This window comes from Aotus nancymaae, unplaced genomic scaffold (genome assembly GCF_030222135.1).
Source record: "Aotus nancymaae isolate 86718 unplaced genomic scaffold, 86718_ANA_hifiasm-v0.15.2.pri h1tg000079l, whole genome shotgun sequence".
Taxonomy (NCBI): domain Eukaryota; kingdom Metazoa; phylum Chordata; class Mammalia; order Primates; family Aotidae; genus Aotus; species Aotus nancymaae.
The window spans coordinates 29,144,630-29,215,198 of NW_026988494.1; the positions used below are offsets into that span (position 1 = coordinate 29,144,630).

The 70,569-nt window shown below is 42.5% G+C and overlaps 1 protein-coding gene across 1 annotated transcript; it reads left to right on the forward strand.

Moving 5' to 3' along the window:
- The first annotated feature begins 8,381 nt into the window (after positions 1–8,381).
- On the forward strand, positions 8,382–27,368 carry LOC105720706 (L-threonine 3-dehydrogenase, mitochondrial). Its single transcript, XM_012457346.2, has 9 exons — positions 8,382–8,447; positions 18,079–18,265; positions 20,119–20,161; positions 21,123–21,193; positions 22,662–22,811; positions 22,911–23,083; positions 24,042–24,132; positions 26,015–26,284; positions 26,862–27,368. Exons 2-9 carry the CDS (start codon positions 18,094–18,096, stop codon positions 26,999–27,001), a joined length of 1,110 nt encoding a protein of 369 aa, XP_012312769.2. The 5' UTR covers positions 8,382–8,447; positions 18,079–18,093; the 3' UTR covers positions 27,002–27,368.
- Positions 27,369–70,569: the final 43,201 nt, after the last annotated feature.

Here is a 70,569-nt window from a genome sequence, read left to right on the forward strand (position 1 = left end):
AGAACTGAAAACCTGCAGACAACTGGGGCAAAACTTTACAGTCAAAGTAATAGACCACCTAAAGCTTGGGAAGAAAAGCTAGGGGAGATTCTTTGGGAAATTAAGACATTCAAAATAACTAATGTGCAGGGGAGCTTAGAAGGCCATAGGACAAAACACGTGCTCAGAAAAGTCCTGAGCAGACCATAAGCTTTTTACTTATGATTGATTCCTAGGTTTGGTGCAAGCCTGGATAAATGTTGAAAGAGGATCCCATTACAAAACTGATCTATAATGACTGGGAGAAGTTGTGTGTCTGTGTGTGTGTGTGTGTGTGTGTGATAAAGCTCCTGTAATTCAAGGAAATTTTTGTCAAAACTAACTGCACATGAACAGTGACTTCAGTGACCACACTTGACAAAGAATACAATCTGCAAAAATAATTTAGAAAATAAACATGAACTACTATAGCCTTCGATAATAGTGGTAATAATAATTAGTATTATTGAAAAGTAACTGAATGTATAGACTACTACATCTTTCAATAATTATAATAAACCCTAGGGAAGAGTGAAAGTCTAATTTCCATTGCACATTATAATATTCAGATGTTCAGTTTTTAACAAAAATATGACAAAGCATGCAAAGAAAAAGAAATGTGGCTCATTCATAGGAATAAAATTAATTGAAAGGAACTATCCTTAAGGAATCCGAGACTTTGGACGTAATAGACAAAGACTAAACAACTGTCTTAAATATGCTTAAAGAGTTCAAAGACAACCAAATGAAATCAGAGAAATGATGTTTGAACAAAATGAGAATATCAATAAAGATAAAAAAATTATAAAAAAGAACCAGGTAGAAATTTTGGAGCTGAAAAGCGCAATACTGAGATGAAAAAATCACTAGAAGGGTTTAATAGAGGTGGTGGGTGGTTTTTTGCTCCCCCCCGCCCCCAAGATAGTCTTGCTCTCTTGCCCAGTGCAGTGGCGTGATCTCAGCTCATTGCAACCTCCACCTTCTGGGTTGAAATAATTCTCCTGCCTCAGCCTCCCGAGTAGCTGGGATTGCAGGTGCATGCCACCACACCCAGCTAATTTTTGTATTTTTAGTAGAGTCAAGGTTTCACCATGTTAGCCAAGCTGGTCTCAAACTCCTGACCTTGTGATCCACCCACCTCAGCCTCCCAGAGTGTTAGGATTACAGGTGTGAGCCACTGCACCCAGCCTTCAATAGAGTTTTTGATTAGGCAGAAGAAAGAATCAGCAAATTTGAAGATAGAACTATTGAAATTATCCAGTCTGAGGAACATAAAAAATTAATAAAAGTGAATAGACCTAAAAACTTGTAGGTTACCATCAAGTGGACCAACATATGATTTGTGAGAGTCAGTCCTAGAAAAAAGCAAAAAAATATTTTAAAAATAAGGGCTTTAAAAAGAATGGACGTTTAGAAAAATCCCAGATTTGATGAAATAGTAAGTCTACAAATCTAAGAAGCCTCTACACAACCTCTAATACCATAAACTCAGAGATTCACATCAAGACACATTATATGAAAACTATCAAAAATCATAAAGAATTTTCAAAGTAGCAAGAGAGAATAAAATCACATACAGTGGGTCCTAATTGAGATTGTCAACTAATTTTTTTTTTTTTTTTTTTTTGGAGACGGAGTTTCGCTCTTGTTACCCAGGCTGGAGTGCAATGGCGCGATCTCGGCTCACCGCAACCTCTGCCTCCTGGGTTCAGGCAATTCTCCTGCCTCAGCTTCCTGAGTAGCTGGGATTACAGGCACACGCCACCATGCCCAGCTAATTTTTTGTATTTTTAGTAGAGACGGGGTTTCACCATGTTGACCAGGATGGTCTCGATTTCTTGACCTCGTGATCCACCCGCCTCGGCCTCCCAAAGTGCTGGGATTACAGGCGTGAGCCACCGCGCCCGGCCCTGGTCTCCATGTTTTCTGATTAAAAATTAGTTGAGATTGTCAACTAATTTTTAATCAGAAAACATGGAGACCAGAAGACAATAGGATGATATATTTTAAATGTTGAAAGAAAATAAAAAACCTGTCAACTGAGAATTATATATCCAGCAAAACTGTCCTCCAAAAAATAAGGGAGATTTTATAGTCCTGTGTGAATATTCACCAAAGGGGATCTAATACAGAGGAGGTTTTCAATAATCAAGTGGAAACGCTGACAAGCTCACTAAGCTTTCGGTTTTAATCTAGGCATGTCTTATTTTCCCAATGAATCTCCCCTAGCTTTTCTTCCCAAGCTTTAGGTGGTCTATTACTTTGACTATAAAGTTTTGCCCCAGTTGTCTGCAGGTTTTCAGTTCTCCTTAGAGCATTTTTGAGCAATGCCCAAATGCATATTTCCAGCTTGAGTTCTGAGTTAGAAGGAACAGAGATAAGCACATTTTGTCAGTCCTTCAAGAAGTTCCCTAAACAGATTAAAACAGACATAAGCAATACTTTGTGAGTAAAGTCTGATCTGTGAATAAAGCTGGATCTGAACCAGACACTAGAGTTCCACACGAAGAAAACAGGCTGGAACTGCCCCAAGACTGCCTCTATGCTAGAGGTGTTGGGGGCAAGACCATGTAAAAAATGCCACAAAGCTTCCTCAAGTTTTCAAGTAGTCTTTTTCTTGATTCATTTTTCTTGATTTGCTTGGTTGCTGTAAACCTCTGACTGTTTTCCAGAGTTCTAACATAGTTTGACAATTTCTGCTTGTTTTTTATGTTTCTGTGTGGGAACAAGCAGTTGGATCTGCCTGTTCCACCATTTTGCTGATGTCACTCTATATACATTCCTGATTAAAAATACTTGAAAGTTGAAAAGTAGATGTATTAAAATTCACCTTAAAACACATATATATATAATACACACACACACACACACACACACACACACACACACACTCCTGGGCTCAAGCAATCCTCGTGCCTCAGCCTCTCAAGTAGCTAGGACTACAGTCATGCAATTGTCTACCATCCTTTCATTTCACCTTGAAGAACTCCCTTTAGGATTTCTTGTATGGCAAATCTAGTGGTAACAAGCTCCCTAACATAGATTTATAATTGATTTATGGTTTTCATGTCACACTCTATGCCCAGTCTGAAAGATGTATTTAAATACTTCTCTAGTCTTCCTTGACATTAACCTTCCAATCTTGTTCTTTACAATTTCCCGGCCAGCCAGCCAAATCATTAGTGACTGTCCCTGAATTGATGTTGGTAAGTGCTTCTGATAGTCTCCCATTGGGAAAAGCAGCAAAGGAGAAAGGACTTACAGAGTGCCTACATAAACTGGTTATATGCATAAAAGAAATCAGCAACAATAAACTCTGGAAGGCTGCAGGAGGCCTCTGGAGAGGAAGGCCTCTCCATGCCTCCCATTCTGGTGCAGGGTGACCTAGGCTCTGTTACCATAAACATTGTGCTCAAGGACGTAAAGCCCTTTCATAGCACTATGACGTAGCCAGACTTGTAGGCTCCTTGTAAGGCCCACCCATGTTCCACCAGCTGTACATAGATAATAAGCTAAAGATAACCAAATGTTCTTATTTTGTGAAACTCCCAGACTGCCACTGTTATCAATCCTTAGGATCACACACCAGTTCTGGCTCACTGATTCACTCCACCATTACCCTCTCCCCACCATCACTCCACCCAGACCCTGTTGATCAAAGTGATTGTAACCAGTGAATAGTGTGGATCAGAATTCGGTGCCTTCACTGTCTCCTCCAGAGTAATAAAGTGATGGCCCCCTGGTCCCACTTTTTCTCTTAACCTGTCTTTTTCTCATTCCTTTGTCCCACCGAACTCAGGCTACCACTGGTGATGTAGGGCTGGTTCCCTACAGTCTCCAATGCCAGAAAAGTGAGCAAATATATCCTTAAAGTTCTTTGGAATATTTCTGCTTATAAGGGATTCTATAGCTCTTATGAGGGCTGTTAGATATAGCATCTGAACTGATAATGCCATGGGACCCCTGATGCCACCATGACTGCTTTTAGAGTAGGGACATACAGTGTCTAGGTACTAGGATACTATATGCTCCCTGTGCAAGGCAACTGGAAGTGGGGACCTGGTGCATTTTTTTTCCCATTAAATAACTAAGGACAGAAGTTGGCTTGGTGATGTAATTTACTTGCTTGTTCCCAGGGACTTAATTTCTTTAGTCGTTTTGGGCATAAGTCCCTGTCCAGGCAATGCTATTAGACTTTATATGGAAACAAGCCTCTCCGTATTTTAAAGCACTGTGGGATCTTGAAGCATGGAATTTGCATATGTTGTCCAGTCTTCCTTAACCATACATCTAGGTATCTTAAACAAGCCAACAAAGAAAAACAGAACGTTTTGATGTGCCCTATTTAGGAACTTATGGTCACAAATGTATTCACATTCTCTAATTGCATACAAAGAAAAAATCTCTTCATTAAGTAATTTAAGCCTGTAATCGATTTTCTATGAATGATTTCATTTTGCTTCCTTTTCCTTTTTCCTTTACTGAATTTTATTTGTAATTCATTACTTTCTATTAAATTTTGCAACAAAGATTTGATTCAATATCTGGTTATTTTGCTCATTTCAGATTTAAACAATTTCTCCCATTGTCAGTCTCCTTTTGCGGTCATTATTTCTACAAAGTATATTTTTCCCAAGTGAAATTTTACATATTAACGTTTGTCAGGAAGATCTTTAGTCTAAGTAACACATTTGTTACTAAGTAACAAATTTTACTGCATTTTTAAGCTTATCAAGATACTTTTAAAAAGTTTTTATTTTACGATCTTTTTTTTGTTTGTTTTCTTTCTTGAGATGGAGTCTCGCTGTGTCCCCAGGCTGGAGTGCAGTGGCGTGATCTCAGCTCGCTGCAACCTCTGCGTCCTGGGTTCAAGCCTCCTGGATTCTTGTGCCTCAGCCTCCCAAGTAGCTGGGATTGCAGGCATGTACCACCATGCCTGGCCAATTTTTATATTATCATGTTATTATTTTTAGTAGAGATAGGGTTTCACCATGTTGGCCAGGCTGGTCTTGAACTTCTGACCTCAAGTGATCCACCTGCCTCGGCCTCCCAAAATGCTGGGATTACAGGCATAAGCCACCATGCCCAGCCAAGATCATTTTAGACACAGTGTTGCAAAAATAGTAGAGAGTTCCTTTGTATCCTTCACCCAACGCCCCTTATATTAACATCTTACATAACCGTAGTACAACGCTACTGGAGAAGTAATCTGCCCGGAAGTAAAAAGGGCACTGTACCGTGAACTAAACTAGAAAGTTTATTCATATTTCACTGGTTTTTCCACTGATGCTTTTTTTTGTACCAAGATCTAATCCAGGATTTCACTTGACAGGAGTCATTGTCTCCTTAATCTGGGACAGTTGTCAGTCTTCCTGTTTTTTGTGACCTTGAGACTTCTGAAGGGTCCTGGTCAGTTATTTTGTAGAAATGTTCCTCCACTTGGGTTGTCTAATGCTTTCCCGCAATGAGGTTGTACATTGTTTGGGCAGGGAAATTCCACGGTGCTGTGCTCTTCCCAGCGCCTCCTATGTCAACATGTTTCTGGAGAGGTAAACCTGAGTCACGTGGCTAAGGTCGTGATGCCAGTTTTCTTCACTGCAAAGTTACTCTTTTTTCCCTTTGTTATTGATAAACATCTATTTTGGGAGAGATACTTTGAGACTATGCAAATATCCTGCTTCTCCTTAAGCTTTCACCAGCTAATTTTGCCACATCTGGGGACCCTGCCTGCCACAATGATTGCAGTAGTGTTTCAGTCGTGATTTGCCAGGTCTCTCCTTCCTTCCACATGTATTAATTGGAATTCTGCAAGAAAGAGTTGTCAGCCAGGCTATAGTGAGCTGAGATCGTGTCACTGCCCTCCAGCCTGGGCGACAGAGTGGGATCTGGCCTCAAAGGAAAAAGAATAGTTGTCCCTTCGTCCCATTTAGTCACTCATTCACTTACTTATTTATATGAATACAGACTAGAGACTATTTATACTTATTTATTTTCATTATTTGGGTTTGTGATTTTAGAGTCAAAATCTCAACCCTGAAAATGAGAAATTCTGCATATTATCACTACCTAAGCTAGGACTACAGAAACTTACTTTACAGACAGAAGTCAAAGGATCTGAGGAGGATGCAGCCTCACTGGGAGGGCTAGAGAAGCAGCCGGAAGGGGCAGATTCCCAAGCACTCCTAGAGCCAGGAAGCCCACAGGCAGTGTCCCTGGGTGGGATGGCCTCAGAGGGTCTCTGCTGGTGGGGACAGGATTTAAATCTCGACATAGTGTCTGCCCCCTGACTGAGGAGGGCGAGTACTGATGCCATCCATGTCAGCCTCTTTGCATGGGGAAGAGAGGAAGTAGATGCTAGGTAGCCAGAAACCACCCACCTTTCAGTCCCTGGGAAATCACCTCTTCCCCTTGTCCTGTCCCCAAGAACAACGGTTGAAGCCATGGTCTGTGCTCCCTCCCGCCCACCCTTCCGTCATGCAGACCAGAGGCAGTATCAGTGGATTGCTGTACTCCACAACGTCCCCACCTGTAATCCTGATACAGAGCAGGTGAGTGAGTCCCAATGTGGAGCTTCACCCAGGAGGGTTCTTGGCTTTGCCCAGTAAAGAAATCAAAGGCAAGTCAGAGATAGAAGAAAACAGCTTTATTGAAGAGGCAGGGTTACAGCTCCGTGACTCTCCATGACTGCAGAGCAGGGCTACCCTACAGGCAGAGAGGAGCAGCTCAGGGCAGTTTTGCAGTCATATTTACACCCACTTTTAATTGCATGCAGATTAAGGGGCAGTTTATGCAGAAATTTCTAGGAAAGGGTAGTAATTATTGAGTTACTGCCATGGAAAGGGGCAGTAATGCCCTGATGTTGCCATGGCAATGGTAAACTGACATGGCACCTGGTGGGCCTATCTGATGGAAAGCTACTTTGGCCCTGCTTTAGCTAGTACTCAACCTGGTCTGGTGTCTGAGTCCCAGCTCCTACCTCAATCCCACTCGACACAAGCTTGATATCCTCTTCCACCCACCACCAGGTTTATGGAAAACGAAAAATAGCTCATGATATGATATGGAGGGCACAAAGGGCAGCGCGGCAGGGACAGGATGCCTGAGTCAGCATTCTGGTCTCCCGTGGCCTTGATCCCACCTCGTCATGTCTCTCGGTGAGGAGTCACCTTTTCCTCTTGAAGTGGGTATCCTGGTCTCGGTAATCTCAAGTCTCTTGAGACGCCAAAAGTCTGAAACCCCCACCCCTGTGGGCAGTTCAGTAGACCACAGAACCGTAGCCATTTTAGATTGCATTAATAACACTTCTTCAGGTGGGGAGACTGCGCTGAGCAGAATGCACGCTGATCGTGAGCGAGTGGACCTATTTCAAGTGCTCCAGAGGCAGAGCCATCATCAGGGATCAAGTCAAAGGAGAAGCCGAAAGAACCGGGCCTGGCTAGCCCGCTAAACAAAATCAGACAGATTTCACAAAGTCACAGATTCTTAATGTCAGAAGACACCTTAGAGTTGTTTCTCACAAACCTAAGTCGCCTGCAAGTCACTTGGGGATCTTGTTAAAATGCAGATTCCCCGGTTCAGTAGGTGTGGGTGGGCTGTTTTGTTCAGGGACCACACCTTGAGTCCAACCTTCACAGCACACTGGAATCGCTTTAAAATCTTAAAAAAAAATACATCTGAGGTTCCCCCAGCCCGGAGATTCTATCGTTTGGTTCGGGGGCAGCCTGGCAGCCTGGGCGTTTGGAGGTTAAAAAGCTCCCAGGTGACTGTAATATGCAGCAGAGTTTGAGAACCAGCGCACTAGACCTGCGCTTCTCAAGCTACTGCGCGCATCAGCATCCCGCAGGAGCCACCCGGGCCCAACTCCCGGAGATGCTGACTCAGCAAGTCGGGAGGGGTTGGGGTGGGGCTGCCAATTTGCATTTCCAACTGGCGCCCAGGTGTCGCTAACTTCGCTGGTCCGTGGTCTTGGAGGTCATCTGATTTTTCAGCGATGTCTTCCAGCTGGGACGCCAATGAAGGGCCTTGCTCAAGGTCTTCCCACACGGGACCTCCAGACCCTCAGTCCTGGGCCAGCTCCCCAGTAAACCTTTCCATCTGTCTCTCCTGCGCCCTGCGTTCCTTCCCCACGTCACTTGCTAGGGAGCCGCTAAAAACAGCAAGAGAGCGCGCTGTGCCGCTCTGGAGTGCGGATTTCGGTCGCGTGCGGCTCTGGCCGGGTCGCCCCCTCCCTGGCGGTCCCTGAGTTCTCCCAGCGCTGGGCGTGCCCCCCGCGCTGCCCCTCCTCGGCCGGTGATTGGTGCGCCTGGCGGGGCGGCGGGGGATAAAGGCGCGGGGACTGGCCACGCTGGGTCTGCAGGTTGTTGTCCGCCTGTCGCGCGCGATGGTGTCTCCGGCTCCGAGTTCGCAGCCTCCTCGGGGTGCGCAGGAAGGTCAGTGCTGAGGTCTCTCGACGTTTCCCCCGGCGGAGGCGGGAGCCGAGCCCCTTCTCGGAGTGGGGAATGGTCGCGGAGCGAATGACCAGGGGCTGGCCGAGGTCGCGGCGCCGCAGACTCTGCGCTCCCGGGCGCGCACCGGCCCCCCCCGGCTGTGGTTGCAGGGTCGGGAGGGAGCCTGGTGGGGGGAGGGCCCAGGCGCTGCCAGGGTTGGGAGGGCGCGACACCCACTCCCCTCCACTTTTGAAAGGGCTCCCCACGCCGGGAAGAGGGGCGGGCATGGCCGGCCCGGCGAAACCGGTTTCTCCAGACTTTGGGAAGCCATCGCCCGCGGAGGGTGGGACTGCACACCCTATCCACCGGGCCCCGCTGAGGCCTCCCGTCCTCGCCCTGTATGCCCCACCAGCTTCTCGTCCCGAGCAGCTGCGCGCGGGAGGAGGGGACGCCCGCTCTGCAGAGTCAGACCTCACTCTGAGACCCTCCCTAGCTCACGCTTAGAGCTTTGGGATTTTCTCGACGCTTTCAGGCTTTCGGATCATTCCCACGTAAAACCCAGACTACTGGCTCAAAGCTTTAATTAAAAAAAAAAAAAAAAAGGCGAATACAGATGGAGCCTTTACATGGACCGCGCAGTTTGCCCAGTGCTTTTCATAGACTCACTGCTTTTATTAAATGCCCTCAACAATCTATTGGGGTGGCATGGTGATTGAACCCAATCTGAGGACGCGGAAACTTGAAATTTGGCAAGGCGATGAAGCCAGGCGCACACTGCGAGGCGGGCCGCCGGCCCAGAACCCCTGGCTGGTCCGTGCTCTCCCCATGAGGAGGGGTGCAGGCTGCCAGGAAAGGTGCCCCCTGCGTGGCCCTGGGGGTGCTTCTTTTTCTTTGCCTTGTCTTAGGCATCTGATCACATCTCTTCTCTTGAGGGGTAGAGTCGGGATGGTAGGAATAGAGGGTTTGGGACACGGTGCACCTACCCCTTCTTGGTAGTTAGTAACTGCCTGACCTTGGGCCGATCAGTTGATCCTGAAAAATGGGGAGAAGGTCCCAGCTTCAGGGTTGCTGTGAAGGTTAAATGAGAGTTCTGCTTCGTCAGCTCTCCGTGTTATCAGGCGCCTGATTTTTCCTTAGATCATTACTATTAAAAGGATGCATAGATGTTGATGTAATGAGCCAGAGGTTTTAAAGCCCAGGCTGCCTTGCAAATGCGTCTGGCAAACGTTGTTGCTCCTGAAAGCGGAAGATGATTGGGATGGGGGAACCCAGTGAGAATGAAGGTGGCCATGGACATAGGTATTAGGTTAGAAGTGAGGAGGGGGCATTGGCGCCAGGAAGTTGTCAACTGGGTAGTTATCACTGAGTTCAGAGCAGGGAAGGCCGGATGTGGGGGGCTGGGCATGAAGGCACCAGCAGCAGAAATGCTCCTGCAGACCCCTGAGGCTGGAAGAAAGGAGCGGGCAGTAGGAGAGCAGTAGGTTTAAGCAAGTTTGCAAGTGGAGGGAGAGAGAAGACAAGGGCTTGGGGGTTTGGGGTTTGCCTGGTCTCTCCGGGCAACACTGATCTATGTTAGGGGAGTTTTCTGGTTCTTCAGATACACATATATGCAGGTCATTTCTGGGTGCTGAACACTATGAAACTTTTTTCTATGGTATTTTTAGTTGTGATTCCTATCACATAACATTAGACTTACCATCCTAAACATTTTTAGCATACAGATCAGTAGTAGCATGATGTATATTCACGTTATTGTGCAGTCAAGCTCCAGCACTTGTTTATCTTGCAAAAGTAAAACGCTCTGCTCATTAAACACTAATTTCCCTGCCTTCACCCCAGCCCTTGACAACCAGCCACCTTTCTGCTAATCTTTCTATGATATTTCGAGTACATTAAATAATGCGCATCAGTGGGATCATACAGTGTTTGTCCTTTGGTGACTGGCTTATTTCACTTAGCCTGATGACTTTGAGGTTCATCCATGTTGTAGCAAGTGTCACAATTTCCTTCTTTTTTAAGGCTGAATAATCTCCATTGTATGTATAAACCCTGTTTTCTTGATCCATTCATCTGCTGGAGGCTGGATTTCTTAGTTTCATGCTTAATTGCTAAAGACATTACTTAATACATCTTTTACTGTCTTCATACCTAAGAGTGATTACAGCCAGAAATCTTGAGAGATCTCAGGACAGCAAGAACATTGAGGAAAACTGATGCTGCATATCTGGTTGCCTTCAGTATTATGGGTGGAAGTTTCCTTAATATCAAAAAAATTATCTATCTTTAGAGCAATCACAGTTGGATTAAGTCCCACCCCCAACACCCCAAGAAATGGGAGTAACTTTTCTGAGAACAAGATCGTTTTATTTTTTGAGATGTAAACCGGTCATGGTTTCTCCTTTCCGTCTGTCTCTTAGACACAGCATTGAGTGACTGCGAACATGCATCACAACTTGCTGGAAGAGGCAACTATATCGTGTCGACACCTAAATCCAACATGTCCACAACCAAACTTGCTTGTCTTCTCACCTGACCTAGTTCTCCAGAAAGCCCATTCTTGCAGCGGCCCAAATTAGAGACCGTCATATCCTTGACACCTTCACCACCCAGCCATGTGCAGGCAATCACTCAAGCCAGTTGAGCTGTGAGTCTATCTGCATCGCCCCTCACTTCCACATGCCACTGCTGTGTGACTGCTGCTGCTGTTAATGCAGATAAGTGGATATACAGGGACATGGAAGAAGTTGTGACATTCCCTGACCGCCCCAGAGGGGTCTCGGGTTGGGAAAGTGCCTCATTATTTGTGGTGGAGAGTCTTTTAACCTGGTCCTCTTTATCCCTTGCAATTAAAGTAAATAAGGTGCTTGGGAGAGAAAGTTTATGGGCTGTCATTTGATCTGTAAGAGGGGAGGGACTGAAAATCTTCTCTGATCTATATAAATTTAATATCCAACTTGACAAAGAAAGTTTTACCTTAGAATAACTCTTCTCAAAGTGTAATCTGGGGAACTGTGGAGGGTCCCTGAGACCCTTTGTAGGGTCCATAAGTTCAAAACTATTGTTGAAAAGAATTCTAAGGTGTTACTTACCTTTTTCATTCTTTCTCTCACAAGTGTGCAGTGAGTTTCCCAGAGGCTACATGACTTGCAAAGAGCTTTGCTGTGATGGCTGATGGAACTTGTGCCTGTGTATTCTTCTGTTTCTCAAGTCTTGTAAGGTGTTAGGGTTAGGATAAAAATACCTGCATTTTCAGAGATGAACTCAATTTACGCTTAATATTCCTACTGTGCACTTAACTGGCTATCTTTACTTATTCCTGTTATATCTGTGACTTCATTTTCTTTTAATAAGTTATTAATTTGAAATCCCAGAGTTTTCTGTGCCTACATGGAAAAACAAACAGTATACTCTGTGGTCTTGATTGGAAAACCTTTCTAAAATTTCAAATGGCATAAAATTATTTTTGAATTTAATAATTTATCCTAAAAGGATATTTTTTAAATTTAAGGATAGATTATTGGCTTAAAAGGGGGATCTTAGAGAACTTGATTTTTCAGCTCACAGCTGTACCACCTATGCCTAAAATGCTGAAAAAAATGAAATGAATATGTCAGAGTTCCCTGACTCATGGAAGGGAGGGATTTACTCCAGAGAAATGGTCAAGACTAAGACAAAGTGAAAGGTTTCCTGAGCTTTAGAGCTGCTAGTAATTGGGCTTATGTATCTTATGCCACAGAACCATTTTCAGTAGTATTTTGGTGCCAGTAGCATTATTTTGAGACCAACCAGAGTCCTTTAAAGAAAAATGAATTGAATGGCATAGTGTGGATATAATGAGCTTTTTAAAAGCCAGAAATTTTTGTCATAGCTTTTCAAAAAAGCTATAACAAAAAGTTGAAGCATAAAGCACGATAAATGATCAAGTTGCATTGATTGCAGAAACACACAGTAAAGCCTTGTTTAGATGAAAATGCACTGGAAGAGCTCATAGTACTTCAACTTTCTGTCAAATGAAAGATCTAGCTGGAACATGAAGATCCAGTTGGTATATTGACCATAGAAGTGTATTTCTGCCTTACAAATGGAAGAAAGCCTGGAGTTGCCATTTTGCTTGTATTCTTCTGGTATCAGCACCAAGCCAATCAATACCTTTTTAGATGATCTTTTTATTGTAATATGTAATACAATGTACAATCCTTTATCTTTACAATAGAAAGTATCTTCTTAGTGAATGTTTGGGAGCAAACATGAGTAGTGCCAAGATATTCAAAGTATTGAACAACTTTTTGAATTTTGTGGTTCATTCTGGAACAAGTGCATTGAATTTGCATTGATGGTGCCAGAACAATGCTGGGTAAAACTCCTGATGCCCTTGTGCAGATCAAGGCAGTGGTTCCAAGCTGTAGTAATCATCACTGTATTCTTCACTGCCATATGCTTTCAATAAAAAATAAGAGAAAATTGCCAGTTTTACTTAAGAATGTCCCTGATGAAACAGTAAAAATGATCGTCCTGATTAAATCTTGACATATAAGTGTGTATCTCTCTGATATGCTGTGTAATGCAGGGATGTGCTCATAAAGCGCTTCTGTTACATGTTTCAAAGTATAATGGTTGTCTTCAGGTAAAGCAGTGTGTGATTGAATTGTGAACTGAACTGGCCACTTTTCTTTATAGAAAAACCATTTTTGCTTGACAGAATGACTGACAAGCAATGGGTATGGATAATTGCCAGACATATTCTAAAACATGAACAAAGTGAGCCTGTCACTTCAAGGAAATGACTAACAGTGTTTGTTGCCAATTAATTTGTATTTACCACCATGAGTTTGACAGCTTCTCCATACTAAGGAATTTTCTGATGAGATCAGTGGTGATATTAACTAGTAAGACTTTTTAATATTATATAGTGAAGTATGTTAATCTTTGGACAACGTGCATTACTTAACCAATATTTTCCAAAAGACTAATGCATGAAGGTACAGAGTCAAGCAGGGCTAAAAGATCCATTTAAAGCAGTGCTCGCCCCGTGGCCTGTCGGGAACCAGGCAGCAGGAGGTGAGCAGCAGTGATTGAGTGAACAAAGCTTCATCTGTATTTACAGCCGCTCCTCATTGCTTGCCTGAGCTCTGCCTCCTGTCACATAAGCTGTGGCGTTAGAGTCTCACAGAAATGTGAACCCTATTGTGAACTGCACATGGGAGGGATCTAGGTAGCATGCTCCTTATGAGAGTCTAATGCCTGATGATCTACTACTAGATGGGGCTATCTAGTTACAGGAAAACATGCTCAGGGCTCCCACTGATTCTAGATTATGTTGAGTTGTAAAGTTACTATATCTTACAATGCAATAATAATAGAAATAAAGTGCACGATAAATGTAATGTGCTTGAATCATCCCAAAACCATCCTGCTTCCTCCCAGTCCGTGGAAAATTGTCTTTCACAAAACTGGTCCCTGGTGCCAAAAAGCTTGGAGACCACTGATTTAAAGCATTAAAGTAAGTTTTATTGTAGCAAAGTACAAAAAGTTTATTGATAAGTTTTTAGAGTCCTCATCGCAACTAACCTGTTAAGAACACTGATGCACTGAGTTTTGGAGTGGTATCACAGATGAATATCCAGAATTATTTGAAAAATGAGTAAAATACCATTTCCTTTTCACTGCTTTGCTGTGTTTTGATTTTGTTTCAATTAGAGCAACAAATTGCAGAAGCAGATGTGAAAATCCAGGTTTTTTTTTCGTCAAAGAGAAGTATAGAGTTTAAAATAATGGCACTCCTTCCACTAAATATTTTTTTTGTTTTGGAAAATATGGTTTTTTTTTGTTTGTTTAAGATGCAGTCTTGCTATGTCTCCCAGGCTGGAGTCGAGTGTGGTGGCGCCATCCTGTCTCACTGCAACCTCCACCTCCCAGGTTCAAGCAGTTCTGCCTCAGCCTCCCGAAAATATAGTTACTTTAATAATGATATTGTTAACATGTTTATTGTTTTTAAGTCAATTAATAAAGATGTTAAACATTTATTTGTTTTGATTTCTAACACACTAAATATTAATAGCTATAACCCACATAAACAGTAGCTCTTTGGAGTTCTCCATTTTTAAGAGTATAAAGAAGTTTTAAGACCAAAACATTAAAGACCAAAAAATTAGAGAACTGCTGTCTTAAGAGTATTAAGTTCAACTTGGCAGGAGCAAGAAGGAATGCTACATGCTGTAGATGGTTGGAGGTTTTTTACGTTTTATTTTTGTTTTTAGTACCTATGTATTGTTAAAGCGATCCCGTAACAGGCAGTATTGCTGCGAGGTGGTTAAGAACTAGGTTTTCTAGGGCAGTAGTACTTGGGATAGTACAGTTAAGCACTCACCAGCTTGTGGCATATAAACAGCAAAAAATGTTACCTGCTAATAATAGTGGAGTAAGAAGAACCAACTCCATTACAAACTGTCCATGTTGTTGAACTGAAACTTCACATTCAATTAACAATCTGTTGGGTGCCTCCTTCATGCTTTCCCTTTGTGGAGATAAGAGATGAATATAGTTGTACCTGTTTCATATCTTCAGGATTTGCTTTCCCCTGCAGCTCGTCTTTTCAATCTTTAAAACAAAAAATGAAACAAATCTCTCTTTTTTTTTTTTTGGAGTTCATCTGTACTTCATTTTTTAAAAAATTATTATACTTTAAGTTATGGGGTACACGTGCAGATCATGCAGGTTGTTACATAGGTATATGCAGGACATAGTGGTTCGCTGCATCCACCACCCCCCGCCCCCCAGTCACCTACATTAGGTATTTCTCCTAATGTTATCCCTCCCCAATGTCCCCACCTCTTGCTATCCCTCCCTTAGCCTCCCAACCCCCCAACAGGCCCCAGTGTCTGATATTCCCCTACCTGGGTCCATGTGTTCTCATTGTTCAACACCCACTTATGAGTGAGAACATGCGGTGTTTGGTTTTCTGTTCTTGTGTCAGTTTGCTGAGAATGGTGGTTTCCAGCTTCATGTCCCTGCAAAGGACATGAATTAATCCTTTTTTATGGCTGCATAGTATTCCATGGTGTATATGTGCCACGTTTTCTTTATCTAGTCTATCATTGATGGGCATTTGGGTTGTCCAAGTCTTTGCTATTGTAAACAGTGCTGCAATGAACACGTGTGTGCATGTGTCTTTATAATAGAATGATTTATCCCTTTGGGTATATACCCAGTAATGGGATTGCTGGGTCAAATGGTATTTCTATTTCTAGATTCTTGAGGAATCGACATACTATCTTCAGCAATGGTTGAACTAATTTACATTCCCACCAACAGTGTAAAAGTGTTGCTATTTCTCCACATCCTGTCAAGCATCTGTTGTCTCCAGATTTTTTTTTTTTTTTTGAGGCGGAGTTTCGCTGTTGTTACCCAGACTGCAGTGCAATGGCGCGATCTCGGCTCACCACAACCTCCGCCTCCTGGGTTCAAGCAATTCTTCTGCCTCAGCCTCCTGAGTAGCTGGGATTACAGGTGTGCACCACCATGCCCAGCTAATTTTTGTATTTTTAGTAGAGACGGGGTTTCACTTTGTTGACCAGGATGGTGTCTCCAGATTTTTTAATGACTGCCATTCTAACTTGGTGTGAGATGGTGTCTCAGTGTGGTTTTGATTTGCATTTCTCTAATGACCAGTGATGATGAGCATTTTTTCATGTTTCTTGGCCGCATAAATGTCTTGTTTTGAAAAGTGTTCATATCCTTCGCCCACTCTTTGATAGGGTTGTTTTTTTCTTGTAAATTTGAACGAACCCTTTTTAACTGTGGCCATTCATTATTTTGCTTTTGGGAATTGTCTTTCAGTTTCAAATGTTCTGGGAAATACTGTCTCTGGGCTTCCTCAGTATCCCTTTGCACTTGCTGAAATAAGTGACTGTAAGAATCTAAGTTCTTAACTGGTTTCAGGTGCCAGCAGTGGCTATACTTAGTGTCCCTTTAAGGGCTGCTTGAGGAAAAGCTCAGGCCTTTCCCGTAATGTGGCCTATCCTGGACACCTCCCTCATCACTTGAGGCCTGTGCAGTGAAAGCAGAGATGTACCCACTGTGAGAAGGTTCTCCTCTGCTCACTTACTTGAGAACATTAGCTGGGCCAAAAGGCCTCAGGTGTTTTATAGATGCTGGACACCTGTTGCGTCCAGTCACTGAGACCTGAGAAGCCACCAGGCAGGTTCCACCCACCTGGTTTTGGAGCACTAAAGAGCAAAACCCTCATGACCAAGAAAGGGTGTATGTTTTGAAAGGACCTTATTTTCCTTTTATTTCCTGTAATTCGGGTTTCGGTATGATTAGGGATTGCAAGAAAGCTTCTGCTACGCCTTGTATTTAACTTGGAATCACTTTCTTAAATCTACTTGAGGCACTGACTACCTTCCTGTAAGTTCAGATCTTACAGGCGATGTCTGTGTGTGTGGTTTTTTAGTTTGTTTGTTTTTTAACCTTTTCTCCATTTATAACGCAAAATAGAAGATGCTTGAGGGGATGGGACACCTGAGTTGGCTTTGAAGTTCATCTGCCTTTTCTGTTGTAAATGATCTTCCAGTGGGTGAGAGGGTAGAGGCGCAGGGCAGGTCGGTGTGCAGTATGCGATAGGCCTGCCTGTAGGGAGGGTGGGTGGTTTGCTGTTAGACCCAGCAAAGCAAGCTGGACAGCTCTGGTTTACTCTCACGATGTGCCTGCCTGGGTGTTGGGGACAGGTTGAGGAACATGGCAGTCTCAACCTGTATGTAACTGGACCATCTTGACCTCTAAGGCCAAGACTGATTTCATGATCAGCTAGAGCTAAAGCTGATGAGGAGGTGGAGCTAGACTAAATTAAGTTATGTATTTTTTTGAAAAGTATCTGTTCATATCCTTTGGCCACTTTTTGACGTGTATACCTATGTAAAACACTTGCACTTTCTGCACATGTGCCCCAGAACTTAAAGTATAATAGTAATAAAATAAAAAACAAAAAAAAATTATGTGATCTTTGAAACAATAAGAAAATGGCTTTTCTGCATGACCCTCTCTCCAGAGATGATGGTAAAACAAAAACTCTTCATAGCTTCCTAAATATTGCTGCGAGCCTTTTTATCTCAAACCTCTGCTTTTCTAGGTTGGTTCATTGTAAAGATAACATGTGAGTGTTAACACAAGATTTATAGGGCACTTTGTGTTTAATCTGGGACCTATTTGTATCCTCAGACGTTGTGGACAAGTTGATAACAGTTGTAGTCAAGACTTAAAGCCTTCACTAGGATCCACTGACTTGGTCTCTGTGATGTGCAGGTTCTCTGTACAGTAACTGCCTCTGTTGCATTAAATCCCAGCTGGTGTCAGCGCTGTGCGGTGTCAATTCTGAATCTCAGTTCAGCCTTTGTTTGGCCAGATTTTGTGTGAGCAACACTTTATCCCTTTATCACAGCGCCTGGCTCACGGGAGGCCCTTGACTGGCTTCCCATCGGCGAACTCAGCAGTCTCTTTCGTTCCATTCCTGAATCTAAAACCACAGCATTGCCCATTCGCTGAAAATCTTAGTGTTCATTTCAGTTGAAGAGTTTGTTTTGAAGAGCTGGAGGGATAAAAGGTCACATCATTAATCTGCTCATTTTCTTCCCACAAGGTATTTGAAAAGAAAATGCCGTTCATTAGGATGCTGAGGCGAGTGGGGCAGAGCCCAGCATGTGTCTGCTGGACGTCCGCCCTGCCGGTTCGATTTCTGGGCACCTCCCCTCGGCAAATTCCAGCAGATGCTAACTTCCACTCTGCCTCTTTCTCTGACACAGACCATCCACGAGTCTTAATTACAGGTTGGATTTTCTTTTCTTTTCTTTTTTTTTTTTTAACTTCCATGGCTTGATTCTTTCTTTCCTGTGCTATGTGGCTACGCCTTTGTTTTTGGAATGTGTAATATGCTATCCGAATTACACTGCTTGTCCCTGTAGCCAGTAATGCAGCAAAAACAGGCTTGGCCAGATGACAGAGTCTGGATTTATTGTCTGCACTATTAAAAGGATTTCAGAATTAGGTATTTTATAATACAAAGTTTTAAATTAGGGCAGCTGATCTTATTGATCACACACTACCTTTTTCACTATTGGCTTTTTTTTTTTTTTTTTTTTTTTTAGAATTTTGCAAATCCAAATCCTTATTTCACCATTGTTGCCAGCACTTGGTTTTCCCTGTCATAATTTTTTTTGTTGTCAGAAGGAATCTGGGAACCCTAGATAGCTGCTCTGGAACTTGGTTCCCTTCCATATTAGGATCAATCTGGGGAGCAAAGGCTAGTTACAGGAAGGTGCTGGGGCTAGAACATTGATTCTGGTGTTAGGCACGCCTTTCCCTGGCCAGATTCCTCAACCTAAACTCAGAGTTGTTAATCCCAAACTGTTATTGCACATTTGCATGTTGGAAATAGAGAAGTTAAGTTTAGCGTCTGGCCAAGGGACTTGTTCCCATGGCACTCACCATTGTCATCGAGCTCATCACGGCCCTTGAGCTCATCATCGCCATTGAGCTCATCATTGCCAGTGACTTGCTCCCTGAACATCCTCACCTCAATATGTTCAGCATCTGCTTCCATGTCCTTCTCATTCCACACTTTACTCTGTCACTTCCAGCCAGCCCAAGCCTACCTCCAGTGTGATGGACATGTTTTATTTCTTTCTCTTTCTTGACAGGCTTTATTTCCTTGGTTTTACAGCATTAACCTTCTCATTGTGTATGTATGTATGTGTGCGTGCACGCGCCTCTGCTTCTTTTACCGCCTTCTCTGCTTCTGATGCTGAAATAAGTTTCAAGCTTCGATTTCCCTGCATGCCTTTCTTCTGATTTACCCATCATGTTGTCCAAGTGTTTGTTTTATTCCCTCTCACCTCCACTAATAATGCATCTTTCAGGGTGTCCTGGTTTTATTCCCAAGTTAATAAATGCTTACAGGAAATCCCACTTTTATATCTTCCTGCCTCATCTATTTCTCCCAAATGAAATGGACTGTTGTCCTTTTCCAAATGTGCTCCTAGCCCACTTCCCTCCCGTTTCTGTCAATGCCATGTTTAAGCCTTCACACTAGAAGCTGTACTGTTCATTGTAATTTCTCAGTGCCACCTTGAAGTTGTCTACTCTTTTTTTCCAAATGGCTTCTTGGTTTCTCCTTCCCTCTTTGCCCTTTCATATCCCAGTCCAGTTCTAATGGAAAATGGGATTCTGGCTCATCTCACCAGAGGTGGCTATTAATCTGTTTATGTTGGTTTTGAATGATTTTGTCACTCATAGCAGACAAGCTTCAGAGCTTATCAAAATAATGAAGGCCAGGGGGTGAGTTCCTGCCCGAAGAAATTCCAGACTTGTGTCTGGCTCTCATGAGATTTTCTTCTTGTGCCCTTGCTTCTCCTCTTTCTCTGAACCACCCCATGCTGGCGAGAGTGTTGTCTCTGAAACCAATATTACCTATATTGGTCTCTGTCATAGCCTGGGGAGGTCATTGCATTTCCAAGTGCTGTACTATGTTCCTGGGAAGTTTGGAAATAAACAGGAGTTATATCAGCTCAACCTAGGACTTGCCTAGTTAGCTAAGACTGAAAACTAGTTATTACATTCTGGGAATAATAATTTAACTGGTTAGATGTGCATTAAAGCTTCACTTTTTTTCTTCTTCATCTAGGTGGTCTTGGCCAGCTGGGAGTGGGGCTTGCTAATCTTTTGAGGTAAGAGCACTAAAAACTTGAAATTTAAAATCTGAGTTCTTAAGTAGGTTGAGCTCATCTGTGATGCCTTTTAAACTTCTTTTCTCTCTCTTCTTCTCCTTAGCATTAAGATATATCTAAATAACTGCTTAAAATATGTATATACTTTTTTGAGATGGAGCCTCGCTCTGTCACACAGGCTGGAATGCAGTGGTGCAATCTCAGCTCACTGTAACCTCCACCTCCTGGGTTCAAGCGATTCTCATGCCTTAGCCTCCCAAATAGCTGGGACTACAGGCACATGCCACCACGTCTGGATAATTTTTTGTAGTTTTGGTAGCGATGGGTTCTCGCTGTGTTGCCCAGGCTGGCTGGACCTCAGGCAATCTGCCCACCTCACCTTCCCAAAGTCCTGAGATTGTAGACATGAGCCACCGTGCCCAGCCTTAAACACATTTTATTTTGCCTCTGAATATCACAGACTTGTTGCAAGCCCTTGACTCAACATCTCCAGACTAGTTCTTTGCTCTCCTCTCTCTCTGTTTCCTAACTTAGGCAAAATGAGACACACAGTTCCCAAAGAATCACTTTGACTTTTAGTTGTTTGGGAACCAAGGGAAGTACAGGCACTAACTGGAAGGGAACCGTGTGGGATTTGTAGAGAATGGGATAAGAGAATAAGAAGAGGGGAGTGAAGAATGAGAAGGAAGACGTAAAAAACCCTAGAGCGTAAGGGGAAGAAATTGGAGGCAAACATAGGATTAACAGTCAAGCGAGAGGAGACATAGAAGACAGAGCCATGGGCAGGGAAATAGAAGCCCGAGTGTGAGAGAGGCAGGAGCTGAAGGCGGGGAGTTGAGGACGAAGAGGAAGTAGAGACTTGGAGGCTGGCGGAAAATTACAGTTCTTATTTTAAAAGACTTTTCACAGGACTCATTGCATCTTAATATTGCCAACTTGTGTGTATTGATTTTCCCTTTAGGAAACGATTCGGGAAGGACAGTGTGATTTTGTCTGACATAAAGAAACCCCCCGATCATGTCTTTCACAGTGGTAAGAGATCAGTAGGCCTTGCTTTTATTTTTATCTTTAATGTTCACAGCATAAAGAGGTGGTTCATGCAGTTGGTGGGTGCAAAAGCTCATAGCCCAGTTTATGACTCAAAGAAAGAGAAGTTATCGAGGTACTGGAATTTCACTTAAAAATAAGTATTTTTTAATGCTGCTGCTTGTTCAAGTGATAAAAGAACAGAAGAGTTCTTTTGACCTTAAAGTTTTCGGAATAATATCTTTTGATGTTATTTGAAATAAAAACTTTGTTTCCGGTCTTTTTGTGTTTAAAGTTAACTTATTGACTTGGAGAGAATACAAACAAAAACTAAGTTCTGTATTGAAGAAAAGGAACTTTAGAAATTTGGAGAAATTTGCAGAAGTAAGGGGGATATGCCAAAAAAAAATTTGGAGAAATTAATCCTGATGTTGCAGTGTAGAATTGCTGTTAAACTATGACACACATACACACACACACAAACTCAAACTCATTTAGTCAGGTTTTTTTCTGCTTCAGAAATGTTTTTGTGACCAGGCATGGTGGCTCACACCTGTAATCCCAGCAATTTGGGAGGCTGAGGTTAAGAGGATCACTTGGACCCAGGAGTTCAAGACTAGCCTGGGCAATATAGCGAGATCCTGTCCACAAGAAATAAAAAATGAGCTGGGCATGATGGCAGGTGCCTGTAGTCGCACCTACTTGGGAGGACCATGTGAGCCCAGGAGATGGAGGCTCCAGTGAGTGATTGTATCACTGCACTGCAACCTGAGCGACAGAGCGAGACTCTGTCCCCGCTGCCCCTAAAATAAGATTTTGTAATGCCCCCTAGTCTTTCCTGGTTCAGTGTCAGCCTTTTGCTGCTCACCATGGGGAAAAGTGACAGTTTGCTGTAAGTGGGGAAATTGGCACAGAACAAGATCAGCTTTACCTCTGTGTAATTAAGTGTGACGAACTCATGATTTTGGCTCTTCTATACGACGGTGGTGGTGGTGTTTAATAAGTGCATTTCTCTGTTCCTTTTCAAATGTGCACCTTGGAGGCAGAGTGAAGCCACTCTGTGTATTCAGGGCTGGGAGGAACAGCACCCACTCTGGAGCCTGATGCCTAGCTGCAACCCTAATTCCTCCTCTTGTTCTCTGATCCTGGCAAGTTGCTTAACCTCTCTGTGCCTGTTTCCTCATCAGTAAAATGTGTTTACCTCCAAGGCTGTGTGGGAGAGAAATGTACATAAAGTCCTTAGAACAGGGCCTGGCCCAGGCAGGTCCTGTAGAATCATTTGCTGTCATTACCTTGGGGCGTGGTTATGACTTGTGATTCTTGTGTAAGAAAAATGCTGCCTAGTGCCCAGCTGGCTTAGTTACCGCATGGCTACCAGTGAAATTCACAAGTCAATGGGGGAAAGGGGAAAGGTCCATTTAGTTCTTCAAACCACCCTTTTCACATTCGTGGTTTCAATGTATGTTCCTTGCAGGTCCATTCATTTATTCTGATATCTTGGATTACAAGAATCTTCGGGAGATCGTGGTAAACAACCGCATCACCTGGCTGTTTCATTACAGTGCATTGCTCAGCGCCATTGGAGAAGCAAATGTTTCCCTGGCGAAAGCAGTGAATATAACTGGTAAGCGTCTGGCTCTGGCTGGATGTGATTTGTTTGCCAGATTTTCTGGTTCTTTAAGAAGAGATGTTTTCAGATTCTGATCATGTCTGTTCATTTCAGGCCTGCATAACATCCTGGACGTCGCTGCGGAACACAATCTGCGATTGTTTGTACCTAGCACGATCGGAGCTTTTGGACCCACCTCTCCCCGGAACCCAACCCCCGATCTCTGTATTCAGAGACCCAGGACCATCTATGGGGTGTCCAAGGTCCACGCGGAGCTCATGGGAGAAGTAAGCATCACTCAGCAAGATTGCTGAACGTGCCCTGGGCTACACGATTTGTTGTTTGCTTTCTCATTGTTTCTGCCTCCAACGCCTGCTGATTCATCCTTGGAGGAACTTGACCTCTCCCTGGATCCCAGCCCCAGAGTCGCTTACTTAACTCGCTAGGTTTGCCATGTGGCAGGTGTCTCCAGCTCCTGCAACCTCCTCAGCCCTGGCAGGGCCACCTTTCCACAGCTGTATGGGAACACTCAGCATTTCCTGGGTGCCCTGAGCACAGCCCCCATCTCTTCAATTGCTGCTTGTTTTACTTGCACCCCACCATCCTTTCTGGCTTCCAGTATTGGTAGCCATTGCTAGTAACTCTAAAAGTTACAGAAAACTTCAAACATCTTATTGGGTTTTTGTTTTTTGAGACAGAGTCTTGCTCTGTCACCCAGGCTGGAGTGCAGAGGTCTGATCTCAGCTTATAGCAACCTCCACCTCCTGGCTTCAAGGGATTCTCGTGCCTTAGCCTCCCAAGTAGCTGGGATTATAGGTGTGAACTACTGTAAAACACTCTTTATCTTTATAACTCTCGTAGCTTTAGTTGCTGCCTCTCCTCCAGCTCTGCCGTAGCCATCGCCCACTCATCCGCTGTTCCCTCCTCTGCTCTTCCCCCGCCCGCGTGTGGGAATGCACTCGTGCAGAATCGTTTAGGATGATGGTCAGTGGCACCTTTCCAAAGAGAGGCTGGAAATCCCTACTGTAGGCTAATGTGTTATTTACAGCATTGATGTATCACCAAAAAGTTGATTTTTTTAAAAGATAAAAACTTAGGAGTCTTTATTTTCTTTAGGAGTATTTAAATATAACTGCATGGAATGACATTTCAGAGAAAGGCAGGTTTTTGTTTTTTGTTTTTTTTTTCTTTTCATCTATCTGATTTAAAATATCTGTATTTGAATACATTTTCTCTTTCTTATAGTATTATCATTACCGGTATGGGTTAGATTTCCGATGCCTGAGATACCCTGGAATCATTTCAGCTGACTCCCAGCCTGGAGGAGGAACAACTGGTTAAGTGTTTTCTATTTCTTATGTCTCTTAGATGTTGGATTGGCTTTCGGGCCAGGTGCGGCGGCTCATCCTTGTAATCCCAGCACTTTGGGAGGCTGAGGCAGGAGTTCGAGACAAGTGAGACCTTGTCTCTACAAAAAATAAATAAAAATTAGCCAGACACGATGGCCCGCACTTGCAGTCCGAGCTACTTGGAGGCTGAGGCAGGAGGGTCTCTTGCACACAGAAGGCCAAGGCCAAGATCGTGCCACTGCACTCCAGTGTGGGTGACAGAGTGAGACCCTGTCTCAAAAAACAACCAAACAAACAAAAATAGACTGACTTATTGCTAAGAGGAGTTGTCTTTCTGATAAACGAAATTGCTATCTTTTTTTTTTTTTGAAATGGAGTCTTGCTCTGTCGTAATGGGTGATCTTGGCTCACTGCAACCCCTGCCTCCTGGGTTCAGGTGATTCCCTTGCCTCAGCCTGCCGAGTAGCTGGGACTAGAGGTACATGCCACCACACCTGGCTCATTTTTTTGTATTTTAGTAAAGATGAGGTTTCACCATGTTGGCCAGGATGGTCTCAATCTCCTGACATCGTGATCCACCCACCTCGGCCTCCCAAAGTGCTGGGATTACAGGTGTGAGTCCCACCATGCCCAGCCACGAATTTGCTATCTTTTTAGAGGTATGCTGGCCAGAGTTTCTGTATTGTCTTCTGATGTGCATTTGAAAAGCACCGTGAACCTGACTGGCTTACACTCGCTAAGGGTAGCACATGCCAGCGTTGTCAGTCCAGCTCAGGATTGACCACCCACAGTGCTAGAATAAAACATAATATTCAAGAACAAATCTATTACTGATGATGTAGGAAGACCCCCCAGTAAGCAGCAGCCTCTTGTTTCTTGACACACACAGAGAGCCCTATTAAAATCCACTCTAGGCTTTGTGTATGTGAAAGGAATGTAAGTATGATTGTTATTTTGGACTCAAACACTCATTCTGTTCATAAGTCCCACATCAGGTATCCTTCCTACATCTGCAGTCCTGAGAGAGAATATTGGGAGCCCCAGGCATCCTTAAGACACTTTCAAGGGGTCTTGGGGATCAAAACTCTTATCAGTATGGAGACATTACTGGCCTTTTTCACTCTCCTTTCACAAATGCATTGTGGAGTTTTCCAGAGGTGGCGTGGTGTGTGAGATAGGAACAGACTGGATATGGACACAGGTTGGGGCTCCAGGGGACCCCTATCAAGCCAGACCCTAAAGAGATTTTTAGAATGTACAACAGACCATCCTTCTCAGTAAATTTTGTTCCAAAAATATACTTTTTCCTATAAAATGTTATACATATTAATATATGATAGGTTTGTTATCATTTTAAAAGGTAATATTCTAAACAATTCTCAGTTAACTTGGTACAGTAAGTATTGATATAACCCACATTAGATCTCTTTTGGAGTTCTCAATTTTTTTTTTAGTTTTGGAGATGGAGTCTTACTCTGTTGTTTGGGCATGAGTACAGTGGTGTGATCTTGGCTCACTGCAATCTCCATGTCCTGGATTCGAGTGATTCTCATGCCTCAGCCTCCCAAGTAGCTGGGATTACAGGCACATGCCATCACACCTGGCTAATTTTTGTATTTTTAGTAGAGATGGGGTTTTACCATGTTGGACAGGCTGATCTTGAACTACTGATCTCAGGTGATCTGCCTGCCTCATCCTCCCACAGTGCTGGGACTACAGGCATGAGTCATTGCGCTTGGCTGGAGTTGTGAATTTTTAAGAATCTGGTATGAAAAAGGCTCTGCGACTAGAACATTTGAGGACTGCTGCCTTGATCCAAGAGGCTCGTTCATTGTTTTGTTCTAACCCACACATGGGATTCCCTTTCAGACTATGCAGTCCAGATTTTTCACGATGCCACAAAGCATGGCAAATTCGAGTGCAACCTGGAAGCCCACACGAGGCTGCCGATGATGTATATTGATGACTGTCTCAGGGCCACCCTGGAGGTCATGGAGGCCTCCGCTGAGTCCCTCTCCATGAGGACCTACAACGTCAGTGCCATGAGCTTCACGCCCGAGGAGCTGGCCCAGGAGGTCCTCAAGCACGTGCCGGAGTTCCAGATCACATACAACGTGGATGCCATCCGGCAGGCCATAGGTTGGTACCCGGCCTTTAACTGTGAGTTCCTGGAAGACATAAACCTTGCAAGGATAAAGAAAGCTTAGATCCTTCCCCAGGGTCCAGGCATGTTTTGGAGAAGAAGCCAAGCTCAAGAAATTGTTGAGCCCAAGCCAGAAGATGTTTTGATTTTGGGGGAATGATATCTAAAATGGGTGAAATAATTTCATTCCAAATAAACAGCTTGTTAGCCTTTAATCATTTTTTACAGTTTAAACATAAAGCAAGGAAAAATAGAAGCAATAGAGGTAGTATGAAGACAGCCCGGGTTTTCAAATGCTATAATGTTGCCAATTTGTGGGTGGAAGCACCTCTTTGAGTATGAAACATCATGGAGTTGTGTGAGATTTTAGTGAAAATTCACAGTGCCTGACAAAAGGTGGGTTAACAGTCTTCTGCCCTAAGAGGGTGACTGTGCATAATAGCGGTTCTGCTTTACTCGAAGGAATTTCCCGTTTTGTACCTTGGACGATAGACCTTTATGTAAAATGGTCAAGACCTTTTTGCAAATCCACAACTCGAATAACTTAAGCTGCTTTTCCATATCTTTTCCTAGCGGATAGTTGGCCGATGAACTTTGATGACAGCAATGCTCGGAAGGACTGGGGGTGGAAACACGATTTTGACCTTCCAGAGTTGGTGACTACCATGTTGAACTTCCATGGATCTGAAACCAGAGTTGCCCAAGCCAACTGAAGGAATTTGAAAGAGGAGATCCTGCATGTCCTGTTCCACTGTCAAAAGAGAACTGTCACCACTCCACGGTTCTAGATTCCAAAGAGCCTACATTGTTTGGAACTGACTAATTGGACTAAATTTTGGCAGTTCATATTGAACCCCTAGACAAAGAATGGAGTTAATTTCAAGCATTTTCAGAACGTTGTAGGTACGGTGGTGGGGACTTCTCAGTTATCGCTGTTTGCCTGAACTTGTCTAAACACATTCCACAGAATAAGACTTAAGTCGTCATTAGTTTCCATTTCCTTAATTAAGATGAAGTGACCATTTCTGGGAAGGTGGAAGTATGTGACATTTGTATTTAATTAAATTCAATTTAAATATTCTTCCTAAGACTCAATTATTCTTTTGACTAGAGACCAAAGATTACATTTTAAGGGCTTTCAAAGATGTACTCCTGATTGAAAAGTCTTCTTTACTATCCCAGCAGAACATAAAACACATTCGGTGTATTAATCTTGTGTTCATCACGGTTAAGATATTTTGACACTGCTTCAACAATTACCACTTCTAGTTTTTCTGTAAGGTGCTAGATCTGTCGGAAATTAAGAATTTAAAGATGATGTAACCAGTGAAGGGTAGCCCCTCCCTTATTTTGATTGCGTTCCTGTTAGTGAGCTAAGTGTAATTCCTAGGAACACCATTCCCTGACCTGGCAATGTCAGCATCTAGGGAGATTGTCTAATATACAGGTTTCTGGGCTATGCCCCTTTAGCTTTGCTCATTACGTGCCAGGTGCCACTGGTTATTTGAATCCAGCTGAGGCCCATTAGTCCGACTAATTTAGACCAATGCAGTTTTCTAAAGAGCACTTTCTTGTTTCTTGTTGCATCCTTTTTTTAGATATTCCTAGGTTGAGCCTTCTGAAGAGCTACTCTAAACCCTCTGATGAGTTACCATATAGATACATCCAGGTTAACTTTTTAAATTAAAGTTAGGCCAAATCACCAATTCGTGATTGTATTTTATGGCAAGGGCATGAGTATGTTCCGAAAATACTTTAAATCCTATCGTTTAAAAAAATATTTCTGATGCAATGACTGTATAGATACGAACAGGTTAACTTTTTTCCAGTGACCTCAGAATGTACTACATGTAAAATCAATAGAAAGTGAGACTTCCAATTTCACAGATTAATCTTGGAAATATTTGATAACAGCTATCAAGGATTAAAAGGCATTTATGTTACATGCTTAATAATAAAATGCTATGCATTTGGAGTTTTGAACTGTTATGTCAACGCGTGGAATTTTTGAAGGCGTAACTGGATTTGACATCTATTTGACTCCTAACTGGAGAACTTTTAGGTAAGTGAATTGTTTAATAGTTACATTATTATAGCTTTTTCCTCCACTAAATATAATTAGTCTTACATTTGTAAAGTCCAGAACAGACTCAGCAAAACCTACTGCTGTGTTTTGGGCACTTACTATGGTAGATGGGAGATACGAAGTATTTTTTAACTTGTATGGGCCAAATCACCAATTTGTGATGGTATTTTATGGTAAGGGCATGAGTGCTTTAAATGCTTTAAATTCTGTCATTAAAAAAAAAAAAGTTTCTATTAAGAGTTCAAACACTTTAAAAGATACAAAGTTGTCTTCCCCTCCAAACCCAATCAATAACATGTTAGCATTGTAGTATGGGGCCCTGTGCAGTGACTTACACCTGTAATCACAGTACTTTAGGAGGCTGAGGCAGGAGGATTTCTTAAAGCCAGGAGTTTAAGACCAGCCTGGACAACATAACAAGACTGCCATCTCTACAAAAATAATTTAAGCCAGATGTGGTGACGCACACCTGTAGCCGCTACTCAGGTAGCCAAAGCTGGAGGATCGCTTGTACCCAGGAGTTTGAGGCTGCAGTGAGCTGTGCTTTCCACTGTACTCTAGCCTGAGCCAGGGTGAGACCCTGTCTCAATAACACAAAGAAAACTGTAATGTTTATCTTATATTTTCTTCTATGCTTATTCACCCAGGATTGGAAGGTGAAACCTTTCTTCTTATACTATAAAAGTAGTGCCAAGGCAATATTGTCAAAAGTTTTGGAAAAGACTCACTTGCAATTTTTGCCACGTCATACTGTAGCTATTTTAAAATATTCTCCAGTCTTATATGCATTACAGAGAACTTAAATGTAGTGTTAATATTTGCCATTTAAAGATAGCTGCATAACTCATTGAATGGAGTATAACAATGATGTAATTATTCCACTGTTTAGTTGCTGAAACGTAGTAGAATTACTGGGTCACAGGGCATAAACACTTACCTGCCTCTTCATTTTACACAGTCAAATTCATCTTCAGAAAGAGCTGAATTAATTTGTGATCAAATTCTTCATCATCAACACCTTTCTCTCTTGGTGTATATTCAAGCACCTCAATATGGTTTACATTTGTTTAAAAGTTTTATTTTTGTGGCTGGGTGGGTGCAATAACGCATACTTGTAATCTCAGCTTTTTGGGAGGCTGAGGTGAGAGGATCACCTGAAAGTTTTATTTTTCTAAAAGGTTTGAGGAATACGAACTTCATTTTTTGTGGGGGAATCTTAACATTCTAATAAAAGAGATTTGAATGAATGGATACTAGATCTCACATAATCGGATGGTAACTGCTTCTAAATCAGTGAATTGGTATCAAAAATCACCTGTGAGAAAGTAATCTTGTGGATTTTTTTTTTTTCCAGATTGAGTTTTGCTCTTGTTGCCCAGGCTGGAGTGCAATGGCTTGATCTCAGCTCACTGCAACCCCCGCCTCCCAGGTTCAAGCGATTCTCCTGCCTCAGCCTCCCGAGTAGCTGGGATTTCAGGTGTGCGCCACCACACCCGGCTATTTTGTATTTTTAGTAGAGACAGGGTTTCACCATGTTGATCAAGCTGGTCTCAAACTCCCAACCTCAGGTGATCCGCTCATCTCGGCCTTCCAAAGTGCTGTGATTACAGGCGTGAGCCACCATGCCTGGCCATCTTGTGTTTTAATGGTATTTTATTCAGATGAATTAGGGTAGTCACTTTTTAAAAAATTGTTTCATGCAGTGTTTATAGCTTTAGTATGTCTATAAAGTAGTTAAATAGACACCCAACCCCTTACCTTCCAATGTGAAGATCACATAAAACCTTTTCACCCAACAACTTTGAGGATTGTAGATGAGAGGATAAAATATACAACTTTACTATTTGTTAAAGGTGTTTCAGATTTGTTAATCTATTAACCAGGATATGGGCTTCCCTTCTTCACATTCACATTTCAGGAATGTCACTCAGACTTCATATTTGACCTTGGTGCCCCCTTGGGCCTCCTCTAATAAGTTAAGAGCAGATGATCTTTTTTCTAAGTAGTTTGGGATGCAGCAGTTTTGGGGTCTATGTATACTGCTGTTGATGGACATTTATCTCAAGCCACAAGCATGCCTGTGCATGAGTAGCACCAGAGCAGCTGGTTTTCAGAATCCACAGAGCATTGCTTTTGATTTTTAACAGGCGTGTTTCCAATGACACCAAATACTTGTAATTGTAGCTTTAGAATGCTAGAGACCATGACTGCTGATGAGCCTCCTTTACAACTTACCCTGCCAGCAGCAATATTAGCATTGCTTAAGGTTGTTTAAGGCTACTAATATGTTTCCACAAAACAATAACTTGTATTAAATGCTGTCCGTAATCTGAAAAGAATACATCTAGTACATCATGAAACACTGTAATGCCTGAAATACAAGGTGAGTGTCTTTAAGGGATACTTTTGGGAGAAAACGTCGCCTTAGTTTGGGAGTATATGTGATACTTTGTTTATTGATCCATTTGTCTGAAGTCCTTAAGAATTTGATTTGTTAAAAGTTGTAAATTTGAAAATTATTTTGTCCAGTTCTTTCTTTACACTGTAAGTAGAATTCTTCTGTACCTATTGTTGAGAGAAATTTAAATAGAATTTGTAATTGAAGTTGTAGTATGAAAGAATGAACCAGAACAAGTACCTGCCTGCAAGAAAGTACTTGCCCAATTTTTTAATATTCAAGGCACCCAGAAAATATATAATTAAGAATATATCATTAAAATATGCTATTATTTATATACACACTATTATTTTATGTTCTAAGAAAGGAAGAAAACTTCTTGCATTTAAATAGACACAATGGCCAGGTGCAGTGGCTCATGCCTGTAATCCCAACACTTTGAGAGGCTGAGGCAGGAGGATCACTTGGGTCCAGGAGTTCAAGACCAGCCTGGGCAACATGGGGAGACCCTGTGGCTACAAAAATTAGCTGGGTGTGGTGGTGTGAGCCTGTAGCCCCAGCTACTTGGGAGGCTGAGGTGGGAGGATAACTTCAGCCCAGGAGGCAGAGGCTGACGTGACCCATGATCACAGAATTGCACTCCAGCCTGGGCAACAGAGCTAGACCCTATCTCCAAAAAAGAAAAGAAAAAAGAATAAAACAGAATGCTTTCTTGTTGTTTGGACATTTTACTTTGTATCCCATTGAGGAGCTCTTTGGGACTTTGCTAGAGGCAGGCACTTTCAATTGTGCATCTGTAGAAAGTATCTAGAAATGTATGCTTGGTTTTCCTAAAACTTCGGGTTTTGCTTTTCTGAATCACTTGTTGACTCAGTGGTTGATGTCTCTGGTTTTTCCACCCGGTGTTACTCTCTGTGCCAATACAAGTTTGATGTCAGAGCACTCCTTAAAAGAATTCATTGGAGTTCATTTTTATATAATTTAAATGTTCTTTTGATTGAGCTATTTCTTGAGCACTGCTCCAAAACGCTTTCCATGAGATCAAAATAAATTGATGGGCACGAAAGAAAAAAAAAGAATTCATAAAACCTAAACATCACTGGCACTGTAAACCAGCTTTATAATTATGCCAATCTAGCCTACTTTTGACACCTGTTTTAGGAATGTGCTCAGTCTACCTGGTTCGCCCCAAACCTACAACTTTCAGGTTCCCAGGGGTTAAAATATTGGCTGAGTGTTTCTCCTGGCCTCTGACATTCACTACACAGGTTTCAGTGCAGTGTTTTGGACAGCACCTATGTCACTAACAGGCAGTGTCAGCACTATTACAATCACAACCTGCACAACGGAGGTTGTAAGATAATCGTCATTTCAAACTTGTAAAAATCTGGAAGAAAATGTGAGTCTTAGCAGAGGTGAGCTGTGGTTGCATTTGCACCTGCCGGTGTTCCACGGTAGTCCCTGCGCTGCTCAGGCTGCTACCTGAATGAGTCCCGGGGAAGCTCCGCAATAGATGGTCACTGCGGAGCTCACACCTGCCTTTCACATGGCTGGGGGATCAGTGGATGCGGTGGGCACTAAAGGAGTTGCTAAGGTTGGCAGCAGAATGCCAGGTCTCATGGAAGAAAAGGGAAGATGGGATATGAGCCACCAGGAGACAACAGCCGGGAAGAATAGATTGTCCCATGGGGGGTTAAGTCCTGCTGTGTGGCCCCTAATGTGACCCATCCCTTTTGTTCCGTAAAATGTTAGGCGACATTTCCGTGTCTCATTAGTGGAGCTGCAGCATTGGAGGCTGCTGTAAAGTGCTGGGAGAGGCCATGAGTGGGTGGGCGGGCAGGCTGCCTGCTCTCTTGATCACACCAGCATCTTCTGAGTTATAAAAGGAAGAAAGGCTCTCATTATTTCTAGAATATTTTGTTAATGATACAGTGCTCATCGACCAAGACTTCTAGATCTCAGATTGTGTGTCAAGATGAAACCAGAAATCTTCAAGAAAAGTTTATGCTACATAGTACTTTTTCATTTATTTATTTATTTATTTATTTAATTTATTTTGAGACAGGGTCTTGCTCTGTCACCCAGACTGGAGTGTAATGGTGCAATCTCGGCTCACTGCAACCTCTGCCTCCTGGGTTCAAGTGATTCCCCTGCCTCAGCCTCCTGAGTAGCTGGGATTACAGGTGCTCGCTGCCACGCCTGGCTAATTTTTGTATTTTTAGTAGAGATGGGATTTCGCCATGTTGGCCAGACTGGTCTTGAACTCCTGACCTCAGGTGATCCACCCACCTTGGCCTCCCACAGTGCTGGATTACAGGCATGCGCCCCCATGCCCCGTGCATGGCCAGTACTTTTTCAATATTATCTGAAATTAAGAACCTGAGAGGTCGAGGTCCCATTTTAAGTATCTACCTACCTTTTTTTTTTTAAGTTTTTAATTGATTTTTAAAATGTGTGAATTTTACATGGTAAAACTGAAGCACTATGAATGGGTAAATACAGTGAAAAGTGTATCTGTCCCTCAGCTGCCCTCTCCAGAGGCAACCGTGACTGGGTGCAGATTTGCACATTCAGCTACATTTATGCCTATTTATGTGTGTGCGTGTGTGTATGTGTTTGCGTTTACCTTGTTTTTCTAAAGCATGAATGTTCTGTATGTTCCTTTTTCATGTGACAACCTAGCAGACTTTTCAACATCAGTTCTTTTGGGATCTACCTCATTCATCTTAAAAGCTTCATCCCTGTAATCCCAGCACTTTTGGAGGCCAAGGCAGGTGGAACACCTGAGGTCAGGAGCTTGAGACCAGCCTGGCCAACCTGGTGAAACACCATCTCTACTAAAAATACAAAAAAAAATAGCTGGATGTGGTGACAGGTGCCTGTAATCCCAGCTACTTGGGAGGCTGAGGCAGGAGAACCACTTGAACCCAGGAGGCTGAAGTTGCAGTGAGCCAAGATTGCGCCATTGCACTTCAGCCTGGACGACAGAGCAAGACTCCATCTCAGGAAAAAAAAAAAAAAAAAGCTGCATTACTTTTTATCGTATGAATGCACAAAAACATAGTTAACTAATTCCCCCATTTAGGATAATTAGACTCTTCCCTCTTTCACTATTGCAAACAATGCTACAAATAGCTTCATAGAAAATGTAGGCTGTAAGCTTTTATTGGCTGAATCAGTCAAAATCACTTTCTAGCTGTTTTGAAGGACAGAGTTTTTACATACAAATTACTGTAAGCTCTTTAAGGGGCAATAGCTCTTTTTTTCTTACCATGATAAAAATTTATTGAATGAATATAAACTCACTTAAAACAATGATGTTAAAATTTTTTATAAGATACTTGCTGGCAGGGCACAGTGGCTCACACCTGTAATCCCAGCACTTTGGGAGGCTGAGACAGGTAGATGGCTTGAGGCCAGGAGTTTGAGACCAGCCTGGCAAACATGGTGAAACCCCATCTTTACTAAAAATACAAAAATTAGTCAGGTGTGGTGGCACATGCCTGTAATCCTAGCTATTCAGGAGGCTGTGGCACAAGAATCTCTTGAATCTGGGAGGTGAAGGTTGCAATGAGCAGAGATCGCATCACTGAACTCCAGCTTGGGCGACAAAGCGAGACTTTGTCTCAAAATAAAATTATGCAATAACTTGCCCAGATGTTTTTTTGAAAAGAGCTACATAGAATAAACATCTCATGTTTTCATTTGGGAGTAGCTGATTTAGAATTGGACTGATCTATCAATTTCTGGGTTCTTCATTATTACCACAGTTTAAACTACTATTACTCATAGTTTATCTTCCATTCCCAATTAATAAGACAAAGTAATCCTGATGTTTTTTTTTATGTTGAAATGTTCACTATATGAAAGAATAAACTGGCATTATCAGGATAATAGCACAACGGAGTATTTGTCAATCTTGGCACAAAATCATAAAGTGTATTGAATTGATGACAAATTAACACGTGGGATGCTAGTGAAAGATGGAAAAGCGATGGAAGCCTTTGTTCCCAGCATAATTTTAAAAGTGCAGCTGCTCATAAACTGGAACATCTGTAAGAAATGGATATATTCCTAGACACATACATCCTCCAAGACTAAGCCATGAAGAAATTGAATCCCTGAACAGACTATTAATGATCTTTGAAATTGAGGCAGTAATAAATAGCATACCATCCAAAAGAAGCTCAAGACCAGATATATTCACAGTCAAATTCTACCAGGTGTACAAAGAAGAGCTGGTACCATTCTTACTGAAATTGTTCCAAACTCCTCCTAACTCATTCTATGAGGCCAGCATCCTCCTGATACCAAAACCTGGCAGAGACACACACAGAAAAGAGGTTAATATCCCTGATGAACATTGATGCAAAAATCCTCAACAAAATACTGGCAAACCAAATCGAGCAACACATCAAAAAGCGAATCCACCATGATCAAGTAGACTTTATCCCTGGGATGCAAGTTTGGTTCAACATACACAAATCAATAAATGTGACTCACCACATATAAACAGATCTAAGGACAAAAACCACATGATTATTTCAATAGATTCAGAAAAGACTTTGAATAAAATTCAACACTATATTAAAAACTTGCAATCAACTAAGTATTGAAGGAATGTATCTCAAAATAAAAGCCATCTATGAAAAACCCACAGCCAACATCATACTGAACAGGCAAAACCTGGAAGCACTCCCCTTGAAAACTGGCATAAGATAAGGATGCCTTCTCTCACCACTCCTACTTAACATAGTATTGGATGTCCTTCCAGGGCAATCAGGCAAGGGAAAGAAATAAGGACATCCAAATAGGAAGACAGTAAGTTAAACTACCCCTGTTTGCAGATGACATAATCCTACACCTAGAAAACCCTATAGTCTCGACCCAAAAGATCCTTAAACTGATAACCAACTTCAGCAAAGTCTCAGGATACAAAATCAATGTAAGAAAAATCACTAGCATTCCTGTACACCAACGATAGTCAAGCCAAAAACCAAATCAGGAATGCAGTCCCATTCACAATTGCCACACACACACACACACACACAAACCACCTAGGAATACAGCTAACCAGGGAAGTGAAAGACCTCTACAAGGAGAACTGCAAAACACTGCTCAAAGAAATCAGAGATGACTCAAACAAATGGAAAAACATTCCATGGGCATGGATAGGCAGACTCAATATCATGAAAATGGCCATACTGCCCAAAGCAATTGATAGATTCAATGCTATTCTTATCAAACTACCAATGACATACTTCACAGAAATAGAAGAAACTATTTTAAAATTCATGTGGAACCTAAAAAAAGCCCCAATAGCCAAGGCAATTCTAAGCAAAAAGAACAAAACTGGAGGCATCATGCTACTTGACTTCAGACTATACTACAGGGCTACAGTAACCAAAACATCATGGCATTGGTACAAAAACAGACATAGACCAATGAAACAGAATAGAGCCCCAAAATAGGGCCACACACCTACAAATATCTTTGATAAAGTTTACAAAAAGAAGTAATGCAAAAAGGACTCCCTATTCAATAAATGGTGCTGGGATGACTGGCCAGTCATATGTACAAGATTGAAACTGGACTCCTTGCTTACACCATATATGAAAATTAACACAAGATGGATGAAAGATTTGAATGTAAAACCCAAACTATAAAACATCTTGAAGACAACCTAGACAATACCATTGTGGACACAGGAACGGGCAAAGATTTCATGATGAAGATGCCAAAAGCAATTGCAACATAAGCAAAAGCTGACAAATGGGATCTAATTAAACCGAAGAACTTCTGCAAACCAAAGAAACTATCAACAAAGTAAACAGACAACCTATGTAATGTGAGAAATTTTTGCAAACTGTGCACATGACAAGGTCTAATATCCAACATCTATAAGTAACTTAAACAAATTTACAAGAAAAAAAACTCCATTAAAAAGTGGGCAAAAGATATGAACAGGTACTTTTCAAAAGAAAATAGGCATGTGGCCAAAAATCATATGAAAAACTCAACATCATTTATTATTAGAGAAATGCACATTAAAACCACAATGAGATACCATCTCACAACAGCCAGAATGACTATTACTAAAAAGTAAAAAACAAGGTGCTGATGAGGCTGTGCAGAAAAAGAAAGCCTTATACACTATTGGAGGGAATGTAAATTAGTTCAACCCTTATGGAAAGCAGTGTGGTGATTCCTCAAAGACCTAAAAACAGAACTACCATTTGACCCTGCAATTCCATTACTGAATATATATCCAAAGGAATAGAAATCATTCTGTCATAAAGACACAGGCAAGTGTATGTTCACTGCAGCACTGTTCACAATAGCAGAGACATGGAATCAACCTAAATGCCCATTGATTATAGATTGGATAAAGAAAATGTGGTACATATACATGATGGACTGCTACACTACCATAAAACAGAACAAGACCATGTCCTTTGCAGGAACATGGATGGGGCTGGAGGCCAGTATCCTTAGCAAACTGACACAGAAACAGAAAACCTAATACCACATGTTCTCATAAGTGGGAGCTAAAAAATGAGAACATAGGGACACATAGAGGGGAACAGCACACACTGGGGACTTTTGGAGGGTGGAGGATAAAAGGAGAAAGAGGATAAGAAAACATGACTAATGGGTACTAGGCTTAATATCTGTGCTGAAATAATCTATACAACAAACCCCCATGACATGAGTAGCTTACCTGTATAACAAACCTGCACATGTACCCTTAAACTTAAAAGTTAAAAAAGAAAAGTTCTTTCATGCTAAACATACACACACAAAAACTAAAAATAAAAAGTGCAGATGCTGTTTATAAGCAGTCACTTATGCATCTAGAATTCCGTTCTGTTGGCTTTTTCTAGGCAACTCTCAGCTGTCGGTACCTCTAAAGCCTGCAGTCAGCATTTGTCTTATTCCTGGACCTCCAAGTTCAGTTTTCAATGAATCATGAGCCATGGAACCCACAAGTAGACTCGAAGCCCAGCAAATACCAAGTTCACAGAATGTTCTCTTCCTTCTTTCTCTGATGACACTTGCATCTTTGAATATGAGCCTACTGGGTGCACTGAAAATCTGTATTTCTCCCAAACAAGTATAAAAGTGTGTAAATCTGATTGTAGACGGAGGTTTGATTTGGAGGAAAAGCTTTGCACCTGTGAGAGAAATTACTCTGGCTGTCATTTTGCCCCTAATTGTGTAATCTTAACAGTCACTTGTCTTGACTTCTCATTTCCTCAACTGCAAAAGACAGTGTGAGTCCAGCTTCAAAGGGCTACTTCTTTCTCATCTTGAAAACTGATTTTAGTCAGGTAATTCTGCCCATACTGAGTTATTTTAGATTAAAAAAAACCAGAACATTGGGAACATTTGAAGGAATATCTGTAAACATGTAACTTATGAAACATGATAACAAAACAAAGTGCTATGAACTCACAACTGATCATTTCCACAAAACCTCTTCTACCTGACAGTTTTGGCTTCTACAGTTTTGCTTGTTAGAGGCAGAAATCACAGCATTTCCTCTCTTCACCTGTGGGACGTTAGGTTTCTAACGGAAGATCACTCGATAGTTCCATTTTATTTTTTCCTTTAAATAAACCATTGTCAGAATACCTTTATTTAAAAGTGACTTTTCCAATTGTAATCCCAGCCCTTTGGGAGACCATGGTGTGTGGATCGCTTGAGTCCAAGAGTTCAAGACTAACCTGGGCAACATGGCAAAACCCCATCTCTACTAAAAATACAAAAATTAGCTGAGCATGGTGGTATGCATACCTGTAGTCCCAACTACTCATGAGGCTGAGGTAGGAGGATCGCTTGAGCTCAAGAAGTCAAGGCTGCAGTGAGCCAAGATTGTGCCACTGCACTCTAGCCTGGGTGACAAAACAAGACTCTGTCTCAAAAAAATAAAAATGAAAATGATTTTCCTTAAAATTATTTAGCACATCTGTATTAAAACAAAATTATCTGGTTGTTTTGCTGAGGAACATACTTGTCTAATGGCTAAAATCAGGATTTCCATTCAGTCAAATAAGAACATTATACTGAAGCAGTTTGAAAATTTCTAGTTTCCTTTTTGGCATATAATTGTTTTTGGAGGGAAAAACCCCCAAACATTTGCTAAATATCTGCCTTATGCTTTGAAACTAATTTTGCAATGTTTACCAAATTCAGAAAATGAACTGCTGTGCTGACATATTTATTCAGTCTTGAAACAGATGGGAGTCTGTGTGAGGCGGAGAAAAGATTTTTAGGAATAAAAGTATTTAGGAAATGAAAGAGTTTTAGGAATCTTTTAATAAAAGACTCAAAAATTATCCCTGTTAATATCAAATTTTGGTCATGTGGTCATTCATATAATTACATGGAAATTCTTTCCAATGCTTTTTTTTTTTTCTTTCCAATGCTTCTGTTCAGGTCAGATGGTTTATAATTTCCTGGGAAGACTCCTTTGTTCTTTATTTTATATTTTAACACAGATGTTCTTTGACTTATGGTGAGGTTATCTCCCAATAAACCTATCGTAAGGTGGAAATAGTATGTAAACATTAATTTAAAAACGCATTGAATATACCTAATCTACCAAATATCCTAGCTCAGCCCACCTTAAACGTGCTCAGAACACTTGCATTAGTGTAAAGTTGGACAAAATCATTGAACACAAAGCCTATTTTATACTAAAATGCTGACAATCTCATGCAATGTATTGAATACAGTATGAAAAGTGAAAAATGTAATGGCTTATGGGTACCTGAAGTACAGTTTCCAAAACAGTGAGTTGAACCATAGTAAATCTGAGACTATCTCCTTTAGTAAATGCTTCTGTTTTGCTGTGACTTTTCACAGTAAATATTAATGAACTCAGAATGACCTCATGATTTTAAAAAATATAAAACCTGTACCTCTCAGATTATCTGCAATAGAAATTTTAAAACACTGATTTTATCTTTCTACTTTTTACTTAAAAAGATGCATGCATATTTAAAATCTTGTTTCCCTTTCTTCATTTTATTCATCTGTGTGCCAGATGTTGTTAGTGACTCTAGCCAGGGCAAATGCATATGGAATTGTACTAGATCCCAATATTCTTACACAGTTTTATTAAAGTAAAACCTCATATAGTATGCCCAAACTATGTGTACAGATCAACACATTTTTATAGATACCTGCATCTCTGTAACTGCTACCCAGGATCAAGATATAGAATATGTCAGCTTCCAGAACTCTAATGCCCCACCTCATCATTACCAACCCTGCCTCAGAGGTAACCACTATCCTCACTTCTATCTCTATAGGTAACTTTTGTTATTTTGGAATTTTAGATAAATTATAGTCCTTTTTTGGTATGTGGCTTCTTTTACTCAACATTATATTTGTGAGATCCATTCATGTGATCGTGTTCAGTCATAGTTTGCTCATTTTTACTGCTGTATAGTATTCCAGCGTATGACAAAACCAACATTTTAGAAAATCCATTTTAACTTTGATGGACATTTGAGTTCTTCCCAGTTTGAGCTGTTATGAATAGGAGCGCTATGAGCCTTCTTTTATATATCTTTTGGTGAATACGTTAGCATTTCCACTGGGTGTAGACCTAGGGTCTGTAGCATATGCCAGGTAGTAGCATAAGTTTAGCTTTAGTACGTGCTGCTTAACAGTTTTTCAGCCAGGTGTGGAGGTGCCTGCCTGTAGTCCCAGTTACTCGTGAGGCTGAGGCATGAGGATCGCTTGAGCTTAGGAATTCGGGAGCTACAGTTCACTATGCCAACAGCGTGCCCACACTAAGTTTGGCACCAACATGGTGACCTTCCAGCAACGGGGGACCAACAAGTAGCCTAAAGTGGGTGAGCCAGCCCACGTTAAAAACAGAGCAGATCAGAACTCCCATGCTGGTCAGTAGTGAGTGATACGGTTCGGCTCTGTGTCTGCACCCAAATCTCATCTTGAATTGTAATCCCCACGTGTCAAGGGAGGGACGTGGTGGGAGGTGATTGGATCATGAGGGTGGCTTCCCCCTGTTGTCACTCACATGACAGTGAGTTCTCACAAGACCTGATGGTTTCATAAGTGTTTGGCAGTTTCTCCTTCAATATCTTGCTCTCTCCTGCTGCCTAGTGAAGAAGGTACTTGCTTCTCCTTTGTCTTCGCCATGATTGTAAATTTCCTGAGGCCTCCCCTGCCATGCGTAACTGTGAGTCAATGAAACCTCCTTTCTTTATAAATTTACACAGTTTGGGGTATGTCTTTGGTTTGTTTTCAAATTAGTGTGAAAACAAACTAATATAGTGGGATTTTACCTGTAAATAGCCACTGCATTCCACCTGGCCAACGAGGTGAGACCTACATCTCTAGCAAACAAACAGACTAATAACAACAAAAGCAAACTAACAAAAAACCAGTTCTTCATAAGTGGGACATGAGGGCTCCATAGAGTCTTTAGTTTTAGCCAATCAAGTGAGTGGTGGTAAGATCTCATTGTGGTTTTTATTTCTTTGTTAAACTTCCATTGTGATATACACAAGAATGTGCAATCTTATGAGCAGTTTTGTTAAATGTTTTTTGGAGCTTAATTTTTTTGTCGCTTCAATAGATCTTATTTTTTTAAAGCAATTTTAGGTTCACAACTATATAAAGTGGAAAGTATAGAGAATTCCCACATACCCCTTGCCCTCCCACATGCAAAATCTCCCCCAATACCAATTCCCGGCACCAGAGTGGTACATTTTTTACAACTGATGAACCTACATTGACTCACCATTATCACTCAAAGTCCACAGTTCACATTACCCTCACTCTTGATGAATGGGTTTTGACAAATGTATCATGATCTGTATCCACCAATATAATATCACACAGAGGAGTTTCACTGCCCTAAACATCCTCTGCACATTTTTGCCTTTTCCACGTTATATAGTTGGAATCCTACAGTGTTTACCCCTTTTAGATTGCATTCTTTCACTTGGTAATATGCATTGAAGGTTCCTCCATGTCTTTTCATGGCTTGATAGCGCACTTTCTTTTAATGTTGAATATTATTCCCTTGTCTGGATGTACCACCGTTTATTCATTCACCTACTGAAGGACATCTTGGTTGTTTCCAAGTTTGGGTAATTATAAATAAAGCCACTATAAACATCAGTGTGCAGGTTTTTGTGTGGACGTTAAGTTTTCAAATCATTTGGGTAAATACCAAGGAACACAATTGCTAGGTGATTGCTGGGTCCTATAAGAATATGTTTAGTTTTCTAAGAAATTGCCAAACTCTTTTCCAAAGTGGCTGTACCATTTTGCCTTCCTACTAGCAATGAACAAAAGTTCCTCTTGTTCCACATCCTTGCCAGCATTTGGTGTTGCCATTGTGCTGGGTTGTGGCCACGCTAATAGGGGTGGAGTGGTACCTCATTGTTGCTTTAATTTTCAGTTCCTGAGCCAGGCATGGCGGCTCACACCTGTATTCCCAGCAGTTTGGGAGGCCGAGGCGGGTGGATCACCTGAGGTCAGGAGTTCCAGACCAGCTTGGCCAAAATGGCAAAACCCCGTATGTATTAAAAATACAAAAAAATTTTTTTTGTATTTTTACAAATACAGGTGTAGTTGCACACCCCTGTAATTCCAGCTATCCGGGAGGCTGAGGCAGGAGAATCTCGAACCCTGGAGGCAAAGTTTGCAGTGAACCGAGATTGTGACACTGCACTCCAGCCTGGATGACAGAGTGAGACTCTATCTAAAAAAATAAAAATTAGTTTTCAGTTCCTAAGTATACCTTACGTTGACCATCTTTTAGTATGCTAATTTTCCATCTGTGTATCTGTTTGGTGTAATGTCATTCAGGTTTTTTGCCCATTTTTTAATTGAATTGTTTTCAAATTGGTGAGTTTTAAGAGTTCTTTGTACATTTTGAATAACAGTCCTTTATCAAATATGCCTTTTGCCAATATTTTCTCTGAGTCTGTTGACTTGTCTTCTCATTTTCTTGATGTTGTCTTTCACAGAATATGCGTTTTTAATTTTAATAAAGTCCAGCTTATCAATTATTTATCAGTGCTTAATACATTTTTACATACATATATCTTGACCATCCAGATCAAATATAGAATATTTCTGGCATTGCAAAAGATTCTCTTCTGCCCCTGCCTCCAGAGGTAAACTGCCATTTTGGGATTTAACATCATGGATTAGTTTTGCCTGCTTTCGAGTGTCACATAAATGGAATCATACAGTAGGTACTGGTGTGTGTATGGCTTCCCTTGCTTGATATTTATTGTTGGATAATATTGCATTGTGAGAATATATCACAACTCATTTGCCTTTAAATGGACATTTGAGTTTTCTAATTTGGGGCCATTATAAATAATAGTGCTGTGAACATCTTTGCACATGTCTTTTAATACACACATGCATTTATATGGTTATATACCAATGTGTAGAGTTGCTGGGACATAGGGAATGTGTGTATATATATAGCATTAGTAGACACAGCCAAGCTGATTTGCAGCATGTTGTGTGAATTTACATTCCCATTAGCAGAATTTGAGAGTTCCAGTTGTTTCACATTCTTGCTAACACTTTATACTTTACTTTCTTTCTCATTTTAGTCACTCGGGGTGGGATATGTATGGATATTGCATTGTGATTTTAATTTTTTATATGCCTGATATAGTGGAACACTTTCTCATAAGTTTGTGAACCATTTTGGGATAGAATTTTTTCATTCTTTTAACTTTTTAAGTTCAGAGGTGCATGTGTAGGTTTGTTACATAGGTAAACTTGTGTCATGGGGGTTGTACAGATTATGTCATCACTGAGGTATTAAGCTGAGAACTTATTAGTTGTTTTTTCTGATCCTTTCTCTCCTCCTACCCTTAACTCTCCAGTAGGCCCCATCATGCAGTGCTCCCCTCTATGTGTCCATGTGTTCTCATCTTTTAGCTCCCACTTATAAGTGAGAACATGCGGTATTAATTTTTTGTTCCTGTGTTAGTTTGCTAAGGATAAATGGCCTCCAGCTCCATCCATGTTTCTGCAAAATCATGACTTTGTTCTTTTTATGGTGACATAGTATTCCATGGTTTATATGTACCACATTTTCCTTATCCAGTCTATCTCTGATGGGCATTTAGGTTGATTCCATGCCTTTGCTGTTGTGAATAGTGCTGCAGTGAACATTCACGTGCAAGTGTCTTTATGATAGAACAATTTATGTTCCTTGGGGTACATACCCAGTAATGGGATTCCTGGGTTGAATGGTAGTTCTGTCTTTAGATCTTTGAGGAGCCGCCACACCGTCTTCCACAATGGCTGATCTAATTTACACTCCCACCAACAGTGCATAAGCGTTTCTTTTTCTCTACCTCGTCAGCATCTATTATTTTTTGACTTTTATTCATTGCCATTCTGACTGGTGTGAAATGGAATCTCATTATGGTTTTAATTTAGGGATATGCTTTTTTTAGTAAAATGTCTGTTCAAGGATTTGCCTTCTTTTTTGTCAGTGGGGGTGGGGCCGGAATCTTGCTCTGTCACCCAGGCTGGAGTGCAGTAGTGTGATCTTAGCTCACTGCAACCTCTGCCTCGTGGGCTCAAGCGATCCCCTGCCTCAGCCTCCTGAGTAGCTGGGATTACAGGCATGTGCCACCATGCCTGACTAATTTTTTTTTTTTTTTTTTTTGTCTTTTTAGTAGAGACGGCGTTTCACCATGTTGGCCAGGCTGGTCTGGAACTCCTGACCTCAAGTGATCTGCCCACCTCAGCCTCCCAAAGTGCTGGGATTACAGGTATTGACTACTTTTTATTGAGTTATCTGTGTTTTTCTTATCATTTTATGGAACTATTATTTAGATATTCTAAATGTAAGATCATTGTTAGATATGTGTATTACAAATGTCTTCTCTTACTCCACAGATTGACTTTTTGCTCTCAGTGAAGTCTTTTGATTAGCAGAGCTTCTTAAGTTTAAGGAAGTCCAATTTCTCACTTTCACTTTATGGTTAGGGCTTGTTGTGGCTTGTTTGAGAAATCTTCATCTATCCTCAATCATGAAGACAATTTCTGTTGTCTATTAAATGCTTTGTTGTTTCACCTTTCAGATTTAGACCTACAATCTACCTGGAATTGATGTGAGTATGGTGTGAGATAGAACTTCGGATTCACTTTTGGTTCTATACGAATACCCATTAGACCCGGTAGATATAGAACCATATTCATGGGAGCAGTGACCGAAGAGTACACATACTCCCCACTCTGCTGCAGTGTCACCGTGATCATAAATCAAGTAAGTGTGGCTCTGGTCCTTGACTCTGCATTCTGTTTTATTAGTCTGTCTATTCTTGCATGAATGCCATCTTATCTGTTACTGTAGCTTTGTAAAAAGTCTCGAGATCTGGTAGACCAATTGTCCCTCCTTGCCTTTCTTTTTTAAAAGTGCAGTGGCTATTCTTGGCCCTTTGAATTGACACAAGATTTTAAAAACCATTTCTTCAGTTTCCTCAAAATATCTTCTGGAAGTTTTATTGGGATTGCAGTAGATCTACAGACCAATTTTGGGAGAAGTGACATCCTTAAAACTGAACCTTTAAATCCACAAATAAAGCATGTCTCCCAATTTGTTTAGGTTTTTTGGAATTTTTCTCAATAAATATTATCTTGCTTTCTGTACAGAGAGTATTTCTACATCTCTTGTTAGATTTCTTCCTAAGTATTCAGGTTTTTGTTTTCTTTTCCAAAGCAATTTAAAAATATGCCTAGACATTTTTACCTTCTTTCTCTCTCTCTCTTTTTTTTTTTAATGGAAGTAGAGTTGACTTTTGTAATTTGTCTTTCTAAATTCCTTATAAAAACAAATCCCTTTTATCATTTATTTATAGATTCGTTTGGATTTTTTAACGAAACATGTTGTCTGTGAATCTTGACATTTTTATTTCTTACTTTCCAATCCTATGCCTTTTATTTCCCTATCTTGCATTTTAACACTGGGTAGAACTTTGAACATGTGGTGGAATGGAAGATACTCACAAGCATATTTACCTGTTCCTATCTCATGAGAAAGGCTTTCAATCTATCACTATTAAGTCTAATATTTGCCATAGGCTTTTTATAGTTATCATTGATTAGATTAAGGAAGGTGCCTTCTGTTTCTGGTTTGCTGTTAAGTGTCAATTCTCTCCAAATTGATAAGCAGATTTAACACAATTCCTGATAAAATTTCAGCAAGGTATTTGAAGATAAAGACAAGATTATTCTAAAATTATGCAGAAAGGCAGAGGAAGAAACTAGAATAGCTGAAACAGTTTTGAAAAAGAAGAATGAAGTAGGACAAAGCAGTCTATCTGATTTCAAGACTTACTCTGTAGCTACAATAACCAAAATTGTGTGCTATTGGCAGAGGGATAGACACACAGCGCCTAGGAACAGAATAGACAACATAGAAACAGACTCCCACATGTATTCCCAAATCATTTTTACAATGGTGCAAAAGCGATCCGATGGAGGAAAGATAGCCTTTTCAATAAATAGTGCTGGGAGCAATTGGACATTCACAGGCAATACATACATACATACATACATACATACATACATACCTACCTTTAACTAAGTCTCATACTTTATACAAAAAACAATTCATAATGGATTATGACCTTGAAACATGAAATTATAAAACTTTTAGGAAAAAATTGGAAAAAATCTTCATGACCTATGGCTATGAAAAGTTTCTTAGATTTGATACTAAAAGTATAATCTCTAAAATGATATATTGTACTTTATCAAAATAATAAACTTTTACTTTGCAAGTGACTCTGTTATGAAAAGAAAAGATAAGGAGAAAATATTTGCAAATCACATACCTGCCAAAGAACTAACATCTAGGAAAAATAAAGAAATCTTAAAACTCAATAGTAGAAAAAAATCCAAAAAATTCAATTAGAAAGCAGGTAAAAGACATGAAGAGGTGACTTCACCAAAGAAGATATACCGATAACAAGTAAATACAGGAAGAATATTCAACATCATTACCCATTAGGAAAATGCAAATTAAAGCCACATTTGATATCACTATACACCTATCAGAATGACTAAAATAAAAAAAAATGGCAGCCCCAAATGCCGGTGAGGATGCACAGAACCTGGATCACTCATACACTGCTGGCAAAAAGGTAAAATATTAATACCATAGCCACTTTGGTGTACAATTTGGCACTTGCTTAAAAGACTAAACATACAACTACCATACAACTCAGCAATTGCTCATAGAAACCGAATATTTCTAAAATTGCCAGAAAATAAGAAAATTGAATTTCAAATCCCAATTCAGAAACCAAGTTCACATAATAAAGATTAATCTTTGGCAAACAAGACTAGTTTAATAATTTTGATTCAGCCTGGGTGCAGTGGCTCCTGCCTGTAATCCCAGCACTTTGGAAGGCTAAGGCAGGCAGATCACCTGAGTCAGGAGTTCGAGACCAGCCTGGCCAACATGGCAAAACCCCACATCTATTGAAAATACAAAAATTAGCTGCGCGTGGTGGTGCGTGCCTGTAATCCTAGCAACTCAGGAGGCTGAGGCAGGAGAATCGCTTTAACCTGGGAGACAGAGATTGCAGCAAGCCGAGATGGCGCCACTGCACTCCAGCCTGGGTGACAGAGCAAGACTCTGTCTCAAAATAATAATAATATAATAATAATAATAATAATAATAATAATTTTGACTGAAAAAAATAGCCATGTTACTTCTCCTATTTATCGATGTATATAACACAAGCATACATTGTATTTGGTTTGTATTTCTTAAACTCGTACAAGCTTACTCATCAAATAAGTGATTACTTAATGTTACATAATGTTAAGGATCATTAAACAAGGAAATTTGTGCTCAATTAAATTCAGTCATTATGGTGACAACCTTTTTTTTCAACAGCAATTATATTTTATAGCTAAAAGATAATTTTCTAGATGTTTAGATTACTTAAAATTTGGGGCTGATATTAAATTGAATTAATGGATAATCACTATATACTTAGATGACATCTAAATACTATCAAATGAAAAACATTGATTACTAAACATAATTTTAAGTTTATATGCACTTGCTTCTTATGTATGTGCTTTAGAGAGGCTGTATCTTGGGGTCAGATGCATGACTGTTGATTTTTGCACTTTCAGAAGGTGTAAAGGGAACGTGTGTGGCTACAGAAGGTTGGTTATGACCTTTGCTATTCTGCTGAAATCTTTGTCTAAGATAAACAGTTTCCACTTCTCTACCCACCATTTTTCTCTGTGAAGTAAAAGACATTTTGACTAGTAATACAAATTAATATGGTGGTTGGAGCTATACAAGGAGCAATAGTGAGAGAGAAATACGACTGTACCTGAGCTTTTGTTTTTCAAGGAAAAAGCATTTCTTTTGCTAAAAAAGTCAGACTTTTTGGGAGAGCCTTCAGTTCACAAAGGAGGAGCTCCCCATGTTTCTTATGGGAACTTGTCCAAGCATATCTCTTATATAGCAAATCCCATCTTGCCTCCCCTGCTCAGAGGCCCAAACCCACATGGGCCTTTCTTCCTGAGAAGACCTGTTATTATTTGCACACCTGCCTCCCATTGGACTCGATGCTCTCCTGACACCGTTTGCTCACCTCCACTCGAAACACATATTCATTACTGAACCAGATGCCAGGAAGACAAACATATTCTATGAAAATCGAGTAGGGCTGTATTTGTTTTAAAGGATTGTTCTGAGATAGAGATGAGACAGTGCTAGTGAAACAGAGCAGATGCACATCAGTCAGTGTGGGTCCATTTGAAGTCTGGGTGGATGCACTGGCTCCCCAGCCTCCCCAGGGAAGCCAGGACCCGAGAGTTGCCTTTCACTTTTGCCTCTCAAGGAACCTGATATGGCCAACATGAAAAAAACACACTCAGAGCTCAAGAGGGATGACCCTTCCCAGGCCAGATGCTGCAGAGACAGGATACATTTTTTCCTGCCCAACCCACCTTCGCGACAGGTTGCTGGGCTCTCATCCATGAAGCTACCCACCTGGGGAAATGAGTCAGTCCAGTTATTAGCTCACCAGGGGCTTTTATTCTTGGCAAGATACTGATACCCTGTCTACCTCCACTGCTTGGGAATAACTGACTTGTACTTAACTCTGCAGGAATCAAGATATCAGGATACTTAGAGAAGCTGGAGAAACCCACTCCCACCTCCCACAGCAGTCAGCTCGGTGTAGAGCCTGGACTGTAGGTGCTACTGGGGGATCTGATATGTAGGTAAATATGGGTCTGGGAGTGCCAGTTTCTCAGTCTAGGGTGTCTGGACTGGGGACAGCATGGAGGCAGGAGGCGGAGCAGGCAATGAAGGGCTGGGAGAAGGACACCCTGGAAAGGGAAGAGACCATTCAGGAAAAATAGGGAGCCCCCAAGTAGAGTCCTGCAGGTCTGTCCCCAGAACCCAGGACTTGTGCACCATGCTCTCAAGGAGCCACCTAGGAGGGGAGAGAGATTCAGGCACAAGGAGAGCAGAATGAAAGAGGAATTTGTCCTTGCCAGCAACATGTTCCTGGAGGAAAGAGAAAGGGGCAAGCCGCCGTGTGGGGTTTAGTGACTTCGTCCACGTCAGTACCAGGAGGCAAAAGGATGAGCATGGGAATCTGGGAGCCAGCAGGAGGACACGAGCCTCAGAATGTGGTGGAAAGTCATCTCAGAGCATGGGGAAGGAAGGGAGGGAAGCTCAGGAAGCAAAGGAGAAAGTGGCCTTGAGAGCCTAATGCCAAGCAGCCCTTCAGATTCCCTGATGCTCTGTTGTAGACAAAGTTCCCTGGTGGTCTGAGTTCTAGGAGGGACAGGCTGGGCCTGGGCCGGGTAGGCAAAGTGGACGGATGTTTGCCTTAACCTCAGCCCAGGAGTTATGTCCCATGATGCACAAAGGCCTGGTTCTCCTTGGATGGCCCTCATACAAACCAAGTCAGTGATGTGGTCCTTGCTTTCAGGAACTTGTCATAGAAGACAGCAGATCAACAGGGCTCAAGGGCTTTCAAGGATGGAGGCTCCCATCCCCACATGTAACCCTATAAGCCAGACAGGGTACATGTAGGGACACGAGTCCCCATCTGCCATCTTCAGAGCCTCCTCAAAGCCTTGATACTTAGATTTAAGAGGCTCTTTGAGTGCTCCATCCAAGCCCAGCACTCGTCTCTGAGATTGTGATGGTAGGTGTCCGATGATTGTATGTTACATTGAATTGAATAGAAGCAAGACGGAAAGTTCTTTGAAAAATCAAGAGTAGCCTTAAAGCAAAGAGGTTGGGATATTCCTGTACCATCACATGATGGCCCAAAGAGATCTGTGGCCAGAAGACTGGATTCCAACCTTGGACCCATTGCTTGTGATCTAAGTGACCAAGCAGGCCCCTTAACCTTCCCAAGATTCTTCTTATCATCTTTAAACTCTCATGGTCCCTGGCATCACAATTAGCACCCAACAAATGCTAGTTAAATAGAAGAGCAAAAATATATCATCAGATGTTACTGAAATGTTAATGTTATGCCATGATTAATAAGAAACACACCCGGCTGGGCACCGTGGCTCACACCTGTAATCCCAGCACTTTGAGAAGCTGAGGCAGGTGGACCACTTGAGGTCAGGAGTTTGAGACCAGCCTGGCCAACATGATGAAACCCTCTCTTTACCAAAAATACACAAATTATCTAGGCGTAGTGGCATGCACCTGTGATCCCAGCTACTCAGGAAGCTGAGGCAGGAGAATCACTTGAACCCAGGAGGCAGAGGTTGCAGTGAGGTGAGATCATGCCACTGTACTCCAGCCTGGGCAACAGAGTGAGACTCTATCTCAAACAAACATGCAAACAAAAAGGAAACACCCAAATAAGTGGAAGCCTGCAAAATCAGCATGCAATTTGGTCATTAGAAATCAGGTGAACATAACTACTCTGAGGTTATATGAAAGCTCTCCAAATGAGTGTGTTAGGCAGCCTGGGTGATGACAACTCAGAGGTCTTTAAATCTCCTGGACAGGTTTTGCCAGCTCTGCTTTTGCAACCACCAGTAGTAACTGCACCTCCCTTGTCTCTGTCTTGGGTTCTTTTGAGGAAGAAGCAAATTTGAGGTGTCTGAACTTGAGAGATGATGACTCACAGTCACAGTTTGAGGGATAACATTTAGTTACAGAACAAATTCCCAGGATAAAAGGAATTCCTCTTCCAGCATACTGTCCGGGACTTTATAAATACTAAACTCAAAGCAAACACAGGATTTCTGTGTTTGTACATTGTGCATTGTGTTTGGATATGTAACCATGTTCCAGAACCTGGATAAATCACTGTCTACCAGAATAGATACTTGTCATCACCACAACATGGGAACGGAAAGCCATTTAGCTACTTTCTTGGTCTACGGCTGTAATAATTATCTATTGCTGTGTAACAAACTTAGTGGCTTGAAACAAGACACATTATCTTGTAGTTTCTGTGGTCAGGGGCCTAGGCACAGCCTAGCTGGGTCCCCTTGTTAGGGGCTAACAAGCCTGTAATTCTGGCATTATCTAGGACTGAGTTCTCATCTGGAAGCTCAACTGAAGCAGAATCTGCTTCTAAACCCACACATGTTGCTGGCCAAGTTCATTTGCTTGTAGTTGTATGACTAAGGGACCTGGTTTCTTGTGGGCTGTTGACTGGTGGTTGCCTTCTTGGAAGCCACTCCCAGTTCCTAGAGGCTTCCAGAAATTTCTCCCAACAAGGTCCTTCTCTACTTGGCTTTTATTCTGTCAAGCCAGCAAGGAGAGGTGTCTGCTAGCAAGAAGGAGTCTTCCATATGTAACCTAGTCCAGGAGCAAATATCCCCTCACCTTCTGTTGGTCCTACTTCTAACTAACAGAATATGGGGAAGGTGATGGCATGTTCCAAGGGGAAGGGATTCCCCATAGAAAGGAGCAGGCTGGTGTCACGGGGCCACCTTAGCATCTGTCACGGCAGCCGACCTTGAAAGTTGTCCAGTATCCCGGCGGCCATGCACAGATTCCATCATGGTGCTTTAAAATTATTTACTAAAACCCACAGATAAAAGAGGTAAGAAGATACTTCCATGTTACTCCCAAAGCTTCTTGTGAACAATCTTCTTAGATCCCGGCTGTGATCTTCCCCAGCTGGGTGGTCAGGCAAGGACCACCTGAAAATGCTCTCCTAATGCCTGACTCTATTGTTCAGGGACGTGGTGTCCTTTCCTCATTCCTTGGGCATTCTTGGAAGGATCAGGTACCCCGTCTTTCTTTCCTTCTCAGTATTGAACCTCAGTTAACACTTCTCCCCATTCCCACTCCTCTTTCTGCAGGGAATCAAAGGCCTTTCGCCAACTTTTAAAACCGAAACACCCAACTGCACACTAGATGTTACATTATTTTTTAGAAGAGAGGAGACTGGCTTTTTATCAGATTCTCAAAGGGTCCCCTTCCACCCCAAAAAATAAAGAACCATGGTGTTAGAGGATGTTCACCTGTACATGTTAAAGAAAAGGCAGACAGCTCTAGTGTGAGGGTACAAGCTTGCTGTCTCACTCTCCCTGCCCAGGGCAACAGGCCTGAGAGCTGGGCAGTCCTTGACAAGCCGACAGTGCTCGTGCCAGAGGAAAACAGGGTGGGTCATGCACCTGTGCTGGGGCATTTCCAGGCCCCACTTAGCTTATCGGCCAGCCGCTCTGCTGGGTCTTGAGGCTCAGACCTTGTGAGCTGATAGCATCCTCCCTCTTTCCAGAGTCAACACGGCCGCAGGCCTGGGAAGCTGGCAGCCATTCTCAGGAATGGGATCGAATGCCACGTTATCGCCAGGCAGGCAGGTGTGTGTGTCCTTCGCTGGGACAGGCCCCTTTGGCTTGTTCTCCTTATCTTCTCTCCTCTCAAGGCCCTGCAGTGGTTACTGAGGTCAGTGGATCCGGGGCAGAATCTCCCTCCTGCCTAGGGCTCCCTGAGATCTGTAGCGAACATCCACTGCTCCTCAATGTTCTTCACTCTTCTTCAGTCAGATGTCTTAGTCCTGCAGACATTCCTTACTCATCATTGCTGGTAGGGAGCCTTGCAGGGCCCCTGTTCCTCTAGAACCATAGGCATGGGCAGGAATGCAGACTCAGCACTGGGGGAGTGGGCTTTGGACTTGCATCTGGCAAACATCTGTGGATTGGGACAGGGCGGGCTGAACTGCTGGGGAAGAGGAGGTTTGGGAATTCCATGTGCTGCCAGTACCATGGAGGTCTTCAGTCCTGTGTGAACAGAGCTTAAAGGGAAATGTCACGTTAGGGAGAGCTGCAAGGTTTCCTGCCACACTACCAGGAGAGAGAAACCACTTCTGTATCTGGGTCGTGCCAGAAAGGTGAGCCGCAGGACTAGAAGCAGTGAATGCATTCTGGAAAGCTCAGCAGGGCAGACGGGCACATTATCCTAGGGGTGATTGACAGCAAAATCACACCCAGGAAACACAGAGACCTGAAGACGGCCCCGCTTCTCATTCTACGTAAAACCAGTTTCAGAAAAGAGAGAGAGGGAGGCCACCTGATTATTCTTGAAAAAGATCAGCATGGGTGGCACCTGTTCAGACTGGATGAGGGCAGGTGAGGTGGATGTGACTCAGCTCCTGACAGGCAGTATCCCAGGGAGCAGGGACAAGCAGGTCCCCAGCTCTGGCCAGAAAGCAACCTGGACCCTAAGTGGTCTGCTGCTTTGCCTGAGTGGGTGTTCATCCCCTGGCATTCACAGGCCCTGGTTCAAGTGGGGCGGATTTTGAAGCAAGGGCTGCCAGGGCCTCAGGCAGGAACTCCTGTCCGTTGCTATGAGCCGCTGCAGCTCCGGGCAGGCTGTACCCATACAGAGAACATACTCCTGGGACTCAGGGAACAAGGGAGAGGTCAATGTGATGAATGATTCTGGCGGAGAGAGAAGCAGGGATGACTGGTGGGGGATGGAGAGGAGACACAGGGTGGGCTTATGCCTGAGGACTTGGCTCAGAATTCAGCCCCATCTCCAGGTCTCCTCAAAGCCCTAATGTTGCTGGGATCCTCTCAGGGACACTTGCCTTCCCAGTCTCACAAGGGTCTTCTGGTGGCTGCTACTGATGCCCTCTAACCTGCTGGCAGAATGTGTGGGAAACAAGTATCCTGGAGGGGAAGTGAGTGTCTCTGTCCAGAACTTCTCAACTGCGGTGCCGTGAACACGGCATGACTGAGATGTGCAGACTTCTCAGCCCTGGGGACCCCAGGTGTGCTCACAGCTTCAGGTGCGGTGGCCTTCTGCACCCCAGCATGTGGCACACAGTGTCATGTGCTGTGTGTGCCACATGGTGAAACAGGTGGAGATGCTGACCGCAGGCTGAGCTGGGAAGCCACGCCCCAAAGGGAGCTTCAAAAAGCCCCCTCCACATCCTCAGGAGTAGGACTCTTGGTTAGAAAAGGCCTGGGAGTGACCAGTATATATCATGCTTGGTCTCTTTCTCAGGCCAATAAGGACAGAATTTACATTTGAAAAGAAAGAGAACAACATGGGAAGTTTCGCAAAGGGCTGCCAATACTTTTCCTCTGAGGAACATGCAATGTGAGGAAGAACATTTTATTCCCAGAAAGCCAGAGGCTGGGTAAAGCAGAGGGGCCTGGAGGATGCTCCCTGGGAGGGAAAGTTCTGGAGCAGGGACCTGACTCCGCCTCCCAGGGGGACCGCATGTCCAAAGCGTGCACTTCTGGGAGGGCTGCAGAGCTGAGAGAAGCCGGTCAGATGCCCGACGCCCTGACCCTGGGATGAAGCCGCTCCCTGCCATCTCCTCCCACCTTTAGTGACATCTTCAAGGCCTTATGCTCTCGTGCAGTCTGGGCAGAAGCTAAGCCTCGTGTCTGATCTATACTGGCAGGAAGGAGGCAGCTCCTCTGGGTGAGGGGCCTGCAGGCTGCAGCGGGCTCTGGCGAGGATGGTGGTGACAGCCCTGTTTCCTCACCCTTTGCTGACCTACCCTAAAGCAGGGAAAGCCACGTAATGGGTTGGCTCACATTTATTCCCATTCTGTCTCCTCTCCTGCATCAGTGTTGCAGCGCAGCACCCAGGAGCTTGTTAGGAAAGCAGCTTCCCAGGCCCTGCCCAGACCTGCTGGGTCAGAAAGAATGAGATCCCCAGGCAATGCGTGTGTGCAGCCACGTTTGAGAAATGCTGCTGCTCTAGATGCTAGGTTAGCAAAGTGCGGCAGCAGCGTGGACAGAGGGGCTGTACAGTCCTGGTTTCAGACTCTGACCTGTTGAGAAGTGCTGAGTGTATGATTGCTGAGAAGTCCTGGGTGTATGATAAAATAGACTGTTTGCTAAGAAGAACGATGGCAAGGAAAACCTGGCCATCCCCCACCAAGTGGAAAACTGCCTGGGTCATTCTAAAGTGGCAAGACAGTAGATGTGTATCACACACCGGTGAGAACAATTCTGTAAGCGCGGGATATGTGACCCTGCCCCCGTGGCTCCCTCGTGGAGGATACTTTTTAGTGTGTCTGTGATCAGTGGTAAGCAGGCACCAGCTGCCTGCCTAGTTTATTTTTGTTCTATGAGAAAATACCAAACACCTGTTTGTTGATAATAATCACCTGTTCAGAGAGCCTAACTAGATAGGTCAGCGGCTGCTTGAGGCTTTCAGCCCGGAATGCTGTCAGCCTCGGAGGGTTTCAGTTCAGAAGGTGGTTGGCCTCCCACCCCGGATAGACCTCCCTTTGCTATTGTATCTGGGTGTCTGCTTCTCAATGCCTTCAGTGCCATCTGGGTGGGGGTCTCTATGGCTGAGCTGAACTTGGTACTGACCCACTGCTGCCACTCACCGGACCCACTCCATGTTTCTCGACTTCTCTGAGCCTCAGTTTCCTTCTCTGCAAAATGAGGACGATCACAGCACCCACTTGTTAGAATGTGGGGAGGACTAAAATGGCTGAAGCACGGGCAGTGCCTGGCACGTGGGAGGCGCTGGGGGTGAGAATCCTCCTTCTGGAGCTTCCTTCCTGGTAAGTCCTCTGGAGTGGGGCCGAGGAATGGGTGTTTTTAGAAACTTATGATGCAAGGCCAGGTGACACCACCTCTTGTCATTCACAGTACCTGACACTGGAATTGTACCCAGGGCACCCTCGTGCGCTGGGATGAGACTGATGCAGGGTGGAAGGCAGAGCTCTCTGCAGTGGGCGAAGGATGGCGGGGAGCGATGACCTGGCCCTCAGAAGCACGAGAGAGATGGGTTTGCTGCTGGAAACCGTTGGTGCATTCTTAGCTGAGGCACAGGCTGACAGTCACAGCTCACAGAAGGGAAAGGGGAGTGAAACGGGAGGTGGGGGTTTTAGAATAGCCCTCTTAGGAGCTTGGCTGGGAAAGCACATTTATTTGAAATAACAGAATCAGAGGGATTTTCCAGAAAGAGAACTGAGATGGTGTTAAGGTGGGGAACGATATCCTGAATCCTTTGAAATGAAATGTATTTTTGTTGCTGTTTTTGAGATGGAGTCTCACTGTCCTCCAGGCTGGAGTGCAGTGGCATGATCTCGGCTCACTGCAACCTCTGCCTCCCGGGTTCAAGCGACGATCCTGCCTCAGCCTCCCAAGTAGCTGGGACTATAGGCATGTGCCAATGTGCCTGGCTAATTTTTGTGTTTTTGGTAGAGACAGGGTTTCACTGTGTTGGCCAGGCTGGCCTCAAACTCCTGACCTCCGGTCATCCACCTGTCTTGGCCTTCTAAAGTACTGGGATTACAGGCATGAGCCACCGCACCCGGCCTGAATAACTAAATGTGTTACTCAGCACCTAACATTTTCTTCTACAGGTTTGCTTTCTCATAGGTGTATTTTTAAGAAATGGTATGATGAAACATACATACAGAAAGTGCATAAATTAAAAATGTACAGTTTCACAAATAGTTGTAAAGCAAAGTCCTGTGTAATCCTCAAATAGCTAAAGAAGCAGAACCTTGCCAGCCCCCAGAAGCATCTATAAACCTTGCAGGAGACAGCACAGGTGCACCATTGACTTTAAGCTTTGCACATGTCACGTGAAGTGGGTGTGCTTGTTCCTACTTTGTGTACAAGGACGCCGGGATGCAGGTGTGTTACCTGGCTCCCCCAGGGTTACACAGCTAGTAGGCAACAGAGCGAGAATTCAGACCCAGGTGTGTTGGAGCCTGACAGCACCAGCGCTGTCCCTGCAGGTGCTTAGGAGGAGGCTTGACCACAGTGGTTGGCGACAGGGCTGGAGGGCCAGCCTGGATGGTGGGCAGGGAGGGAATGGACTGGGGGTTTGGGTTAACTCTGCTGGGCAGGGAACATGGGAGGAGAGACACAGCAGGTACTCTGGGGTGAAGAGGAAGCCTGCTCTGCTCCCCAAGGGTCCCTCCCCACCATGCCTTCCCTTCACTTCTCCCTGACAGTGCCAGGACAGTCAGCCGTTCAGCTAAGGCTTGGGAGAGGGCACCCTTGACTCTTCCTATTAGACATAGAGAAGCTTGGCAGGCAGCTCTGGGGACTTGCTAGTGCTGGGTCACTGAGGAGTGTTCTTTAAGATGATGGGAGCCAAGGGGAAGTGCTGAGTGTATGATGGACTACATTGTTGAGAGCTGAGAGCGAGTCCCCGCAAGAGGAAAACTGCTCATGGTGTTCTAAAGTAGTGAACAGTATGTGTATATCATACAACAGTTAAAACAATCTTTAAGTACAGGATATGTGACCCTGCCCCCGTGGCGCTCTTGTGGACAATAAGTTCTGGTTTGTCTTTGATCAGTAGTAAGCAGGCACCAGCTCCCTGCCTGGTTTATTTTTTGAGAAAACACAGAACACCTGTTAATCCCCTGTTCAGGCAGAATAAACATTTGGGTCAGAATTTGCTTGAGGCTCTTGGCAAGCTGAGGCTCTCAGCTGAGAAGGATGATGGTCCCCTGATAGTCCCACTTTGCACTCTATCTCTGTGTCAGCTTCTTAATACCTTCAGGGCTGTATGTATCAGCTTCTTAATGCCTTCAGGGCTGCCAGGGTGGGGGTCTCTACAGCTGAGCTGGTCTCGGTAGAGAAGATGGAATTGCCCCCAGAGAGAAGGCTCCCAGTCACGCTAGCTCACAGCCCTCAAGTCCACTGCTCCTAAAATGCACTACTGGGTGGCCTGAGGACTCGTGCCAAGTTCCAAGTGAGATAAGACGGAAAACAAGTCACTGGTCAATGACAGGTCAAGGTAAACCCAGCCAGAAGGGTTATCACTCCAAGCAGGTCACGGGGCTGTCATAAAACCTTTGAAATAAGATGTTTCAGCTTTTTCATAAGCAGCTGGGAATTTGAGACCTGTTTACAGAGGATTAGAACTTCTAATAAATGATATGTGACAAATGCGACTTTCACCCTTGCCCTCCATCTGCCCAGTTCCCACACCTCCCTAGGTAAACTTTATTCTTAGTTTCTCATGCATCTTCTCAGAGCTTTCAAAGTGCATGTCTGAGCAAATCAAATACTAGACTTGTATTTCCCCTCCATGAGAAGCTTAACCAGACTGTATTTCCCCTCCATGAGAAGCTTAACTAGAAGCTGGGTTAGTGGAGTGTCTCCTACTCTACTGAACCCGTCTTTGAGTTCCAAGAATCAATCTAGTTAGACAGTCAATAGTCGTGTCTCATTTCAGGCAGCGGTGTCACAGAGGGGCTTCCACCAGAGTTAGACCTCTATCTGGTGTGAGTAATCAGGAATTTAATGACAGGCATTTCTTTTTTTTTCCTTTTTCTAATTGTACGTTAAGCTCTGGGGCACGTGCTCATCCCTCAGGGTTGTTGCATAGGTACACACATGCCATAGTGGTTTGTAGTCTCCATCCCTCGTCGCCTACGTCAGGCAATTCTCCCAGTGTTTTTCCTCCCCAGCTTCCCTGCCCCCCACCCCCAACCTACCCCAGTGTGTGATGTTCCCCTCCCTGTACCCATGTGTTCTCATTGTTCACCCACCTATGAGTGAGAACATGCGGTGTTTGGTTTTCTATTTTTGTGTCAGTTTGCTGAGAATGATGCTTTCCAGATTCATCCATGTCTCTACAAAGGACACAAACTCATCGTTTTTTATGGCTGCATAGTATTCCATGGAGTATATGTGCCACATTTTCTTTGTCCAGTCTGTCATTGATGGGCATTTGGGTTGGTTCCAGGTCTTTGCTATTGTGAACGTGCTGCAGTGAACATACATGTGCATGTGTCTTTATAGTAGAACTATTTATAATCCACTTGTATGAAAGCGAAAGAAAAAAGTTAAGAGAACAAACTATAAACTCGGTTTTTGAGCTCCGAAGGCAGCTGGTTGAGATTTCTAGAGTCTGGGCTGAAAGCATCTTCAGTTGGAGTGGGAGCAGGCAGTGGTGGTTTGACAGCTTTCCGTGGTTTACAGTTTGCATCAGCTGTGCCAGGAAAGTTTCTGAGTCGTGCATATAGCAACAAGTGTGAGGACCATGCACACATAAGCTACTGTGCTTTATCCACAGTTTATGTCAGGTCATCTAGCTTTCATTTGCAGGGCCTCAGGGAAAGGGCAGTTCTAATTTCAGTAATTCCAAGCCAGAGGTGGGAGAAAAATTCTAGTTTGGAGAGCTGTAGCCAGGCGTTGCTGGAAATGAGAAGAATTCAGGATCCAGTCTAGATTGTAGGTAAATAACAAAAACTTCAAAAAACAATGAGCTGGAATCTAATAATGAGTGCATAGAGTTTTCTTCTGAAATGTAATTTTTCTTTCTATGGTCATTTCCATTTCTACCAAAGATAATCAAAGTAAGACTAATTTGTTTGCAAAATAATGTTTGCAGAAATAATGATTATTTACGCTGGTGCCACAAGATAGTGATTGCCTGTATAGGCTCTTTTAAAATTTGCTTTGCTAGAACCTTTGATAAGGATCCTCAGATTAGATTTTTTTAAAAGCCTCCTGAGGCCAGAAGCCAAGCCAATACCTTGCCATCATACTTTGCCTGCTATACCTATAATTCCTTTCTTCTCAGGATCCCCAAAATATTCTGCAGTTCCTGGACCTGCCAGAAAGTGACATTACTTACTCACTTGTAAGGTTAGAAACTCTTTTAAGCCTGGCTGATTTTTCCAATAGGGGCTTTATTGGCTCCATAAAGTCCACCTTAGTTTCTTAAAACTGGTCATGTCTGGAAATATGACAGTTCAGTCAAAGTCTTGGTCATATAATCAGTGTTTCCAATTTTGTCCTGTTTCAAGAAGACTTTATTCTTACTGAGCTTATGCAAATAACTATAATTGTCAGAAAAATAAGAGGACTCATAGTTTCTAAATTCCGGAGGGATCAGGGAGGAAGAAAATGTTTTAATTTTGTTAACAAAAATATACTAAATTGCTATAAGCTATAGGTAGCTTAGAAGAAAAGTTTGTTTAAATCTGGAAAACAAAACATTTAAAGAAACAATGTTACAAATAAAAGTCATAAAAATGATCCCCTTCATTTACTCTCATGTAATTAATATTCTCCTTGACCTTGGTTAACGTTTCATGAACCCAGCAGTCTCTTCTTTAGAGTTCTAGAAATTCGTACCCCATCCAATGGTATGGTCTTAAAAATCTATCTTCCTACATTTTTTTTCTTACTCTGGAACAACTGCTCATTATAGTTTAGTAGAGAATTAACTACTTTTCCCATTAACAGTAAATACATCTTAATGCCTTATAATTTTCCTTACTAAAAATACATCTTACAAAAAATACAAAAATATACTTTCCTTACAAAAAATACTTTCCTTGTTTATTTTGCATACAGGATTGTTTCCCTTATTTCTAGTAGTTTTAATTACATATATTAGAATTTTAACTTTTAAGCAATTGTAGTTTATCACATTCCATAGATTGAAGCCATAATTTCTGTAAAAAAATTGCTTCTCTAGTTTTTCATATTCATTAACAGATCTAAATTTTGGCTTCTCTATACCTTATAAAAAAATGCCAGTGTATATCAACTTAAATTATGCTAGTAATTAATGTTTTAATGTTTTTAGTTACTTAAAAATGACTCAGATATTTAATGAGTATTTATTACTTAATTTAGCATAGCTTTAAGGTTGCAAGTTACCAAAAATTTTTTTGAAACTATTTTTAAGTAGACATGTTTTATAAGATGTAATGATTATTGAAAAGTTTATATACTTTTAGGTCACTTACACATTATTTAATTCACTTGTTTTTAACAATTATTCGTGGTTGGCTCATGAGCATTTTTTATGAGACTGTAAACAAAGTTAGCCATCATCTTAAGTTACTTCATTTTTGTTGACAAATCAGGTATTAAAAATATCACAGAGGCAAAAAAGTTAAATGTAATTCATTCCCCCCTCTCACTCTTTCTTTTTACTTTCATGAATGACATGTGTCAAGCAATTTATTTTTACTGTGTATTCTGCTCTTAGGTTAGGTTTTTAGTTTTATGTTTTTAAACATCAAGTAGAGACAACACAAATCTGTGTGGCCAGCAAACTTGGGAAAAAATATATGTATCGGTGTTTCATGCTTAAAATTCTGAAGACATGCCAGTTTTTATTTTACCAATAATTTAAAAAGCTAGCTTTAGTTACCAAAGACTTAGCCAAGTCATGTGATTTTTTTTTTTTTTTTTTTTTTTAATTTGGGCTAGAGTCTACATGTCTGAGAATTTTAGGAATGCCTAATTTATATGAGCATTCATTTATCTCTAGGTCAATTTGAATACAGCTCCTTTAAGGGTTTTATAAATTAATAATACTATCTGGAGGTAGAAACACACTACATATACATAATATACAAATATACATACAAATACAGCTTTCATTCTAACAGTCACAAGTCAGTAAAACACAGTAATACAAACTTACTGATTTATTTCCAATTTATATCGTTATCCGAATTGTGTTTCTGACAAAGATGGGACAAGTTAAGGTTACCTGCTTACGTGGCTAAAGCTTTTTTACCAATGTTTGTGGAAAAGAGTTGAGATTTTTATTTGCTTAATTCCCCAAATGGTTCCTTTAAAAAAAATGAGTTATTTCCTTGAGGTCAAATGACAGTTTTCAGGTTTCAGAGAAGACAGGATAGGGAATCATCTCAAAGGCACAGAAAAAGAAGGTAAAAGTTTCCCACCCTCCCAAAAAGGAATTTGGGAGCATATTTGCCTATTTGCAGAGGTTTTTCTAATAGAGGCTGTGGATTAACTTTTAGGCTAGTGACTGAGGAGACATTTAAAAGTTGTCTAAATGTCTTCAAAGTCCAACTGAGTGGACAGAAAGTCCTTTCTGTTTCCAAGTAGCCATTTCTCCTCTTTTCAGCCTCAGGTTTCTTGTAGCAGACCTGGAATCCTGCAAGAGTTCTCTATGGAGGGTAGTGGCCTAAGGTTCAAGCAATCAAGGGGCTGAAGTGAGAAGGGAAAACGTCTGGCAGGGTAGACAGAGGGGTGGAGAGTGAGGAATGAGATCAGATATCAAGGGTGAGAGTTCTTGTTAAACTCACTTAGCAGGGTTCTTGTTACAACTAGATTTGTTGCATTTTCCTCTAATTTCATCTTGAGGTCTCTCAAGATATAAATTCTATCCCTGCCCAGCTGGGTCTCCAGGGGAGGGGGTTGTAGATGTTTACAGTCTGCCTTTCATGGGATACTTACTTATTCTGGCAGATGGCCTAATGCCTAAGTATTCGACCTGTGGCCAGGGGTCCCTCTCACAGCAAACTTGTTTATACTAGCAGACATTCTTGTGGCTCTCCGCTGACCTATGTCCAGTTTACTCCCACCAAAATAAACACTTTCTAGGAGAGCCCTGACCAGAAGGAGAGTCAGGTTTGGTTGTGTCAGGCAGAGAAGACACAGAAGATTTAAAATAGATGGTAAAGCCAGGTACAGTGAAGCATGCTTGACTTCCCAGCTACTTGGGAGGCTGAGGTGGGAGAGTATTCTTGAGCCCAGGAATTTTGGGGCCAGCCTAGGCAACATAGCAAGAGATCACATCACTAAAAAAAGAAAACCAACAAAAAACCAAAAAAGGATTATGAAGCAATATACAATTTACTCCTGGGTTCTAAAATAAGGATTTTCTAAAATACAATAGTAATTAACTACAAAATTTTATTAAAGGAAAGTGTACAGATGAGCCTTGGAGAAGGTTCAGAAGCTCAACTAAAGTTTGGCCATAGAAACCAGAATCCACCACACCCCTGACATTTTATCTCAGTAATTTTCCATTCACTGACCACCAAATATAGGAAGTGAAGGCTCAAAGGAGAGATAGCAAGGATTCAATGTAACTGGATGAAAGATCAAAGGGGCACAAGGAGGAAGGAGGAGTAAAATTAAATGGAAAGAACAGGCCTCAGAGGAGCCAGTTTGGGGAGATCTTAAGCTTCACAAAGAAGCCAATGAAGTTCTACAATATTCTGTGCAAAAATCATGCCAAAAAGAAAGGAAATGGAGGCTCAGGCCTTTTATCCCAGCACTTTTAGAGGCCAAGGTGGGTGGATGGCTTTAGTCCAAGAGTTTGAGACCAATCTGGGCAACATAATGAAACCTCATCTCTAAAAAATGTTTTTAAAAAATACTAGCTGGGTGCGGTGGCACATACCTGTGGTCCCAGCTACTCAGGAGGCTGAGGTGGGAGGATCACTTGAACCCAGGAGTTAAGGCTTCATTGAGCCATTATTGCACCACTGCACTCTATGCTGGTGACATAGTGAGACCCTGTCACTAAAGGAAAGAAAGGAAGAAAAAAAGAAGGAAGAGGGGCAGAGTATCTAGCAGGGTTTGAGAAGTTTCAATTGAGAAGTTCCCATAGAGTAAGGAGCATAGAGATATCTTAGAAAAAACTACTGGGATTTTGTTTGGAGTTGTATTATATCTATAGATTAGGAACAATAAATCTTCCAATCCATGGAAATGGTATGTCTCTCCACTTATGTTGCCTCTTTAGTTTCTCTTGACAATATTTAGGTCTTACACATGTTTGGTTAGATTTACCTCTGTCATGTTTTGGGGTTCTATTTAAAAAAAGCTTCTTAAACTGACATTGTGAATACATAGAAATATAAGATTTTCCTATATTGACATTGCAACCTGAGACAGCATTACCCTCATTAGTTCTAATAGCCTTTTTGTAGATTCCTTAGGGTTTTCCTACATATAGGGTCATGTAGTTGGCATCAAAGCGAGTTTTACTTTTTAATCTGCCTTTTATTTTTTTCTTGCCTCATTACATAGGTCAGGATTTCCAGTTCCTTGTTGAAGAGAAGTTATGAGACTGGGCATCCTTGCTTTGTTCCTAAACAGAGGATGAAAACATTCCGTCTTTTGCCATTAGGTATGTTAGCTCTGGATTTTTTTACACATTTGTTAAAGATGTATCCTACTCTTTGCTGAGAGTTTTTTTAAACATCAATGGGGATGTTTTCAGAATCTTTTTAATTTTTCTACGTCTGTGGAGATAATTTTTTATTCTGTTATGGTGAGCTACATTAATTGATTTTCACATGTTAGCCAACCTTCAATACCTGAGATAAACCCCACTTTGTATATATTACTAGAGTCAACTTACTATTATTTTTATTCATGAGAGATATTAATCTGTACTTTTCTGTTTGGTTTTGGTATTGGGGTAAAGAAGGCCTCATAATAAGAAGGAAACGGTTCCTTCTTCCTCTATTTTCTAAGAGTTTGAAAAGAATTGGTATTCTTCGAATTCACCAGTGAGACCAGTTGGACCTAGAGTCTTCTTTGTGGAGAGGCTTTTAATTAGAAACTTAATTTATTAGTAGCTATAGGAATATTTGGATTTTCTGTTTTTACTTGACTGAAGTTTGAGGATTTGCATTTGTTATGGTTGGAATGTGATGTGTTCCCTCCAGAATTCAGGCGTTGCTAATATGATAGTATAAAGAGGTGAGGCCTCTTCTGTGAGAGGTGATTAGGCCATGAGGGCCTCTCCCTTGTAAATAGGATAAAGGTCCTTTTAAAAAGTAGCCTCATGCAGCATTTGGCTCTTTTTGTCCTTCTGCCTTCTACTGTGTGAGGACATAGTGGCTAAGGCTCCATCTTGGAAGTGGAAAGGGCTCTTGCCAGATGCTGGTGCATTGATGTTGGACTTTCCAGCCTTCAGAACCATGAGAAATGAATTTGTCCTTTAAAAATTACGTAGTCTCAGATATTTTGTTATAGCAGCACAAATGGACATATATACGTGTCTTTCAAGGAGTTTTTCCATTTCATCCAAGTTGTTTAAATGTAGGTATCGAGTTTTTCACAATGCTTATGATGCCTTGTGTAAGAATCTGTGTGATATCACTGTGCACTCCTGCTGTTGGTAATGTGTGCCTACTCTTCCTCTGTCTCTTTTCTTGATCACTCTAGCTAGAGGCTTATCAGTTTTACTAATTTTTTTAATTAACTGTTTCCTTTTCAATTAACTGTTTTATTTCATTGATTTTTATATTAGTAATGATTTTTGGCTAGGCACAGTGGCTCATGCCTGTAATGCCAGCACTTTGAGAGGCTGAGGTGGGAGGTGGGCTTGAAGCCAGGAGTTCGGGACCAGCCTGGGAAACAGTGTAAGACTCCCATTACTACAAAAAAATTTTTTTAATTAGCCTGGTGAAATGGCATGTGCCTGTAATCCTAGCTACTTCAAAGGTTAAGGCAGGAGGATTGCTTGAGCCCTGAGCAATAGAGTGAGAATCTATCTCAAAAACAAATAGTTTTCTTAGTTCTGCCTGCTTCAGGTTTAATTTCTTCTTTTTTCTAAGTCCTTAACATAAATTCTTAAGGTAGAATGTCTATTTTAGGCCTTTCTTTTTAATATAAATATTTAAAGCAAATTTTCCTTTAATCATTGCATTACCTGCAGTATAAATTTTAACATAGCATGTAGCCATTTCTCAATTGGTATAAAATATTTTCTAACTTTTTAAAATTGTATCTCTCTGTTGAACCATTTGCTATTTGGTGGTATACTGTTTTCAATTATTTGGGGATTTTTCAAATAGAGAGGTGTAGAGAAAAGAAGACTTTCATGGGGCTCACTCTGTTTACTTCTTAAGCCTCTGCCCCCTCTCAGGAGCTCATACGGCCATGACTTTTCTTTTCATCTGGCATCTCGTGTTTCAAAGCCTGATTTTTTTCCCCTAAGACTTAGATGTGATGTCTTCCTGCCAAGGATACTTTGAAGCTGGCCACACCTTGAAGGGCCAAGTCTTGCTTTGCATGTGACTTGCTTTTTCTATGGACAATTGGGAAGAGTGCCAGCAGAGGGGGCCAGTGGTGCAGGTCGTGGGACATCACCATCCATCTTTAGAATGTCCACTTCCAGCTGAGCTCAGTTGTAGCCATGCAACAGTGCTATTCAACCCCAAGGACCAAAAGGCCACTTTTTGTATACACCTAAGATGGATAAGACTTGTGAAATAATTCTGAGACTACTCATCCTCACATTTATTGAGGGGTCTGCCTATTCTGGATGCTGGGATTGGTATTGAGACTCTAAAGGGGACACTTGCAGTCTAATTTTGGAGTCAGGATATACATGGGAAAAAAGGACCACCTGCTCAAATGGGCGGAGACAAAATTAAAATAGAGATAAGTAGATAGACAGGGAGAGAGGGAGAGAGGGAGGAAGAGAGAGAGAAGATTGGTCAATGGATGCCTGAAACCCCCTGCCCAGGGATTCTCACTGAATTGCTTTGGAGTGGGACTCAGGCAGAGGTAAGTGTTTAAAACTCCTCATATGAGGCTGGGCGCGGTGGCTCACGTCTGTAATCCCAGCCCTTTGGGAGGCCAAGGCTGGCGGATCACTGAGGTCAGGAGTTCAAGACCAGCCTGACCAACATGGAGAAACCCCCGTCTCTACTAAAAACACAAAATTAGCAAGGCATGGCGGCACATGCCTGTAATCCCAGCTACTCAGGAGGCTGAAACAGGAGAATAGCTTGAACCTGGGAGGTGGAGGTTGCGGTGAGCCGAGATCATGCCATTGCACTCCAGCCTGGGCAACAAGAGCAAAATTCTGTCTCAAAACAAAATTAAAACCTCCCTATATGATACGTTTACACTTAGCAATTTAAAGTTTGATAACAAATTTCAAATTGGCATTTGGACTGGTCCAGAAAGAGTATCACGCATCCAACTCCTGAGGTTCTGGACGTTGCTTAGGTGGCTTTTGTGGTATATTCTTTGGTTTCAATCATTTGTCCATTCAGCGTTTGAAAAAACTGACATAAGAAATACTAACATAAGTTGCATTATTTCTTGAACCTGAGTTAATATTAAGCTAAGACATCCTTGTCAAAAAGTACTATGTCAAAGGAATACAAACCCCGTTAGGAAATCTGCCACAGAGATCTTGATTGCAGAAGTAATTTATGGCTTGGCAAATTGCCAGGGATAAGTAAGGTGCAGAAATCCTGGTTGTCTGCAAGGAAGGTAGCTATCTGGAGACGGGAGCAAATCAGAAAGGCATCTTCTCCTAAACTAAAAATAGGAAGTAAGCAAGACCATAAAAAGATGAACAAAGACACGTCTAATGGGAAAATGTGTTACAAGAAAATTTATAAGGAACCGATGGCCTTCTGTGAATGTAATCTCTTTGCTTCTGATTCATGGGAAGAAAGGCAACAACAGACGGGCACCAGGAAGACTGAGGAGGTGACTTGGAACGTGTGGTAATGGTCCCAGACAGGCACTGAAAGGGGCCATGTGGGCATTGTCCGCCTGGAAGAGACGGCTAAGCTTTTAGCTACAAGCTGATAAAGACCAAAGCCGGAACTTTGATAGTGGGTGAAGCCAAGAGGTAGAAATCTGAAGTCCAGGGGGCAGGGGGGTGTGGTTGAATATATGAGAACAAGCGATAGAACATGTAAGATGTGAGGACTTCTCACTTTTCTGTTGTAACGGGGGAAATGGCTACGTTATTTAGGAACCGTAGAGTTCCAAAATTAGAAGGAAAGCCTCAAAGTAAGTAACAGATTAAGACATTGAATAAGCTAAAAATGGCCATTTACTTTCTTTATAAAGAATTGGGTTCCAGAGTGAGATGAAACATGAATTCCAGTTGTGACGTCAAGAGTAAAACTAGAGCATTCTCTGCATTTTCAGCATCTAGTCATCATGTGTCCCAGAGCAGACATAGGGCTTGGCATGCACTAGATGCTAAAAAGCATGTGCAGAATTTAAATGAATTGCGACAGCGTATTCCAACCATAGGATTTGGGTTTGAGGAGTGGAAAGCAGCGTCTGAACTTTTAACGTTTCAGCAAACATGACAAGCAACAGCAATTGCAAATGCCAAGAACACAAGCAACTGTAGGGGCATTCTTCAAACTTGTTTCTCAGAGTGCACCTCTAAAGAGATCTCTGATTCCCCGGCAGGGGGCGCATTAGGATTTCCTTAACACACTGGGTCTGCAGGATGAAAGTGAAAAGACCGTTTGTTTCAGAGGCAGAGGGGCAAGACGAGGACAGTTTTGTGTTCTCAGTCCTCCTCCACTGTGGCTGTGGCAAGGGGAAGGTGGAGGAGGCACTGCAGGGAAGAGTGGATGAAGAGTTCCAACCACTCCAGTGCCTGGACCTGCTTCTTGTCATAGGAACAGACCCCCCGAATTGCTGCAACCCTTCAGCTCAGACAGCAGGTGGTATTATAAGTCATGTGTCCCGCCAGCTCAGGGTGATACAAGGTCATGCCTCTCAATATTTTATGTGGTATAATTCTGAGCCCCATTTCATCACAAGCCTTTCTCCTCTCCCTTTTTCGCCAAGACTCGCTTGTTCCTGGGGCTGCCCCTCACAACTCTGCTCTGCCTGTTGACATGGAGGATGTTACCACTCCATGTCCTGGGCCCTCAGTGTCATGGCCCCTGTGACAGAGCTCACCCATGTCCAGCAGTCTGGTCCATCTGGGATCACAGTGTTCCGGCAGTTAGAGATGAGTCAGCAGCCTTCATCTGGGAAGGAGCCAGGAGCCCTTTCTTCTGGAAGACTTCTTGGCGCCAACAGAATCTGTTGTCCACCCCTCCCTGGCAATCACAGTGGGGGGTGCAGGGTCTGGCTCCCGCAGAAGAATAGTCTCGACTTGCCTTTCCTCTCAGTCACTGAAAGGGGCCATGCAGGTGTTGGTCTCAGGGAGACTCGCTGTCTCGTCTGCTAGAAATAAAATGTCTTAATCTTCTCTTAATCAACCAATCTTCTCTCTCTCTTCCTCCCTCTCTCCCTGTCTATCTACTTATCTCTATTTTAATTTTGTCTCCGCCCATTTGAGCAGGTGGTCCTTTTTTCCCATGTATATCCTGACTCCAAAATTAGACTGCTAGAAATTTCTTTGAACAGAAAATTCTCTTAAAAGAAATCAAGTTCTGCCTCTCAGAGTGCCCTACAACATTTTCATGATGTTTCCATCAGCTGTGTCTTTTCTGAGAGAGAAACAGTGAGAGCGTAGGCAGCTTTGGAGAGCAGGGTGGCTGGATGGGAGCTGGGATCCAGGAGGTGACCCTGCTATCCTTTTGTCCCCTGCAGAAAGTGGGCAGTGGGGCCTCCTGCCTTCCTACTTTAGGCCCCCTGAAGGCCTGTGCTATGTGGAGGTGACTTGCCAGGGGCCTGCCCAGAGATGAAAAGGGCCTGAATTCACCTGCCAGGCCAAAGCTAGGTGTGGGCTCACATGGACAATGGCTGACGGCAGCTTGCCTTGGCTGGCGGAGTAGGGTGTCGGGGCTTGGGGGCTCCTGTAGGGCCGCTGGGTCTTACATCTGCTCCTGCCCCTGAGCCTCAGACTCAGAAGCTGTGATTTCTACGCCCTGTTCTTAGACTTGACCAGAACATTGTGAAAAGTGGGGTGGGGGGCAGTGCAGGAAAGGAAACCTGATTCATGTGCTTACAAATCACCTCCCACTTTTCACTTTCTTACACCTCGTCTTTCTTGGCCTCTTCCCCATTTCCCTCCCTCCCTCTCTCCCTCTGTCTCTCCCTTCCTCTCGTCCTCTCTCCTCACCTTCTGTTTTCTACCACTGGTGCTTTTGACATGGGCTTCGTTGTGGGTTTGAGATAGGAGTTTGGTGGGACTGGTTTTGTGGGGTACAGATGACAGAGACTCTGCTGATAAAACGAGATGTGGTAAAGAAACTGATCAAAACCCAGCAAAACCAAGACGGGAAGGAAAGCAACCTCTGGGCATCCTCACTGCTCATTCTACGCTAATTACAAATGCATCAGCTGCTAAAAGACATTCCCACCAGCACCTTGGCAATTTATAAATGCTGTGGCAATGCCTGGAAGCTACCCCAAGTGGCCTGAAAGGGGGAGGAACCTTCTGTTCCCGAAATCCCTGCCCCTTTCCTAGAAAATTCGTGAATAATCCACTGCTTTAGCATATGATCAAGAAATGACCATAAAAATAGCCAACTAGCAGTCCCCGGCTGCTCTGCCTGTGAACTAGCCACACTTTTAATCCTAGCTTTGCTAACAGACTTGCTTTCCCTTTACTCTGTCGGCTCATTCTTGAATTTCTTATTGTCCATAGCCAAGAACCCATGTGGCCTCCCAGGCTGAACCCCAGTTTGAGGGTTCGCCATGTGACAGGTCTGTCAGGAACAGAGCCCGGAGCGGATTGGCAGGAATGCGGTGCCTTTTGAGTAAGGTGTGTGCAGGCGCCCTCTGTGGCCACACAGGGGCAGCAGGACATTGGGCAGAAGATGTGCCCATGTCACCTCGCAGGAGGAGGCATCATCCCTCATCCCGTTTGGCACAGCCTGAGGCTTGGATGC

Bases quoted from the DNA above. Each gene is read 5' to 3' on its own strand.
- LOC105720706 (XM_012457346.2), top strand. From the start codon at position 18,094: ATGCCGTTCATTAGGATGCTGAGGCGAGTGGGGCAGAGCCCAGCATGT. The intron at 21,194-22,661 runs GTAAGAGATCAG...TGTTCCTTGCAG, and splicing joins CGATCATGTCTTTCACAGTG to GTCCATTCATTTATTCTGAT. The intron at 23,084-24,041 runs GTAAGCATCACT...TCTTTCTTATAG, and splicing joins ACGCGGAGCTCATGGGAGAA to TATTATCATTACCGGTATGG.